Below are 72089 nucleotides of genomic sequence, written 5' to 3' on the forward strand. Positions count from 1 at the left end.
GCGTATAATCCATGGACTCAACATTAGTCATAAAGAACTCACATACTTATTGCAAAAATCTATTAGTTATCGGAACAAAGTAATACGCGCATGCTCCTAGGGGGATAGATTGGTAGGAAAATACCATCGCTCGTCCCCGACCGCCACTCATAAGGAAGACAATCAATAAATAAATCATGCTCCGACTTCATCACATAACGGTTCACCATACGTGCATGCTATGGGAATCACAAACTTCAACACAAGTATCTCTCAAATTCACAACTACTCAACTAGCATGACTCTAATATCACCATCTTCATATCTCAAAACAATCATCAAGCATCAAACTTCTCATAGTATTCAATGCACTTTATATGAAAGTTTTTATTATATCCCTCTTGGATGCCCATCATATTAGGACTAAATTCATAACCAAAGCAAACTACCATGCTGTTATAAAGACTCTCAAAATAATATAAGTGAAACATGAGAGTTCATATATTTCTTCAAAATAAAATCACCGCCGTGCTCTAAAAAGATATAAGTGAAGCACTAGAGCAAAAGACAAACTACTCCAAAAGATATAAGTGAAGATCAATGAGTAGTTGAATAATTATGCAAATATGTGAAGACTCTCTAACATTTAAGAATTTCAGATCTTGGTATTTTATTCAAACAGCAAGCAAAACAAAAGTAAATAAAATGACGCTCCAAGCAAAACACATATCATGTGGCTAATAAAAATCTAGCTCCAAGTAAAGTTACCGATGAACGAAGACGGAAGAGGGGATGCCTTCCGGGGCATCCCCAAGCTTAGGCTCTTTGTTGTCCTTGAATATTACCTTGGGGTGCCTTGGGAATCCCCAAGCTTAGGCTCTTGCCACTCCTTATTCCATAGTCCATTGAATCTTCACCCAAAACTTGAAAACTTCACAACACAAAACTTAACAGAAAACTCGTAAGCTCCGTTAGTATAAGAAAATAAATCACCACTTCAAGGTACTGTAATGAACTCATTCTTTATTTATATTGGTGTAATACCTACTGTATTCCAACTTCTCTATGGTTTATAAACTATTTTACTAGCCATAGATTCATCAAAATAAGCAAACAACACACGAAAAACAGAATCTGTCAAAAACAGAACAGTCTGTAGTAATATGTATCAAACGTATACTTCTCGAACTCATAAAATTCTCAAATAAATTGGTGGACCTGAGGCATTTATCTATTAATGATCTTCAAAAATAATTAACTAAATATCACTCTCCAAATAAAAATGGCAGCAATTCTCGTGAGCGCTAAAGTTTCTGTTTTTTACAGCATGATCAACAAGACTTTCCCCAAGTCTTCCCAAAGGTTCTACTTGTCACAAACACTAATTAAAACATAAAACCTCAATAATAACATAGGATAGATAAATTATTTATTACTAAACAGGAACAAAAAGCAAGGAACTAAGATAAAATTGGGTTGCCTCCCAACAAGCGCTATCGTTTAACGCCCCTAGCTAGGCATGATGATTTCAATGATGCTCACATAAAAGATAAGAATTGTAACATAAAGAGAGCATCACGAAGAATATGACTAGCACATTTAAGTCTAACCCACTTCCTATGCATAGGGATTTTGTGAGCAAACAACTTGTGGGAACAAGAATCAACTTGCATAGGAAGGCAAAACAAGCATAACTTCAAAACTTTAAGCACATAGAGAGGAAACTTGATATTATTGCAATTACTACAAGCATATGTTCCTCCCTCATAATAATTTTCAGTAGCATCATGAATGAATTCAACAACATAACCAGCACCTAAAGCATTCTTTTCATGATCTACAAGCATAGAAAATTTACTACTCTCCACATAAGTAAGATTCTTCTCATTCGGAATAGTGGGAGTATCATAAGAGACCCAAATACTATAAATTGTTTCCACATTAAAAGAGTAATGTGCAGAAAAGGGGTAATCATAATCATGACAAGTTTTATAAATATAATCACTACTTTTTATAGCATAAGTATCATCACAATAATCATCATAGGTAGGAGGCATGCTATCATCATCATAAATTTGCATATCAAGACTTGGGAGACTAAAAATATCATCTTCATTAAATGTAGCATCCCCAAGCTTGGGACAAACATTAATTGCAGCAAATATATTCTCAAAAACATCATCTTCATCAAACATAGCATCCCCAAGCTTGGGCCTTTTCATATCATAAGCATAATCACTCTCATAATTAATAGTATGGATAGCACCAATAGTATAGCAATTATCATATTCTTCCAAGCAAGTGCCAAAAAGATTTTCAAGATCATAAGAAGTATCATTATCTTCCACAATTATATTTTCATGAGGCACAATAGTAATAGGAGCAACATTATTTGGTAGAGATATCTTTTTACCTCTCTTCCTTTTCTTTTCTTCTTCTTCACCACATCATGTGTGGATTCAATCCTCTTTTTGGAGCTCCTCATTAATGAGATTGGTTGAATAGAAGGCTCCTCCTCATTACCTGATTCATCATAAGAAATAATAGGAGGGTATTGGGAAGTCTCTTCCCTTTCATTAGTATTCTATTCATCTTGTATTTGTTTTCTTTTCTTTATGTAGTTGGCAATATAAGGATTTTCAATACAATTCACCGCACAATACATATAAATTTCTTCTAGATCAAAGCCAAGAAGTTTATAACGGGCAAATTCTGGAAGATAGTTAGTTATACGTTTCATTTCTTCGTAACCCATAAGCAAACTGAGTTCATTATAATGTACAAGGGAAATCAAGTCATCACAATTTTTGGACACGATTAGATCATGAAACAATTTGCATCGGATAGCTAAATGACCCTGTTCATTGCAAACTCCACAAGTACGGCCAAGAAAATTTAAATTTTCAGCACAATCATCTAGCCTTTCTTGCAACAATTTATTTTCTAAGTACTTAGGCCTCATGCAATATCTATCTTCCCTATTTGGTGTGTACTTACAAACCCAATGCACTCCACAAAAATTGACATGTTTATAGGAGACATTTTCATCATAACTAGTGCAATCATCATTAGTACCATGGATATTCAAGGGGTTCATACTAACAACATTGCAATCATGCTCATCATTCAAAGATTTAGTGCCAAACATTTTAATGCATTCTTCTTCTAACACTTTGGCACAAATTTCCTTTCCATCATACTCACGGAAGATATTAAAAAGATGAAGCGTATGAGGTAGACTCAATTCCATTTTTTGTGTAGTTTTCTTTTATAAACTAAACTAGTGCTAAAACAAGAAACAAAAAGATTCGATTGCAAGATCTAAAGATATACCTTCAAGCACTCACCTCACCGGCAACGGCGCCAGAAAAGAGCTTGATGTCTACTACACAACCTTCTTCTTGTAGATGTTGTTGGGCCTCCAAGTGCAGAGGTTTGTAGGACATTAGCAAATTTCCCTCAAGTGGATGACCTAAGATTTATCAATCCATAGGAGGCGTAGGATGAAGATGGTCTCTCTCAAACAACCCTGCAACCAAATAACAAAGAGTCTCTTGTGTCCCCAACACACCCGATACAATGGTAAATTGTATAGGTGCACTAGTTCGGCGAAGAGATGGTGATACAAGTGCAATATGGATAGTAGATAAAGGTTTTTGTAATCTGAAAATATAAAAACAGCAAGGTAACTAATGATAAAAGTGAGCGTAAACGGTATTGCAATGCGTTGAAACAAGGCCTAGGGTTCATACTTTCACTAGTGCAAGTCCTCTCAACAATAATAACATAATTGGATCATATAACTATCCCTCAACATGCAACAAAGAGTCACTCCAAAGTCACTAATAGCGGAGAACAAACAAAGAGATTATGGTAGGGTACGAAACCACCTCAAAGTTATTCTTTCCAATCAATCCGTTGGGCTATTCCTGTAAGTGTCACAAACAGCCCTAGAGTTCGTACTAGAATAACACCTTAAGACACAAATAAACCAAAACCCTAATGTCACCTAGATACTCCAATGTCACCTCAAGTATCCGTGGGTATGATTATACGATATGCATCACACAATCTCAGATTCATCTATTCAACCAACCCATAGAACCTCAAAGAGTGCCCCAAAGTTTCTACCGGAGAATCACGATGAAAACGTGTGCCAACCCCTATGCATAGGTTCATGGGCGGAACCCACAAGTTGATCACCAAAACATACATCAAGTGAATCACGTGATATCCCATTGTCACCACAGATACGCACGGCAAGACATACACCAAGTGTTCTCAAATCTTTAAAGACTCAATCCGATAAGATAACTTCAAAGGGGAAACTCAATCCATTACAAGAGAGTAGAGGGGGAGAAGAAACATAAGATCCAACTATAATAGCAAAGCTCGCGATACATCAAGATTGTGCCAAATCAAGAACACGAGAGAGAGAAAGAGAGAGAGAGAGATCAAACACATAGCTACTGGTACATATACCCTCAACCCAGAGGGAGAACTACCCCCTCCTCGTCATGAAGAGCGCAGGGATGATAAAGATGGCCACCGGAGAGGGATTCCCCCTCTGGCAGGGTGCCGGAACGGGTCTAGATTGGCTTTCGATGGCTACAGAGGCTTCTGGCGGCGGAAGTCTCGATCTATTGTGCTCCCAGATCGTTTTAGGGTATATGGAGATATATAGGCGGAAGAAGTACGTCAGGGGAGCCACGAGGGTGGAGGGCGCGCCCAGGGGTGGGTGTGCCCCCATGCCTCGTGGCTTCCTCGTTGCTTCCCTTATGTGGACTCCAAGTCTCCCGGGTTGCTTTCCTTCCAAAAATAAGTTCCGTGAAATTTCAGGTCAATTGGACTCCGTTTGATTTTCCTTTTCTGCGATACTCTAAAACAAGGAAAAAACAGAAACTGGCACTGGGCTCTAGGTTAATAGGTTAGTCCCAAAAATCATATAAAATAGCATATAAAGGCATATAAAACATCCAAGGTTGATAATATAATAGCATGGAACAATCAAAAATTATAGATACGTTGGTGACGTATCGCCCCTCTTGCGACAAACCTACCATGCGGCTATGCCTCTAAGTCGTGCCCCGACACGTGGGAGATATAGCCGCATTGTGGGTGTTACAAGTTGGTAATCAGAGCCATCCCCGACTTAGGAGCCCCCCTGCTTGATCGAATCGCTGATGTTGTTGAGTCTAGAACAAAATGTTTTGAGTCTTAGGATTATATATATCGGAGAGTAGGATTCTTTTTACTCCTCGGTCCCTTCGTCGCTCTGGTGAGGCCTCCTGACGTTGAATTTTGACTCTTCTCTCATCAAATTTCACGAAAACAATTAGGATCACGCGGGTATCTTGGAATCGTTCCGATGGTTTTTTGATGAGAACATTGTTCTTGGTGCCTCCTGATATTTAGGGGTTGTGGCGGTGTCCCGGGGAGTTGAGCTCCGAGGTGTTGTCGTCACAATTTTATCATTGCAGTTCTGGAATACCTGAGTTCGCCGACATCGAAAATCTCTTTTATGCAGTTGTTGGTGAGATAACCTCGACGCCACCCAGTACTGGGGCAGGAGTTCGGGAGTATTGCCATAACTCGTATAACGGATGCTTTTCGAAGGTTGAGGTAAATGATTTCCAAAGGTTTCTTGGTTATGTGTTGAAGGATGGATACAGCTGGATGTAGGATTTGCTAGTTTTGGGTGAGATATTATGCTTCCCATGTATCCCCAACACCTGATTGCATAACCAGAAAGTTTCGGGAGTTTATAAGTGGGAATTCAAGTATGCTCCTAGGATATCTTTCCAACAGATGCATGATATGAGATTGGGGTTCGACGTCTAGTGGTCCGCCTATCCACGGTTGGTTTTACAGTGGTCTCGTTGTGTCTTAAAGAGTCCTTGGCTATGCTGACTCGGGGATGCTTCGTATGTCATGTGCACTGCCTTGTACATGATGGTGATGTATGATCGAGCCCGTGTGGGCCCCACCATGAAAACTTCGGATGAAATCTCTATCATATGTTTGTTCCGTCTTATTTTGCAAGCCAATACTTTGTTTTTGTTTTCAGTTGTGGTATTCGAGTTGCTTCAATGACAAGTGTTGATTCCATACCTTTCCTAAGCGGTGTTCTCATATTTCTATGTGAATACTAATCCTTCCTAATAATCGAGATTGTCATGTCAATCCTTTTCAACCGGTGTGCTTCTTCAAGTGGATCCGATCATTTCTACATTCGCGAGTTCAATTTTCAGTTCTTTGCAACGGTGTTTGCTTCATCCGCACCAAGTTGTATTTGTTTTCCCACCCTCCCACCCTTTTTCCTTCAAGGATTCAGATGTCTTAATCAGGTATCCATTTTATTCATGTGAAGCCTCTCCATTCTTTTCTGTCAATGTTCTTATCCGGTCATACTCAGGAAGATACTAACGGAGCTTCAAGTTTATCATTCTTCATTCTTTTCTTCTCCGGTGGATTCAAGTCAAGCTTTGTCGATCATATTCCTTTCATTGTTTCAAATGCTTTCCATGCCGTTGCACCTCTTAATAATCCACCTCTCGCTATTCATTTGTTCTGGAGTGCTAAAGATATCCCAGAAGATTCAAGTTTCCATTCCTAGATCTGTCCAACCAATCTCGAGGTTGTTATCTCATTCAAGCCATTAAATTCATCCGGCGCAATCTCACTCTTAAATCGTTCAACGGTGTTTCCTTTTGAGTGGGCCCATAACCCACAGGTCCTTTCCAGGATCTTACCTGACTCTTCTAATCTTCCCGGAGTTATTCTCAAATTCATTTCAAAGTTTGACGTAAGAATGAATTATCATCAGTCATTTGTTTTTCTTCAAGATATGTTCAAATTCTTTCCATCATTGGTTCAACCTTTCTAATTTTCATTCCGGAGTGCCTCAATAATTCATGGTGATGTTTCTAATCGTCATTCTCAACATTTGAAGACCGAAGAAGAGTTTCTCCTCAATCTTATCCGTTCTCTTAAAGATTCATGGTTCTAGCCTTATGCCATCCTCTGATAATTATTTTCTATTGTGAGAATTCTTTCCACCTATCCGAAGCAATCAGGAGTCTTTTCAGTTTTGATTCATCCAAAGCCCATCATCTCAGAATTATTCATTCCAGCTTTCAGCTCTCATTCTCTTAATCTTATCGGTACATCATTCAAGTATTCTCTAATCAGCTCGGGATCTCTTCGTTCACTTGTATCTAAATTCTCTCGTGTATCTTCGTTCATTTTCTAATTCTCCCTGGTGTTTCTTTATCTTTTCTTCGTTCATTTTCAAGTCTTACGGTGGTTCGTTCAAGAGTTCTCTTCCTTCATTATCATATCAATCCATTCGTTGTTTCCAAATCCTACCGGTGGTTCGTTGAAGGCCTCTTCAAGTTTGAGCTATGTCTATCCTTTCTACGAGAATAAGTAGTATGCCAAATCCGTTGCTTGTCATCAATTTAAATTGGTGAAGGATAAGCATAATGTAATTATTATTCTTGTTTCATCCAAATGATCAATTCCTTATTTCGGAGGTTCATCAAAATTCTTTATTTCATTTGTTCATCTTTCTATCCGGAGTTCCAAGTTTTTCTCGGTTATATCATCGCGAAGCTCCAAAGTTTCATTGCAAGGCTTCAATCTTATTCTTTGCATCCTTCACTTCCTTTTGATCATTCTTTTATTACCGAAGTTCTTCATGGAGGCTCTACATGATGGTTCATCAAGGATTTAATTCCTTCTCGAAGTGCTCATCAAGATTCTTTTCAGAGGAGCTCAAGTATTCTCCATCTTGCATTCTGAAGTGCAATTATTTCTATCTTATCTTTTGAGGTGGTGTTATGTCATTCCTGACAAATTTCTTTCGTGTTTCACGATTCACTTGTTATCAAGAATGAGGTATTTAAACCCATTAGTCTCTTTGTTGGAATTATCTTGGGTTATATTTCACCTAAATCTTTCCCTAAGGATTGTTGCTATTTATGGTGCTCATAAATGATCCAAGTTCTTCATTTATCATCCCGGTGAAATAAGCTTCTCATCTCCTTGTTGACATTAATCCAATCTTTTGTTTCTGTAGTGGCAGAATTTCACCTCATAGTTTTGAGATGTTCTCCATAAGTCCACTACAAGCTTGTTTTTTTTGTTGGTGGTTTTTCCAACAACTCCGTTATAACCTTCTTGGAAGGGTGTTTTCCAAGATCAGTTGTGGCAGAAGTTGGCCTTTTCTTCTCCATTCTTTTATTCCAATGATATATCTTTTATTCGTCCTTCCGGAGGCATTGTGATGTTGCCCTCTTCGACCCATCATCCCATTTGTTGTCAAAGATCATGTTCTTTCCTTTTGCTTATCCATTCAACCAGAGTGTCATGCCCTCTATATAAGTTCTCTCATCTTATCAACTTTTGCATCCCTTCGCAACCGAAGTGCCGTCTGAAATCTTTCTTACCCCTCGTGCCATTCTTTCAATAGTTCCGAAGACAGTGTACTGTTGATTTTGTCAAGTATCCTCTCATCTTGTCAAGTTATTGTTCATTTCCTTCCATTTACAGTCGGAGTGCTGTCCAAATTATATCATTCTTATTCCTTCTCTAACTTGTTTTAACCGGAGTGTTGTGTCTATCATTCCTCTTCTAACCAGACTCTCATCCAAGTGCCTTCATTTTGCCAAATTAATATGCTATGCCTTCTGTCAGTGTCAAAACCAACGGATCTTGGGTAGGGGGTCCCGAACTATGCGTCTAGGCCGGATGGTAACAGGAGACAGGGGACACTTTGTTTTACCTAGGTTCGGGCCCTCTCGATGGAGGTAATACCCTACTCCTGCTTGATTAATATTGATGATATGGGTAGTACAAGAGTAGATCTACCACGAGATCAAGGAGGCCAAACCCTAGAAGCTAGCCTATGGTATGATTGTTGTGTATGGAGTTGATTGCCTACGGACTACAACCCTCCGGTTTATATAGGCACCGGATAGGGTTAGGGTTACACATAGTCGGTTACAATGGTAGGAGATCTTGAATATCTGCATCGCCAAGCTTGCCTTCCACGCCAAGGAAAGTCCCATCCGGACACGGGACAAAGTCTTCAATCTTGTATCTTCATAGTCCAGGAGTCTGGCTGAAGGTATAGTCCGGCTACCCGAACACCCCCTAATCCAGGACTCCCTCAGTAGCCCCCGAACCAGGCTTCAATGATGACGAGTCCGGCGCGCAGATTGTTCGGCATTGCAAGGCGGGTTACTCTCCAAATCTTGTGTTCCTGTAGGAATAATGTCCGATTTTTGTAATGTAGCGCTCTTCGGCTTCCATGCCCAATAATGGCCGTCTTCCACGTGTTCAAACAAATGCGAAAAGCCGGGGCATTTTTACATCCACACCCCTAGCCGTATAAACGAGCCGCCTATTTAACGAGATGGGGATTTGGGTCCAAACCACATCTTCTCCTTTCCGCGAGTTATCATCGGAGCGCCTCCAGCCAAGGTCCATTCCATCATGACCAGCCGTCGCAGCTCCTCCCCTCGCCCCTCCGATCCCAAACCCGGGGACTGGGAGAGTTGCACCATCCCGCATAGCAAGTTAGCGTCACTTCAGGCCAAGGGATTCCTCCCTCAAGCATACATGGTCCCGGTCCGAGCCGGTCTCGCCACCTATAATGGCGGAAAACAAGCGGAGAGCACCCCCAATCCTTCTAAAGGAGGGCGAGTGTGCCTCGTCCCCTATCTAATAAGGGGACTGGGATTTCCAATTCACCCATTTCTCTGCGGGCTTCTGGAGTTCTACGGCCTCCAGCTGCACAATCTCATGCCCGCCTCCGTATTGCACATCGCGGGTTTCGTCGCCCTTTGCGAGCTATTTTTAGGCGTTGAGTCTCATTTCGCGCTGTGGAAGAGGTTATTCTGCCTGGTGCCCCGTTCTAAAAAGGGGTCTATATATCAAGTGGGCGGAGCCGAAGTATGGCGCATCGCCGGGACCGGATACCTATCCGGAACCCCAAAGAAGGCGTCCAAGGACTGGCCTTTGTAATGGTTTTACATAGATGACGTCCCGCTACCGGACCCTATCCGGGTCGGTCTCCCTGAGTTTAGCAGTGCTCCATTGAAGAAACGCTTGAGTTGGCGTCCGTGGAGCTCTCAGAGAGAAAGTGACAGAGACGTCCTTTACTTGATGGGCCGGATAAGACTGTTGGCTCATTTCGGCCTAACCATGATTGGAGTCATGGCCACATGCATTATGCGGGGGGTCCAGCCGCTTCAATATAGAGGCCACCCCATGTGGGATTTCAACGGGGAGGATGACGCCACACGTTACGGTCGTAAGGGGCCGGACTCAACCGCCGCCTTAGTAAAGATTTTATCCGCTTTGTATAAGGGAGAAAAGGAGGAATTCCTCCGCGTCAATCTGCAGGCCGGATTCACTATGTACGATCCTCCAAGTTGGGTAAGTGAATAATTGCGCTTGCCCGTGTGTTCTATACTCCCATGGTTAGATATGTAGTCTAACGACTTCGGTGCAGGAACTGCGACAGGAGGTAAAGGATATAAACAGCCGCCCTCCACAGCCCGAGGACCCAGAACGGTCCCTCGATCCGAACTCCGAAGAGGATCCGGACATATCGGTGGAGCTTATCGACGGGGTGTTCCATCAGCTAAGCAAGGACAATACCTTGGTTGCCATCACGGCTGATTACCCAGTGTTAATCCCGGCCTCCCAGGTGATAGAAGTCGGAGTCTTATTCCCTCAAGAGAGATTGTACTCTCGCGTATTCCGGTGTTTCTAACGACAACCGTGTTTTGCAGGGGAATTTTCCGAGGCAGGAGGCCGAACCTGCGGCGGCTAGCCAATGAGGGGCCGCAGGGCCCCGTGGGGCAAAAAGAAATGAAGTCTGGACTGAGATGCCGGCGCAAAGGTATAGCGCACCCACTGTTTCCCTGGTGTTATTCAGTCAGGGCATATTAACGTTCGTGCTATCTTCAGAACGAAGTGACCTCGCCGGACTACATCCGGAGAGGTTGCCAATCGCGCCTCCACCAGCCAGGCTCCAACGTCTGGCCAGGAAGCGGAGGCGAGCACAAGGCGCGTACCGGATGCTCCTCTGACAGAGGATGAGGACAGGCTGTCTGCCACAAATTCTGAAGTGGAGAGTGCCATGAACCACAGGCGTCGCCGGACAGTTCTACGCGACGCTTGTTTCTCCCAAGAGGCTTTAGATGCCTTTAATTCGAGAGATGCGTACCTCCGTGCCGCTCAAAATGGTTTAGCCAGAGCCACGGAGCAGTATGTAAAAGACATACGGGTAAGAAAATTTTGGTCAAATATATATATACCAGTAGCCCCCGAGACTTAAAACAGTTAGAGCAACTGATTTAAGGATCATTTAATATGCAGGTTCTTACAGAGAAGAATACTGTATTGTCCCAGGAGCTGGAAAAATGCAAGGCCCAACTAGAGGCCGCACTAGCCGCAGCAGGGGAGCCCAAAGAGACCCCCTCAGGTAAGATACACTTCGAAAGATTAGTATTGTGCGGCGTGGGTGCAAATCTGACAAATCATATTGCAAATGGCGCCGGACTCGATCCGGACAAACAACAACTCTTACGCCAGCTAAAGGCCGGTGAGAGTATGTTGACAAGGGTGAGGCGAGAGAAGAATGATCTTCAAGATGCCAACACCAAGCTGGACGTCGAACTTAAAGATGTTCGTGGCCAGCTGTCGGACTCCACGGAGGAGAATCAGCGGCTTCGACGTGGCATTTTTAGTAAGTGCTTGAACGAACTTTGAAAAAAGAGTTCGGCGAGGAAGTCGACTAACAGAGTAATGTCTGTAGGTATGCTCACAGGTCGTCCTGCAGAGGAGATGCCCGGTTCTACGGGTGACCTTCTTCCCGAACTCATGCAACTGCACGAGCGAATTCGGCAGGCGATGCGAGGTATTGCCCAAGCCTTATGGCCTGCCCACTCCATGCCCGAGGGCCTTGGAGAGCTTGCGGAGAAGCTGAAGGGAGCTCGGCGGCGCTTCCGGTTGTGGAAGATATCGGCCTGCTGACAAGGCGGTAGGGAAGCCTGGGCCATGGTGAAGACCCGTTTTACAAAGTCTGACCCAAACCACATGGCCGAGGTCGGACCAGTGGGGCCTGACGGGAAGGAGATCCCTGTGAGCTTAGTATACGGCCAAGTAGAGTTGGCCGCGAAGTATTCCCAGCAGGACTGTAAATTAGACAGCCTGTTAGATGGTATAGAAGAGGAATACAATCAGTCAGAATGACTATGTAATTTTGAATTGACATGTGTAATGCCTTCTAGACGGATTGTAGATCGTTTGTCGTTGCCGACCTTTTCGCTTCGACCTCGGGACCTGACGGTCATGAGTGTGTCCGAATACCATAGCGGTTATATAAGAACCGTGGTATGCGTGGAGACCAGGCGTAGGGGTCATTAGTGCTTTATCAGACAAGTGCCCGACTAGTTATGTTATATTACATGGTTAGTAAGAAACATCTTCCAGAGAGAATAGTTCCGTTAGGGGTTCCTTTCACTGGGAGGCATGCCCTAAAGTGCATGTCCGGACTGCGTAAAAAGACGCAGAAAAAAGCATCTGGGGGCGCATAAAATGAGTAAAAATATCATCTTTTATCTCATCGACCGAATATTCCCTTAAGAATGCTAGCTTTCGGCTTCATCCAGTCTGAGGTACACATCCGGCTGACCCGGCAGTAACAATCGCAGAGGTGCTCCCTTTACCACCTAGTAGAACAATCAGGAATGTAGGGGTAAGCACAAGAGCCAGGCAACCCAGATTGGCCAAAACTTAAGTCATATCGATGCATATAATGGTGAAGAAAAAGGTACATGCGGAAGTTTGACGCATGTGTTGGGCATGAAGCCCGTATAAATAAGCTTCTGGTAAAGAAGCCCCCGGGTTTAATGAGCGCGAGTGGCGCGTCACTAGATAAGCCTTTAAGGGCTATAAAAGAAAAGAGGGGAAGGAGAAAAATGTAAGACAGAAAAATGCAAAAAATGGATAGAGGAAGGAGATAAACACAGAGTCCGGCGCTAGGCGTATAATCTTCGGAGACGGTAGCGTTCCACGGGTTCGGCTTGAGTCGGTTATCCGACGCATCTCGCAGGCGGTACGCCCCGCCAGTTAGGACTTGGTCGATTATGAATGGACCTTCCCACTTGGGCTTGAGTTTATCCTTTTTCTTATCTGGCAGGCGTAGAACTAGTTCACCAACATTGTAATTTTTGGCCCGTACTTCTCTGCTTTGATATCTTCGGGCCTGCTGTTGATAAAATGCAGAACGGGCTTTTGCCACGTCACGCTCCTCCTCCAGGGCATCCAAGTTGTCCTGCCGATCGAGCTCGGCTTCTCTTTCTTCGTACATGCGCACTCTAGGTGAGTCATGAATTATGTCACAGGGCAGGACTGCCTCTGCGCCGTACACCATAAAAAATGGTGTGTATCCGGTGGTGCGATTTGGCGTGGTCCGCAGCCCCCATAGCACGGAGTCGAGCTCCTCTATCCAGTGCGTGTTAGATTCCTTGAGGGACCGCACCAGTCTGGGTTTAATGCCGCTCATGATAAGACCATTTGCACGTTCGACCTGGCCGTTGGTTTGTAGGTGATAGACAGAAGCATAATCGAGCTTGATGCCCATGTTTTTGCACCAGAGTTTTACCTCGTCGGCGGTAACGTTTGTACCGTTATCAGTTATGATGTTGTGGGGGACGCCATAACAGTGTACAACCCCGGATATGAAGTCTATCACAGGTCTAGATTCGGCCGTTTTAACAGGCTTGGCTTCTATCCATTTGGTGAATTTATCCACCATGACCAGTAAGTATTTTTTTTCCATCGGTCCCACCTTTAAGGGGTCCGACCATGTCAAGCCCCCAGACCGCGAAAGGCCAGGTGATGGGTATAGTTTGGAGTGCGGTGGGTGGCATATGGCTTTGGTTGGCAAAAAGTTGGCAACCAGCGCATCATTGGACTAAGTCCTGAGTGTCTGCCCGGGCCGTCGGCCAATAAAAGCCTGTACGGAAAGCCTTGCTAACAAGGGACCGGGCAGCGGCGTGGTGACCACCGAGTCCGGCATGAATTTCAGCTGAAAGGTTCCGCCCTTCCTCTTCGGAGATGCACCTTTGAAGGATTCCGGTAGTGCTTTTCTTATAAAGCTCTCCCTCGTGGACTCTATAGGCTTTAGATCGTCGCACTATGCAGCGGGCCTCGTTTTGGTCCTCCGGGAGTTCCTGCCTAGTAAGGTAGGCTAGGAATGGTTCTGTCCACGGGGCGATGACCGCCATTATTACGTGGGCTGAAGGTGTAATTTCATTGGCAGAGCCTCCAATTGTGTCAGATTGTTCGACGTCGAGTGGTGCGGCTGGGTCCGGGCTGTTATTTACGGGTTCCCCCTCCCATGTTACGGATGGCTTGAACAATCTTTCCAGAAAGATGTTGGGGGGGGGGGCGCATCGCGTTTTGCTCCGATGCGTGCCAGGACGTCCGCTGCTTGATTGTTTTCTCAGCCTATATGGTGAAACTCCAGCCCTTCGAACCGAGCTGACATTTTTAGGACGGCGTTGTGGTAAGCTACCATTTTTGGGTCCTTGGTGTCGAAGTCTCCATTTATTTGGGATATCGCGAGGTTTGAATCCCCGCGTACCTCTAGGCGCTGGATACCCATGGATACTGCTATCCGAAGACCATGTAGGAGGGCCTCGTATTCGGCTGCATTGTTGGAATCCATGTACATGATCTGGAGTACATATTGGATTGTGTCTCCTGTGGGGGACGTCAGGACGACGCCAGCCCCCAGTTCGGCCAACATTTTGGAGCCGTCGAAATGCATAATCCAGTTTGAATATGTGCCGTACTCTTTAGGGAGCTCGGCCTCCGTCCATTCTGCGACGAAGTCGGCCAAAACTTGCGATTTAATAGCTCGCCGTGGCTTATAGGTTATATCGAACGGGAGGAGCTCGATGGCCCATTTTGCAATCCGGCCCATTGCGTCGCGGTTGTTGATAATATCGTTGAGTGGTACTTCCGAGGCTACTGTTATGGAACACTCTTGAAAGTAGTGTCGTAGCTTCCGGGATGCCATGAATACCGCGTATGCAATCTTTTGATAATGCGGGTACCATGATTTGCATGGAGTGAGGACAGTGGATATGTAGTAGACCGGCCTTTGAAGGGGGAATTTGTGTCCATCCGTTTCCCGCTCGACAACGAACACTGCACTGACAACTTGATGTGTTGCTGCAATGTACAATAACATTGGTTCGCCGGTGTTCGGCGCGGCCAGGACTGGGTTTGTTGCCAATATGGCCTTTATTTCCTCAAGTCCGACCGTGGCAGCCTCTGTCCACTCGAAGTGTTCGGTGCGCCGAAGGAGGCGATAGAGGGGTAGTGCCTTTTCTCCCAAGCGAGAGATGAAGCGGCTTAAAGCCGCCACGCATCCGGTTAATTTTTGTATTTGTTTGAGGTCCTTTGGGATATCCAATTGTGACAAAGCTCGGATCTTGGTTGGGTTTGCTTCAATTCCTCTACCGGATACAATGAAGCCCAAGAGCTTTCCGGCTGGAACGCCGAAGACGCATTTTTCCGGGTTGAGCTTGATGTCATATTTTCGGAGGTTATCGAATGTAAGCCTCAAGTCGTCTATTAGAGATTCGACATGTCTTGATTTGACGACCACATCATCCACATACGCCTCCACTGTTTTGCCGATCTGATTTGCCAGACATGTCTGGATCATGCGCTGATATGTTGCGCCGGTGTTCTTCAGCCCAAAGGGCATTGTGTTGAAGCAGAATGGGCCGTATGGTGTGATGAATGTTGTTGCAGCTTGGTCTGATTCTGCCATCTTGATTTGATGGTACCCGGAGTATGCGTCGAGGAAACACAACGAGCCGTGTCCTGCGGTGGCATCGATAATTTGATCGATACGGGGGAGGGGGAAGGGATCCTTTTGGAAAGCCTTGTTAAGGTCTTTAAAATCGACACACAGGCGCCAGGATTTGTCCTTCTTTGGTACCATCACCAAGTTTGCTAGCCAGTCCGGATGTTTTATGTCTCTAATGAATCCGGCCTCCAATAGCTTGGCGAGCTCCTCTCCCATAGCCTGTCTCTTGGGTTTGGAAAAACGCCGAAGGGCTTGTTTGACAGGTTTGAATCCTTTTAGGATATTTAAGCTGTGTTCGGCCAGCCTGCGTGGGATCCCCGGCATGTCTGAAGGGTGCCAAGCGAAAATGTCCCAGTTCTCTCGTAGGAACTCTCGCAGTGCAGCGTCTACATCAGGGTTCAGTCGTGCCCCGATGGAAGCTGTTTTATTGGGGTCCGTCGGATGGACCTGGAATTTGAATATTTCGTCAGCTGGCTTGAAGGATGTGGATTTGGATCTCTTATCGAGTATCACATCATCCCTGTTAACCGTGGAGCGCAGCGTAGTCAGCTCCTCGGCCGCTAAGGCTTCGGATAGTGCCTCAAGGGCTAATGCGGCCGTCTTATTTTCGGCGTGGAGTGTTATGTCCGGATCACTAGCTAGAGTGATAATTCCATTTGGCCCGGGCATCTTAAGCTTCATGTACCCGTAATGGGGTATTGCTTGGAAGATTGTGAATGCTTCCCGCCCTAGTAAAGCGTGATGTCCGCTCTTAAACGGGGCCACCTGAAACATGACTTCTTCGGACCTGTAATTATCCGGCGTGCCAAACACTACATCTAGTGTGATTTTTCCTATGGAGCGCGCTTCCCGACTGGGGATTATTCCTCTAAAGGTTGTGCTGCTTCGCTCGATGCGGTTCCAGTCTATTTCCATTTTCTAAAGGGTTTCCTCATAAATGAGGTTCAGTCCGCTGCCTCCATCCATGAGCACCTTGTTGAGGCGAAAGCCGTCCACTATGGGACTGAGGACCAATGCGGCTGGTGCTCGGGCTGTTCGGAATCTAGGTTCATCACTTGCGTTGAAGGTAATAGCAGTGTCACTCCATTGATTTATTGTTGCAACTTGATAGACTTCGGCGAGGCTGCGGAGTGTTCTTTTTCGCATATTGTTTGATGCGAAGGTCTCGAAGACTGTGAGAACGGTACTGGTGTCCTCGGGCTGGCTTTCTGCGGCCTCCAGGATTAAGAGGTCCTCGCCAATTTTGGCCACCTGCCGGAGTATCCAACATGCTCTAAGGCTGTGAGTTGGTGTGGCGTCCTCTGTACTGTGAATTCTACAGGGTCCATCAAGCCACCTTTCCAGTACGGTTCCATGCCCTGTAGAGGGTTTTGGCTTTTTGGTGTTTATCCCGGGTGTCCTATGATGATGCACCCTCTTAGTTCGGACGGGATTATTATTCAAGGCCGGATTATCCCAAAATTGTATTTTGGTTTTCCAGGCGCTTTCCATCGCACAGTATTTTTGTACTATGGATGCCAAGTCAGCGAAGCGTGTAATATCACGATGACTTACGGCATTAAGGATTCCCTCGTCCGTGCAATTACTGCAAAAAATGAGATTGCGTCTCCCTCGCGGCAATCCTTTATCATGTTCATAACCAGGAGGAATCTGACCCAGTAATGATGTACTGTTTCCTCGGGCTTCTGCCTGATTTGGGAGAGATCGCTTATGTTCGGGTGGGCGGGTGTCGTTGAATCTGAAACCTCACCCAATCCAAGATTCGGAGGCCGAAGAGTTTCCGAACTTTGAAGTTCGGATTCTTGGATGTTGTCCAATAAATCTAGCCCGTTGCCTGATCCTAAGCTCAGGTTTTGAGTTACATCCTTCTCTCCACGGGTATCCGGCTTGGAGGAGTCGGGAATTCGGATGTGGCTAGTCCTTAGAATAGATGAAGGGTCGCTGCACTGCGCCTCTACCACGGCAACGTGGTGGGTGACTTGGGGAGAGTTAATTTCTCTTAGATCGGATTTAAGCCCAACCTGGTCGTAATCCGTAGCGACCCCCAGGGCGGCGGTGCGATCCAAGAGCTCGTTTACGGAAGAGAGCTCCATTGGATCTAGCTGCTCGACGAGCTCCGAGCTGACGTGTAGGTTGCTTTTGATGACCCGAGAGGTCACCGTCGGCGCAACAGCCGAACAGGCGGTCATGAGAAAACCACCTAGCCGGAGGGTTTGGCCGACAGCCAAGGCTCCCTTAGCAACGGCGCCGTCTTTAAAGACAGGAGAAGGCATCCTTCCTGATTGTGACGGCACAGAGGAACTCTCAATGAAAGCACCAATGTCGGTGTCAAAACCGGCGGATCTCGGGTAGGGGGTCCCGAACTGTGCGTCTAGGCCGGATGGTAACAGGAGACAGGGGACACTTTGTTTTACCCAGGTTCGGGCCCTCTCGATGGAGGTAATACCCAACTCCTGCTTGATTAATATTGATGATATGGGTAGTACAAGAGTAGATCTACCACGAGATGATACAGAGGCTTCTGGCGGCGGAACTCCCGATCTATTGTGCTCTCGGATGTTTTTAGGGTATATGGAGATATATAGGCGGAAGAAGTACGTCAGGGGAGCCACGAGGGGCCCATGATGGTGGAGGGCGCACCCAGGGGGGTGGGTGCGCCCCCCTACCTCGTGGCCTCCTCGAAGCTTCCCTTACGTAGACTCCAAGTCTTCTGGGTTTCTTCTGTTCCAAAAATAAGTTCTGTGAAGTTTCAGGTCAATTGGACTCCGTTTGATTTTCCTTTTGTGCGATATTCTAAAACAAGGTAAAAACAGAAACTGGCACTGGGCTCTGGGTTAATAGGTTAGTCCCAAAAATGATACAAAAGTGCATAATAAAGCCCATAAACATCCGAAACAGTAGATAATATAGCATGGAGCAATCAAAAATTATAGATACGTTGGAGACGTATCACATGCCGGATTGTGCTGCTGCCCCTTGGTATTGCCGTGTTTTTTCCCTTTCCCCGGTTTGTCATCCTTAGACTCAGGGTCTTTGGTACTATCTGAATCGGCATATTTCACCAAAGCAGCCATAAGGGTTGACATATCATTGCAGTGACGCTTGAGCCTCCCTAGCTTCAGTTTTAATGGCATAAACTGACAGTTGCCCTCCAACATCAAAACTGTTGTATCTGCATTAATGTGGTCTGATGAGCAAAACAGCTAAGACTCGCTTCACCCAATGCGTCGTAGATTCCCCCTCCTCTTGAACACAAGCGGCTAGGTCCACAATTGACATAGGCTGCTTACATGTATCTTTGAAATTCTGGATAAATCGGTGTTTTAACTCAGCCCATGCCTCGATAGAGTTAGCTGGTAAGCTCTTTAACCAGGTTCGAGTTGTCCCCTCCAACATCATGGTGAAGTATTTAGCACACACCGCTTCATCCACGTCCAGCATCTCCATCGCCATCTCATAACTCTCCACCCATGACTTCGATTGTAAATCGGCGGTGTAATTGGGCACCTTACGAGGGCCTTTAAAATCCTTGGGCAGTCGTACATTACGCAAAGTGGGGGTAAGACACGGCACCCCTAAAGAACTGAAGACCACGCCTGGCTCCTCTAAAGCGGTAGGGCGAACCGGAGTAGGTTGACGAGCGGCGTGTAGAGCTGCTAACTCGGCTTCTCGACGTACACGACCATGATCCACCACATCCTGCGCATTAGCACCACTACCTGCCGGGTTGTGCCCTCGCGGCGAGTTACGGTGACGTGCACTGCTTGATACGGCCGGTTCATCCTCAACGTGTCTGTTGTAGCTCCGACTCGGACGAGGGGTGGAATGAATCCTCTCGCGACTATGCGAATAAGCCTGCTGCTGGTTTAAAGCTGTTTGAAGGAGCTCTCTGGCCCATCGTGTCTCAATCGCCACTGGTGACTCGCCGTCAATTGGGAGGGCTGCCAATCGTGAAGCGGCAGCCACAATGTTATCCAACGGGTTGGAGTAATGCCCCGAGGGCGTCGGAACATACTGCGGCACAATGTTGTTCTAACGAGGCAGGTTCATCGTGCGTGGCTGAACCGGCGCTCCTGTTCCCGGCGCCTCCATCCGGATTACCACTGGCTGGTTACTGGTTCCTGCTCCTGGCGTGTTGAAGAGATTTCTCGGTTCATAGCCCGACGGGAGGTGCGACCGGTATCTTCTCATGACATCGTCTGAAGCATTCTGATCCAGCCTAAGCCGGTAGGCCTGAGCTTCTAACTCGGCCCATTCTGTAGCCATCCTGGCGTTCTCTGCTGCCAGGTCCGCTTTAGCCTAACTTATCTGATCCTTCATCTTTGCAATCTCCGCATTGTGCTGATCCTGGTTTGCTGCCTCCACCTCTGCTGCCAGCAATGTTGCCAAAGCATCGAATAAATTAGACAAAACCTAAGCCGGGTGCGGTGCTGAGCCTCCTGCTTCCGCCAGCGTTGTTGTTGCTGAACCGGAGAGCATTTCCGCAGCGGTAGAAGAATGTTGCGCTGGTTGTGTACCGGCCATGAAGACCGCGACCCGGCTTGGCAGATCGAGGAGGTCCGGAATACTATTGCCATCGGACCCTCCGCTAATCCGGCCATCCTGCAGATGATACAGGGACTCGGTTTCTCCGGTTGAAGACTCGTCATCAGAACGGATAAGGGTTTCTCCATTAGATGCTGGTCCATCCTCATACTCCGCTCCATGGATGACACCTACGAAAACATGCCTTGTTGTGGGCTGAACCGGGGCAATGCTTGCACGCTGAGCCGTCTCGACGATGTCGGTGCAGGTGTCCGGCTCAGGGCCCGGTTCGCCGATTTTGCCGATGAAGACGTGAATTCCACCAAAGGGGACCCGGTACCCGTATTCAATCGAACCGGCCTCGGGACCCCACCTTGCGTCGTTGATGTAGAGCTTGCCGCAATGACTCTTCGTCATCCAGCCCACAGCGTATCCCTTGAGTCCTTCGAAGCTGCCCTTCAAGAACTCGAAACTATCGTGCGATAGCCCCACGATGGGCGCCAACTGTCGTGGGTTTGTCACGGCAGATGTCCTCGTGAAAGGACTTAGTCGTGGAGCCATCACTACGGGTTAGCTTAAAGGGGTTAAACCGGACAAGGGACACGAGGGTTTTTATACTAGTTCGGCCCCTTCGATGAAGGTAAAAGCCTACGTCTAGTTGTGTTTGGAATTGCTGGGGTTTCGATGACTAGGGAGCGAATCCGCTTTGCTTGGCTCTCGAGTTGTTGTCTGTTGTCCCTAAACCCCTGCCGGGTCGTCCCCTTATATACACAGGTTGACGCCCGCCAGTTTATAGAGTCCCGAGGCCGGATCATAAACGTGTCCGGCTCAGTCTCTATCCTTCCTATCTTACAATGCAAGTTACATGAGAAAGTCGGTTTACATCTACAGGCCTTAACTCGCCTTTGGGCCTTGGGCCTTCGTAAAGCGCCACCATCCTTACGTCTTCATAAGCTTCTGATCTTCTTGGAGTTAATCCGGCTACTCGTGGCCGGATTACGTCCAGTAGTAGTATCCCCAACATCCGCCGAACTTGCCGGCGCCGGATCCGTCCACCGAGCCCGCCTCGCCGCGACGCCCGCAGCGCTCAAGGCGACGAGGCAGAGCGCAGGTAGCAGTCGAAGCCGACCACGGCGCCGACTACGCCGTCACGCCACGCGACGAGGCCCCAGCAGCATGTGTCCCCCACCCGCACCGACTGTCGGGGGCACCAGGACCACTCGCAGGCCTCCGCCACCCGCGCTGAGTACTGGACGCACAACATGCACTCCTCCGCCGTGCAGTCCGGCGCGCACTCCTCCGCCGATGTGCTGGTTCCCGCCGTAGTAGCGAGCCCCCAGGTGGCCCTCGGAGTACTTGTTGGTGAGGTGGTTGCCGAGCGCGTCCAGCACGGCGCGGCAGATGAAGTTCTATGAGGTGATGAGCTCGATGCCACGCACCTGGCGCTCCCTCTCGCGCTCCATGAGGGCGTGCATGTCTGGGTCGGCCTCCGCGAGCGGTTGCTTCCCCCACGCGCGGACCGCACCGCGGCGCGCCTCCAGATCCACGCCTGGCGCTTTGTGGGGCGCAGGGCCACCGCGGACGAGGACGAGCATGAGGAGGCCTTGTTCTTGTTCCGCTTTCAGCAGAGGAAGAAGATGCCCTTCAGGGGCACGCGCCCGAAGCTGTCGCCCTCCATGCCTGCCGCCCACCGGTCCTTGTCAACCGTGTCGTAGCTGCACTAGTTCCCGGGGTCCTCGTCGCCACGGTGGTAGCGGCTCCTGGCGGCGGTGGCGGAGAAAGGGGTGTTGTTGCAGCTGAACTCGACCTCGCGGCGGTCGCGCGAGGGCTCGTGCACCGCGAGGGCCGGGTCGAGTGCATGGCACGAGAAGGACGACGACCCCGCCGAAGAAAGGCCGCCGAGGGCCTTGCCGGCTTTCTTGCAGCGGCGGAGGAGGCCGAGGTCCATGGCCAGCTTGCACCGGACGGTAGCAGGCCACGCGGCAGCATGCAGAGCACGGCGCGCACCACGCGCCACAGCCGCCTCGCTCTTTTGCTGGGCGGTCGCCGTCAGCACGACATCCATGCGAGCCATTTTCAGGCGCGGCAAGATCCTCAACAATGGCCAGCTGAAGCTCGTCCACGACCGCGGCGAGCCGGGCGCGTCCACGGTCGCCAGGAGCTGGTGGTGGGCACGATGGGCAGTGGAAGCTCCGGTGCGCTCAAAGTGTTTCACGAAATGTGAAGCCCAACCTGATGACTGTTAAGTTTTGTTGTTAACGTCGGTAATCAAATGCATGTATGCAACCAAACACCGTGTGAAAATTGCATCTCGATGACAAGACCCCTAATGCAGGCAACCAATCAAGTGATCACCCACGTTTTTGGCCCTGTTTTTGCTTATCCTGGCCCTGCTCAGCCTGGCTCGTTTTTCCTCTCTGAGCCAGGCCCGGCAGCGGAAGCAACCAAACACGCCCTCAACCGCCCGAAGCAGATGAAGAAAAATCAACCAAGAACCATTTCGGCATTTTCTGGGATATTTGTCACTCGCCGTCCCGTTCACTCCTTCATGCGCGCGCTTCCCCACGCCGTCTCTTCACCCACTCTGCCTAGCCTAGCCTCTCATCATGCTAGCTAGCTTTGTGCTGGCCGATGTGCCCAGCCCAGTGATTCAAGGACGTGACAGTGTCCCGTGACTAAGAGCCCTGCACCACATACATCATGCATGGTATATGCTCAACATCAAGTAGTACTATAGTACAACCCAAAACTCGCACAGATTAGAAACAAAGCTTTGGTTAACGGAGGACATGGTTATCTAACACAGTAACTATTGACTCGGGATAACAATTTGTTGAAAAACATACCTTGATAACTTATGTATAATACTAAATAGCATGATAACATACGCACAACAAAACTGATAACTTACTCAGTCTAGACGTGATAACTTTTTGACTCAAGAAAAAATGGTGTTGACAAACATCCCTTATAGTTGATGTGTAAATAGCATGGTAATATACACTCAACATAGCTGATAACTCATATAAAAACACCGCGATAATTTTTTGCCCTGAAAGAAAAAAGTTGATGAAAAACATACCCCAGTAACTTATGTGTAAATAACATGGTAATATACACACAACAGAGCTGATAACTCACTACAAACCCCACGGTAACTTTTGACCCGGTATAAAAGTTTGTTGAAAACATACCCTCATAACTTGTGTGTAAATAACATGGTAATATACATACAACAGAGCTGATAACTTACTTCATCCAGATGTGGTAACTTTTTGACCATGGTAACTTTTTGACCAGGGGAAATGTTCTTAAAAAATATCTCACAATAGCTCATGTGTAAACAACATGATAATACACACACATGAGAGCTGATAACTCATATACAAATATCGCGGTAATTTTTTGACCGAGGAAATGAAAATTGTTGGAAAACATACTCCGATAACTTTTGTGCAACGTGATAATATACACAACAAAGCTTATAACTCGCGGCAAACATCATAATCACTTTCTGACCCTGAGATAAAAGGGTGTTGAAAACATACCCTGAAAACTTTTGCGTAAATGACACAATAACTTATGTATGACATACATGATAACTTACGTAGCCCAGATGTGGTAACATTTGGTCCGAAAAAAAGTCATTAGAGCATATCAACATGAGATTTAGTTCTGAAGATCTGGTCGAGACGATTTTTTTTTGTGAAGACGTTTTTTCAATTGGGACGACGGTTTAAGCTACAAAACATTTTAAAGTTTGAAAAAAGAAAGAATCTAGGATGACCTCAGCTTTTCGTCATTTAGTGCATATATGCATGTAATTAGAGAGAGAAGTGCACGTGAAAAAAAATTGTCATTCTAATACATGCATGTATATAATTAGAGTGAAGTAGGGATTATTCTTGCCTATTGCTAAAATCCGAACGTTTGGTACTTATAAAGGTCCAAAAAAACAGCTGAAGAAGTTGGCTGCGTTGTCGTCAGGGGTCCAAATTAGGCGCGAGAAGAGGGTACAATGGTGGAGCCGATGAATAGAGCTTCATAGCAGGAGCTCGCGGAGTAAGAGCAACTTCAACCGGCCGACCCAGACGGACGCGCGTTTTGTCCGCTTTTTGGATCGGCCGTGCGGATGTCAGTGTCTATTTTTTTGGATCGGCAGGTGCGCCCAACGGGGGTGGATGCATTTTGTGCATTTCGTCGAACATGTAGCAGTCAGGGGAGCTCGCGGCGAGAAGTGACGCCGATGCATGTTAACCGCCCAGAGAGAGGCGACACCAAGGAGGCCAGCTGGCTGGCATAACGAAGGCTGCCCTTGGAGGCTGCCTTGTGTCCCGCGGCGTGGTTGGTAGTCTGGAGCGGGGTGGGCGGGAGGGTGGAAGAAGAGAGTGGAAAAGGAGAACAGAGATGGGATGGGATGGTGGGCATGGATGGCAGATGGTTCACATGGTGCATGCAACGGACAAAGGCGGACAAAGAGGACACAAAAAACTTTTGCTTTGTGTCTGTCTTGGATTCAAATCCATCCCAAATTTGCACTGGAATTGGGTCCGAGCGGATACGGAACGAACAGAAAATGCAAATGAGTTTGTGCATTGGGCAAAGATTTCTGTCCGCATGGATCCAAACGCACAGGGGCGAACGAAATGTGTTCGTGCGTTGGAGTTGCTCAAACTTTCGTTGGCCAATCCAATGCCAGGTAATTTGTCTGGAATTTGAGTGAGGTTGATGCACTGGGGGTGACGCCAGATGTCGACATAATTTCACCATGGCCATCGGCCCAGGCCACCGTAAATGTCACCGATCCAAGCGCGGTTGGCGAATAGTTTTTCTGAATCGACAGACATTTTTTCAATTTGTGGAATAATTTTTGAAATTCATGAATATTTTTGATTCTAATAAAAACATTATTTCAAATTTATGACATTTTTTGGAATCGATGAACTTCTTTTGAAATTTGGGAGCAATTGTGAAAATTCGTAAACATATTTTGAATTTATGAAAAAAAGTCATGAACATATTTTGAATTAGTGAAAAACATTCAAATTCCGCACATGGGCTGGCCCAAAAACGGGTGCGTAGGGAGCTGGGGTGCTCGATTCCTCTTTATCTGGTGCACAGGTCACCAAGTACGTAGGAGGTCCATTTAAGTTAGGGTTTTTCATTCCTCGCATGGTGTCACTCAACGAACGGTGATGCTTCATCTTCTAGCTAGTCGGGAAAATTGTGGACCACCTTGCTCCTGAAGTAGCGGAGCGCATTACTATCGTGAGGATGCGCCTCCTCCTCCGTGGTGTTGAGGGTGCCGAGCCACACTCACGCACCCGTGCAAGGGCGCGCAGATCCCCGCCGCGTAGTGGCCCGAGGGCCGGTGTTGCACGCTGTCATACAACATGGAGGAGCTCGGACATATGCCAGTGTCGAAGAGGAGTTGGAGGAGAACCGATAGTGACACAAGAGAGTAGAAGGGGGGGCATATGTTGGTGTCGGACATAGAGTCGGAGAGGCTAAAAAATGAGAAAGGGAGTTTGAGAGATTGAAATGCCTGAAAAGATATTTTTAAAATGAAATAAAAGTTCTAAGTCGTAACAAGGAGTTGTGAATTTTAAAAACTCGTAGAGAATCGAAAGTGATAGGATCCCTTAGACTTTGACTTTGAAAAGCGGAAACAAAACAAAACGAGCATCTTGTCTCCCAAGCAAGAGAGAAGATCATTCACGCATACTCTATCTTACGCACGAGCGCTATTTAAAGGGACAGCATTCACGCAGCCGGCCGGTCAAGTCAAACCAAACGCCCAACTCCAACTCCAACCCAATCCTCACCCAAATCCAAACTCCCAAGTCCCAACAACCATGGCCGCAGCCGGCGACGACGACCTCCAGCTCCAGCACGCCGCCGTGCCGATCCCGTGCGTGACCCTGAACACGGGCCACGCCATGCCGGTGCTGGGCTTCGGCACCGGCTCCTCGCGCGCGCCCGCCGACCTGCCGGACACCATCGTTCACGCCGTCCGCCTCGGCTACCGCCACCTCGACACGGCCGCCATGTACGGCACCGAGCCGGCCGTGGGCGTTGCCGTTGCCGAGGCCGTCCGCTCAGGCGCCGGCGGGATCTCCTCGCGCGAGGACCTCTTCGTCACCTCCAAGCTCGGGATCCCCGACGCGCGCCCGGGCCGCGTCGTGCCGGCGCTGCGCGAGTCCCTGGGCCGCCTCGGCGTCGACTACCTGGACCTCTTCCTCGTCCACTGGCCCGTCGCCGGCGACAACCCCGCGGACAAGAGCACGCACACGGAGTTCGACATGGAGGGCGTGTGGCGCGGCATGGAGGAGTGCCACCGCCTGGGCCTGGCGCGCTCCGTCGGCGTCAGCAACTTCTCGGCCGCCAAGATGGAGCGGCTGCTGGCGCTCGCCGCGGTGGCGCCGGCCGTGAACCAGGTGGAGCTGAACGTGGGGTGGAGGCAGGAGAAGGTGCGGGAGGTGTGCGCGAGGCACGGCGTGGTCGTGGCCGCCTACTCGCCGCTGGGCGCGTACGGCGCCTCCTGGGGCTCGGACGCCGTCATGCACAGCGGCGTCATGCACCACGTCGCCGCCGCCAAAGCCAAGACCGTGGCCCAGGTAGTAATCTCTTTTCTTTTCTTTTCTTTTTTGCTAAATAAAATCACAGATAAATATAGAAATAAATTTCTCATATCATCACACTAATTAGTTTCTGAAATGAAATCAGCTTTTGCTGTCAGACTGTTCGAGTTGATCCTATATAGCACGCATCAGAAAGATGTGCATGCATGCATGCATGCATTAGCATTAGGGATGTATGTCTAACTCACAAGTTCCATATGAGAATCAACATAACCACCAACAAATTAAAGACATGAAGCATGCATTTCATATGTCTCAACATAAATCATTCACAACCAAAACAGAGGATTATTATGAATCCAAGTCCAGCAAAAATTACTACCAATATACTCCCTCCCTCCGGTCCTTTTTAGTACTTCGCATATTAGATTTTCGCCAAGTCAAAGTTTGTAAAGTTTGACCAAATTTATATTAAAAAAATATCAATATGTACAATACCAAATGTATAGTGTATGAAACTACATTTCATAATGAATCTAAAAATAATGATTTAGCATTATGAATGTTAATATATTTTTCTAAAAGTTTGGTCAAAATAGAGATAGTTTGACTTCAAACAAAACTTATATGCAGACTAAAAATGACCGGAAGGAGTACTAGTAATATTTGTAGTAAAAGAAGCTTTATATAGTACTACCAATGAAACTCAAATTCTTATGTATGTTTTCTTAGTTTGGAATTGTACAAAGAGAGAGAGAGAGACAGACAGACAGACAGAAATAATCGTTATCAATGAAGACGTCTTGTCGATCATGATGACGATGATGTGTATGTGCGTACAGGTGGCGTTGAGGTGGGTGTACGAGCAGGGCGTGTGCTTTGTGGCCAGGAGCTTCAACAAGGAGAGGCTCAAGCACAACATGGACATCTTTGTTGATTGGGAGCTGAGCGATGAGGACAAAGCGATGATCGCCACGATACCGCAAAAAAGGGCGTGCCAGGGGGACTACTTTGTGTCGCCTGACGGACCTTACAAATCACTCGAGGAGCTGTGGGACGGCGAGATATGAATGAATGATCACTCCACTCCAATATGTCTACACCCTCTGTACCAAAATACTTGTAATTGGGCAAAAACTAGTACGAGTTTCCTCAACAACAAGTATTCTGGTACAAAGGAAGTAGTATCTATTTTGCGATTAGTGATCAAGCATTGCCTCGCTTGTCCACTTCTTAGGAGCTGGGGGATGTTGAGATATGATAATATATGTATCTATTTGTGATTACTATTCAAATATTGCAATACCATTTTAATGAACGGTCGTCGTCCTGTCAAAACAACTTTTTACGAACTTCAAAAAAAAAACCTTTTACGTATGTACTAGTAGTAGTATTAAACTTTTCATAGCCGGGCGGGTCTTGGTGATGTTTGTCTCTTCTTTCTGTTTTTTCACGCGTTAACATTATGTGTGATCCTTTTTTTTAGCCTTTTTTTTCAGAACAACCTCGTCGTGTTATATTAATGTGTTCTATTTTGTGTGCGTTAATTAAAACAGAGAGAGAGAGACCCTTGAAATAAACAGCAACATTAAAAAAGATCCCATTTACGAACAAAACCCGTGGTGGACCAAACTGTATGTAATCTCGCTGCAATGCTAGACTAGAGATTGGCAATCGTGTCAAGCACATCAATCTCGTACGGTGACCTTTTTTTTATTTTTAACATATATGTATATGCTATTTGAGAGCAATGCGGACTACATACGAAACAAAATAAGTGAATCTACATTCTAAAATATGTCTACATATATCCGTACATAGCAGTGGCGGAGCTAGGCAGGAATCTCAGAAAGTCAAAACATGAACAACTAAGAGGGCTATCTAATCCTCGAATAGTAAATTTTCTTCATTGTTTTGGCTAATCTCATACTTGCAGTAATCTCCGCCAGTGGTATGTAGTTCATATTAGATTCTCTAGAAACACTTATATTAGATACGTAGGGAGTATAAACTGTCGTGATGGAGTATTTTCTTCATGTATGGTCTGGTCATCAAGGTCGTGTGCTTTGTGTTTGTTGATCATTTGTACAGCATGTATCTGAGCTGACGTCCAAGTCCAACCACGGTGATGTACGTACATCTACCACGCTGCCTGCGGGTCAGCTCCAATCCCATACTCCTTTCTACAGCCACCTCTTGTTTTCTCGGTGCCTGTTGGTGAAAATCCGCACCTCTGGACAACTCTTTGCAAACACTACTATTTCAAAATGTTTGTGACCCATCAATCAATCGTTTTCGTTTTGGGCATCTCTCAATTTTTTCACCCATTTGGTTACAGCCAATTCAGGAAAAAAAAAGTTTCCTCATTTGCTTCCTTACTCTGCACTCGTTTTGGATGCGATCCGCATCAGCTGCTAATCCGGCAATTCTATACTATTCGCCAAACCACTACTTTCATCAATTACATAGAGAAATTTGAGGTAATGATCATTTCACGCCTTACTCCGATTCTATTCACCCATATTTCTTCCTTGCTCGTTTTGTGGACGGTTTGCGCCGGGACATTCGTACGGTGGTGCTGGTGCAACACAACAGCCATCGGACATGGACACAACATGCTCTCTCGTGTTGCTTCAAGAGGAGGTCGTTCACGGGGTGTTCGGCGGCACACATCAATCCTCGTCGTCACGCCCTCCAGCCGCACCAACATGAGGACTGCCGCTATCTCCACCTTTGCTTTGGCTCACGGCATCGGCCGTCACCGTTTTTGCCCATCCGAAAGCGCCGGCGAAAGTTGTTCACAAATAGGGCATCGGGGCAAAAGTACAGTCATCCATCAACGTCAAAATGCCCCCGTGTGTCCTGTTCTAGTTCAACACTCGATGACCCTTGGTCGATTCCTTGAAATTGAGAACATGCTCTTCTGCATGCTTCGTGTCTGCAAGGACTCCTGCATCATCATATCGCCTTTCATCCGCATACTATATCCTCCTCATCAGATGAGGAGTGTTTGTATCCAGTGCTTCAAAGAAGAAGGAAAAATTGTCAAAATTGTAGCACCAGCATTTCACCGAACACTTGCCATGCGTGATCACCCCCACGGATGGCATTCGCGAGGGTTGATGGCAGTGGCATACCCAGGAAAAAAATGAAGGGTGTGCACACTTTAAAAAAAATTCCTCACCTAATCCATGTGTCAGACAAAATATGGCAAAATAATAACATGAGTAGCTTAATGCAAATCTCACAACAATTTAGTTCACAAAATATATCTCAAATGTGCTCAATTACAATACGAGTAGTCTTATATGAAAAAAGAACAAGTAGAAAATTACATCACTAGGTAACTCTATGTTTTTGCACTGCCATGAAAGCATCAACTATGGCATCTTCGCTTACTTCCATGAACACATCTCGTTCAATAAATATCACCAAGCAATCATTCAAGCGATTATCACTCATAGTAGTCCTCAACTTATTTTTCACTAGATTCATTGCTGAAAACACTCTTTCAACACTCGCCGTTGCCACCGGTAAAATCAATATCAATTTGATGAGTAAGTAGACCAAATCATAAAGAACATGCTTCTTTGTTGCAACATGCTCCATCTTCAATATCAACTTCAATCTCTGCATAATGGACTAGAGGTTGAGGAAGGACTGCTTCATCTTCAATATTTGACACTATATCTTCATATTCAGGCTACTCTTCGGCTGCAACCTTCCTTCTTTTAGCAGCCTCATAATTCTGAAAAAAGGACTTAATGTTACCATTCCTCTTCATCTTCGGTTGTACAATTACAACAAAAAGAACAACACAAATAAGCATCATCAATGGTTATGTTTACAGTTTACTAGCTGAAAACTGGACAGGTTCAACGAGTTTTAAATGGTCTTTTTGAATGTTTAAGAACATCAACAAACAGTGCAGCAAACATTACTACATACTGGACAGTGCAGTTTGTTCGTTATATAGGCAGTGACGAGACATTTCTGCATTTCAGTATTGGGCAAAAAAGAACATGAGGCAGTACCAGTACAGTATCTCACCTGAATCGAATCAAGCAAAGGCCGAGCGGTGGAGGACCGGAGGAGAGGATACGAGGGGTCGAGGGCGTCGGCCGTCGGGACGGGAGGCGCGGGCGGAAAGAGCTCCTCCGGGGCGGCGGCGGCCCTCTGGTCCGGGTCGACGGGTCGGCGGCTCGCGGGTCGCGGCGCTTGCTGCTTGCTAGCTGTTCTCGCCAAACGGAAGGAGCTCCGGTGGCCGGCGCTGCTTCGATTTCGAAGGGGAACAGCAACGGCCGAGTGGGTGAGGCGGTGAGCGCCGAGCGGCGGCGCGTCCTGGTTGGGCAGCGGCCGAGCGCGAGGGGATTAGGCCATTAGATCGTGCCGCTCTGCCTATCTCTCTCGCTCGCTCGCTCTGTCCGGGTCGCTCACGTGATGGCAGTTGGGCCTGGCTGGCTGGCTTAGTTAAAATGGGCTAAAATATTATATGGTATAAATTTTTCTCACAAACTCTGGGTGTGCCACGGCACACCATGCACACACGCTAGGTCCGCCACTGGTTGATGGTACCCGTGCGGTAGACAGACGAGAGGTGTGAAATGGTGGAGTAGGCAAAGCGGGCAGGCGGTGGAGGAAGTGGATGCAAAGAAAGAGGGAACGGACGGAGATGGGGGGTGTGGTTCTGGGTGGACCTGTGGCGTCGAAGTCGTACGTTGCTTGATCCGGACTCCCGCGAAGCCCCCTACTTTGCTTCCGGTTTGTGAGACTTGATATAACCAGACGTGTCCGCGGGCAGATTCGGGGTGGCTTTGGATGGCAAATTAAAGTGTGTCCTAACCGCTTAATCCGACCTGTTGATTGCGGGCAATTTGGGGTCCACTTTGGATTGGAGATGCCCTGACCTGTTGGTAGGAATCCTTTGAAATTGTGTAAAAAAAAGGAGAGAAGAATACATAAAAAGACATTGATTGGTTTTTAAAGCAAATGGGCTTGGAATTGGTAGAAAACCAAGTTTGAGCAACTAGGCAGAGGTTAGGGCTTCTTTGATTCAAAGGAATTTTATAGAATTTCTGGAGGATTGAAATCCTTAGAATTTTTTTCTATGTTGGTCCTTTGATTCATAGGATTGGATTCCATAGGAATTTTTCCTATGGAATCTTTTGTACTACATTTCATAGGAAATTTAACATCCACTCCAACCTTTTTTTACAATTCTTTTGTTTTTCCCGTGGCATCAAACAATCATTGCTAATTCTATAGGATTCAAATGAGCATGCCACTCCAACCCTACACTTTTCCTGTTCCTGCGCTTTCAAAATCCTATGAATGAGGCCCTTAGTAGTACTCGTATCCCACTTTATCATCATGTTTTTTTTCTTCTCTTTATTTGTTATCCTGCACGCACACTGCCCGAGGCGCACGCATGCTCCTGCTCCACCGTGCGCCACAATCACCCATGTCTCTTTTTATATAGGAGCAGATAGAATCATGCAATGGTGTCTCTGTTGGTCCAGTGCGCCCGGTCCACCCATCTTGAACAGCAATGGTCGCTGCACAGCACGGTGGGTCAATGGATGGATGGGCCTATCCAGGTGCATGCATCATATTCATACTTCCTTCATTCTAAAATATAGTATTTTCTCTATTCCCATGCTTTAACTTTCTAAAATTCAATTTTAACCATAAATTTAACCAACGAGACCGACTGCGACAAAAGCAAAAATTATGCCGGTCGTCAAAGTTGCACTATATTTTGAAATGAAGGGAGTACTACACTTGCTCTTGGGTCCGCATGCAGAGCAGGCACAAGTACATGACATGTGGCCCATGGTACACCAGGTTCATTCATTCATTGAGCAGCCAAGGCACGGAATTCCAGGACAGCACACCATCCCATCTTTTGAGGGGAGGGGTGGCCAAAGAAAAAGAGAGCTGCTTACTATACTACTACTGGTAGTAGATCTAGATTAAAAAAGAAAAAAAAATAGTAACACGTCCAGATCTCCTTGCAGACACCAAAGATATCTTCTTCTTCTTCTTCTTCTTCTTCTTCTTCTTCTTCTTCTTCTAGATAGAGGAATGAATCAATTTTGAAATACTACTAGTAGAAAAACAAGAGGATGTGAAAATGCTGACTCACCAAATAAAAAGGAGGCATATATATATAATTCATTCATTCATCCATCCATCCATAGAGTACCTTCTTCACATTAACTAATTAGTATAATACTTGCTAGTATTTAGTATCTCTCCAAATAACTGAGATTGGTTTGGTTTGGTGGTCAGTTATAACAAACAGCAGCAGCAGCAGCAGCAGCAAGGGGTTACATGATTCAGCATCCATCATTTTTGAGCGCGCTCTCTCTCTCTCATCATTACAAGGAGTAAGAAGAAGAAGAAGAAGAAGAGGAAGAAGAAGAAGCTACTGAAGAATTTGTACTGATCAAATGTGCCAGTACAAATCCCTCTCTGTTCACAACTTGCTTCATTCCCAAGGAGGAGACTAACATTAATAACTTACTTACTTAACCACATGATGCATCATCTAACCTCTCTCTCTCTCTCTACTAACAGCAAGCAACTGAAACCACTGGTGAAGGTGAAGCATATGTATGTATGCATCTGAGGAAGGAGGGCTGGGCTAGTTGTTCTTGTACAGGGTCTTGAGCCTCTTTGCCGTCTGGATGAACCCCAAGATCACCTGCAACTCATCCAATTGCTGCTTGTTTGTTGTTTCAGCATTTGGAGGGGACAAAGGAATACACACATGATTACATTCTTCTTCTTCCTCATCTCAAGTCTTCTCAGTTACTAGTGGTGGATGCAAAGTTTGAGACAAAATGTATGTATGTATGTATGTTTGTACCTGGGACTGGAAATGCTGCTGGACCCCATGGAACAGCTGCTCCTCTGATGGAGTCGGGTTCATGCTCACCTGCACACATTTTTCACCACCCTGTAATTTATCATGTCAGGAATGAATCGAAAGCTTAGCATGGATTCTATTCTATTCTATTGTTTGCTGCTCAAGGATTACTCTACTCTGCTCTACTACATGGGATGATGGGATAGGACAGGAGTGCTTACAAGGTTGAAGTGCTTCCAGTATCTCCATAGTGTGGGTGTTCCAAGCTTTGTCAGGTTCACTCTCTGCAACAACAACAACAACAACAACAAATATCACAACACCAATCAGCGCAACTCTCACCCTACACTCAATTAGGTCCCCATGAGACAGACAGACAGACAGACAAGATACTGAAATACACCAAGAATCAAATTATCTATTTGCCTTGTCAACAAATTAGTCACGAGTTTGTTTAGCAAAAAAGCAATGACAGTGAGAACGACTTGACCACACTCCTGCCTAACCAACCATGGCCCATTGCCATGTGATTATCCCAGCCAGCACAGCAGGATGAGATGATCACACGCCTTTCATCATACTATTTAAGTATTATATATGGCCCAAACTCATCTCTCAGATCAGACGCAAATTACTTGTCATGTCGTGATTACTTGCTGGGACAGGGACAGTGATTAATTACCGCTCGCAGCTTCGAAGTCGAGTGAAGGTTGTTGGCCCGGCTGCTGGACGTCGTCGTGCAGGAAGACCATGGCCTTGTGTGCCGGACCCTTGGCTTTGTTGGCTTCTGGTACTCGATGCTTGCTGTGAGCAAAACACACAACAAGGGAACATTCAGTTTTTTTTCACTGATAGACAGACAGTTTATAGAATGCATTCTGGCTACAAACATTTTGAATGATGGCATAATAAATGGTCTTACAGTAGTTCATGTCTTTGTCTCCCATGTGAAAGCTGCCGCAGAACGAGTTGTTACCGCCGTCGATCTCATCATCGTCCTCGTTGCCAGTCGGAGCTTCCAAGACACTGAGGGCATTCCTCTGCAACTTCACCTCCACACCATTCTTGAGAACCTGCTTTTTCCAATAGGATAATAATATCTCAGGGATACCATATTTGGATGGATGTTGGTTTCTACTTATAATGCTTTTATTATAGCTTTATTTATATATATGCATCTTCAACTTTGAAATTGCTTGCTTGACTAGCTACTTTGTGCAAAGAAAAGTGAAGTCAAAAGGGACACATGATTCCTTTCACTCCATTGCAATTGTCAATCAATATCTATCAATATAAAGCAACAGCCACTAGCTAAGCAGAGTTTCAGTGGGATGCCTGAATAAATAAAAATTGAAAGGAAGGAAGGAAGGAAGGAAGGGAGCCTGACCAGCCAGTGCCATCCTCCAAGGCCAACAGCCTTCTTGACCACACCCTGCAGGCCGACCAGCACGGACTTTGTTCGGTTGTTACCGGTGACGACAACCTTGGTGTGCCTGGGCAGCACGGTGAGCTCCTCGTCGCCGCTCTCGTAACGGGGCAGCGACAGCATCCGCGAAGAACACACATCGGTCCCCATCATCATACTGCTTCACCGGCCTGATGCCGCCTCCCTGCCTGCTGAAACTGAAACAACCAAATTCAACCAATCAATACACACACACAGCCAGCTCAACATAAGGAATATGGTATCAGTTAACTCTCAACAGCAATACAGTAGACAGCACCATGAACGAACCCAAAAGTTGCCAAAATCAGCTCAAGATTCAGAGCAGAGTGCATGGATATTCAGAGGATTAATTATTATAGCAGAGTGCAAGAGTGAAACAGGTGATATTCAGAGGAGTAGTGAACACTGAAGAGTTGATGCAGTTAGATGAAGAGTTAGTGGCAGCAAGAAACACTTTATAATTTCCTTCAAAAAAAAAGAAACACTTTATAACACAGCAGCAGCACTGGGTAGGGTAATTCATTCATGGAGTGATCATGAGAAAGAGGAATTCGGCGCACGATCCAAATTTTATCTACTACTCCCCCGTTCCTAAATATAAGTCTTTCTAGAGATTCCACTATAGACTATATACGGATGTATGTAGACACGTTTTAGAGTGTAGATTCATTCATTTTACTCCGTATGTAGTTCACAGTGAAATCTCTAAAAAGACTTGTATATTTAGGAACAGAGGTAATACCATTTTAGTCGTAATAACACTAGACAATTCACAATCATTTGGGCCGAGAAATTCGACGCGGATCGGCTTGAAAAAGTGATGGAGGTGATGTGACGCGTCCATGCAAGCAAATTTGATCCGGATCTGGGCATCCATGTAAATCTGTGATGAGAGGGGAGGAGAGGAGATTTGCAAACGGATTGACAGCAATCATCCACTGACCACCGTGATGGCGATGAACCGGCAAAGGCGCTACGTACTAACTTGCTGCCAGGACCCACCAGGCAGCCATGGAGCCAGCCAGCTGCATCATACAGTATGAATTGCCTGCCTGCATGCCTGTTGCTTGCTTGCTTGCTTGCTGGGGTAGCAATCCTGAAAGCGATGTGTCTGTCTACCAATGTACGTATACTACTTACTACACTAGACTAGACTAGCTGCTTGCTGGGGCAGTAGCAAGTAGCATGTGATGTGAAGCCAAGCCAAGCCAAGCAGTAAATAAATCCCGATGGATGGATGGATGGAATAGGATCCGATTGCTAGCTTCTCTCTGATGGACAGGACAGTAGTTATGGATCCTGCCTGAATCTACTAAGCACGAATTTACTTACACTCAATGGATTGGATTGGATTGGATTGGATTGGAAGCAACTATAGTATTAAATTCAATTTTGCAGAGTAAATTGGCAATTAAAGCGAGTGATGGCACACACACACGCACAGACTGCATCTGCATGCATAGTGAGTCTACAGTTGCATCTTGTACTAGTAGTACTAGTATTGCATCGAAATTGGAATCTGCTGCTGCTGCTTACATTACAGTATGAAATGAAATGTACTAGTATACAGTGTAAAAGATGGAGGGCATCAACTGGTGAAGTGAAGTTGTGTGGTGCAAATCGAATTGTAGATTGCAAACACGGATATTCAAGATAGACGGATAGACATGCTGCTAACAATATAAAGTTGGTGTGAGCGAAATCCACTACTCCTATAGTAGGATAGGATAGAACCTCACTGCAGTACTCTGCTCTAGTGGCATGGAGTGTATATATGTAAAGAAAGAAAGAAAGGAGCGGATTTGATCTGATCTGGTCTGATCCAGGAGGGAGGGAATGAATTAAATTGATTGAATTGAATTGAATTGAATTGAATGCTGGGCCTCGGTGATCCAAAGAAAGAAAGAAAGAAAGAAAGAAAGAAAGAAAGAAAGAATTGGTTGCTGATCCAGTTAGGTAGGTAGCTAGCTAGGCTCTACTAGGTAGTGGGAGCAGCAGATGAATGCGAGGGAGGGAGGAATCCATCCAGACCAGATGGATCTAAATTGAACAAAATCCTTTTTCTTTTCTTTTCTTTTCTTTTCTTTTCTTTTCTTGATGCGAATTGAGCATTCCTTTGCTAAACCCCAAACCAAACCACAATTCTCGATCCATCCAAACAGAAAGGAAGCAAAGCAGCAATTGGAGCGATCCGGTCCAGAGAAAGAAAGTAGAAAGATCCATCGAAAGAAAGAAAGAAAGAAACAAGAAAAGAAAAGAAAAGAATGCTGGCGGATCAAGAGGAGGAGGTCTCACCTGCTCTGCTCTGCTCTGCTGGGGCGGATCCAGTTGAGCAATGGCCGGCCGGCGGTCCAGGACGGACGGCTCCCTCCAATTGCAATTGCAATTGCAATTGCGACTGCGTGGATCGGATCGGAGAGGAGCGCAATTCTCTGCGGATGCCAATCCAATCCAATCCAATTGCGCGGATCGATCGATCTAAAGGGAGGGAGGGAGGGAATGCAGAGGATGTGATGAAGTGAAGATCCAATTTTGCAGAGAGTGAATGCTTTCCAACTGCACTGCACAGCCCGAGCCCGCATACATACACTCACTTTCAGCCGGCTTCAACGCTGCCTGGCTGGCGTCATCGGCTCGTCTCCTGTCCACCGGCTCGGCTCGGCTTCGCTTTGCCTCTTTTTTTTTGCGAATGAATGGCCATGCCTTGATGTGATCGCTGACGTGCTCATTCATGCTGCTTCTCCTGCCAATCCTCCTCCTATCCACCTTTCCTCCGGACTGCCTTCCCTTCCCTTCCCTCCCGATAGGGGACCGTCTTCTTGCTTCCTCCTTCTACACGTACAATCCCATCCAATCCACACCTACCTCTCCACTATGGGTTTTGCCATCCAACCCGTCATACCGTAAACGTCCGTCCGCACCTCTCATTTTCCGCAAATCAGGGCCATGTACAACTCCGACATCCTCGACCCACCCAATACGCCAACCCAACAAGTACCTTCGGAGACACCTGTAGAGCACCTTTATAATCACCCAGTTACGTTGTGACGTTTGGTAGCACACAAAGTGTTCCTCCGATAAACGGGAATTGCATAATCTCATAGTCATAGGAACATGTATAAGTCATGAAGAAAGCAATAGCAACAAACTAAACGATCAAGTGCTATGCTAACGGAATGGGTCAAGTCAATCACATCATTCTCTAATGATGTGACCTCGTTAATCAAATGAAAACTCATGTCTATGGCTAGGAAACTTAACCATCTTTGATTCAACGAGCTAGTCAAGTAGAGGCATACTAGTGACATACTGTTTGTCTATGTATTCACACATGTATTATGTTTCTGGTTAATATAATTCTAGCATGAATAATAAACATTTATCATGATATAAGGAAATAAATAATAACTTTATTATTGCCTCTAGGGCATATTTCCTTCAGTCTTCCACTTGCACTAGAGTCAATAATCTAGTTCACATCGCCATGTGATTTAATACCAATAGTTCACATCACCATGTGATTAACACCCATAGTTCACATCGACATGTGACCGACACCCAAAGGGTTTACTAGAGTCAATAATCTAGTTCACATCGCTATGTGATTAACACCCAAAGAGTACTGAGGTGTGATCATGTTTTGCTTGTGAGAGAAGTTTAGTCAACGGGTCTGCCACATTCAGATCCGTAAGTATTTTGTAAATTTCTATGTCAACAATGCTCTGCACAGAGCTACTCTAGCTAATTGCTCCCACTTTCAATGTGTATCCAGATTGAGATTTAGAGTCATCTGGATCAGTGTCAAAATTTGCATCGACGTAACCCTTTACGACGAACCTTTTGTCACTTCCATAATCGAGAAACATATCCTTATTCCACTAAGGATAATTTTGACCAATGTCTAGTGATCTACTCCTAGATCACTATTGTACTCCTTTGCCAAACTCAGGGCAGGGTATACAATAGGTCTGGTACACATCATGACATACTTTATAGAACCTATGGCTGAGGCATAGGGAATGACTTTCATTCTCTCTCTATCTTCTGCAGTGGTCGGGTTTTGAGTCTTACTCAACTTCACACCTTGTAACACAGGCAAGAACTCCTTCTTTGACTGTTCCATTTTGAACTACTTCAAAATCTTGTCAAGGTATGTACTCATTGAAAAACTTATCAAGCGTCTTGATCTATCTCCATAGATCTTGATGCTCAATATGTAAGCAGCTTCACCGAGGTCTTTCTTTGAAAAACTCCTTTCAAACATTCCTTTATGCTTTGCAGAATAATTCTACATTATCTTCGATCAACAATATGTCATTCACATATACTTATCAGAAATGCTGTAATGCTCCCACTCACTTTCTTGTAAATACATGCTTCACCGCAAGTCTGTATAAAACTATATGCTTTGATCAACTTATCAAAGCGTATATTCCAACTCCGAGATGCTTGCACCAGTTCATAGATGGATCACTGGAGCTTGCATATTTTGTTAGCACCTTTAGGATTGACAACAACTCTTCTTTAATAAATCCATTAAGAAATGCAATTTTGTTTATCCACTTGGCAGATTTTATAAAATGCGGCAATTGCTAACATGATTCGGACAGACTTAAGCAAAAATACGAGTGAGAAACTCTTATCGTAATCAACACCTTGAACTTGTCGAAAACCTTTTTGCGACAATTCGTACAGAAAGATTTCACGCACTTCTCTCTCTCTCTCTCTCTCCCCCAAACTCGTCTATGTATTGGAGAAGGGGTGAGAATATAGGAAGTGGGCGAGGAGGGTGCATTTCATTTGACGAGCATATGTAAATGGTGGTATATATGTTAAAATCTTGAGAATCGTAAAGGGAGTGTGACGCCAAATACAAGTATAAATGAATGTCATTGATCCCATCGTGCGTGTGTGTAGGAGTATATATAATCATGTGTATAAATATATGTATATATAGTAGTAAATAATTGCAAGATTTAGCACTAGTTGTAGATAGTGGTAGAGTATTATTAGTACTCGTACTAGTAACGAAATGAATGACAGAGGGAGGGTTGAGATCTGGGGATGGGGTGGGGTGGGGTGGGGCCCACAGCACATGCCGCTCGCGTGCGATCCATGCTCCTCCCTTGTCCCTGCAAGCCAAGCCGGTAAGCCGAGCCGAGCCGAGCCGAGCCGAGCTGAGATGAGATATTAAAGCAAGCAAGCCGGTCCGTAGCAGGGAAGAGTGGGGACACGCGTCCCGTCCCAGCTGTCGGCAACCCGCGATCCACCTGCATGGAGTGTAGGCCAGCGTGACCGACGCGCGGGCCACGCCTGTCCCCGGGCTCGCTTTGTCAGTGAGCGGGTGGGCGACCTGTTCCGGTGGGAAAAGATTTCGGCTGGCGGGAGGGGACGGTTTATTGTTGGTGGCTCAAGTCCGTGAGGCGCAGGGTCACAGGTCCGACGCGCCCTTCCATCTCCACTCCACCCACTGCTATGCTAGCTTTCTCTCACTGACAGCCAGGTCCGCCAACTATGGGACCCGCGTGGCGGTGGCGGTGGGGTAAGACAGGGGGTCGGCGTCTTTTCCCGCGCGACTCGACTAGAGGGTTTTGGGTTTTCATTTGGTTCGCGGGGTGGCCCTTCAAACAAACAAACCAACCAAATTTTGAGACAAAAGCCCCAGGATTTGCTCACCTAACCACCCTCCCTCACTCCCTCACTCACATGGACTCTAGTACACACACACACACACACACACATCGCACGCACGCAGGTAAACAAGATAAACTACTAGGTGATAGCATGATATATGACAAGAAACAATATGGCTATCATAGAGTAAAGTGCATAAGTAAAGGGCTCGGGTAAGAGATAACCGAGGCACGGGAGACGATGATGTATCCCGAAGTTCACACCCATGCGGATGCTAATCTCCGTTTGGAGTGGTGTGTAGGCACAATGCTCCCCAAGAAGTCACTAGGGCCACCATAATCCCCTCACGCCCTCACACAATGCAAGATGCCGTGATTCCACTAAGGGACCATTGAGGGCGGTCACCGAAACCCGTCAAATTGGTCGGGGCGATCTCCACAACCTAATTGGAGACCCCGACGCTTGCCCGGAGCTTTACACCACAATGATTGAGCTCCGAACACCACCAACCATCTAGGGCGCCCAAGCACCCAAGAGGAACAAACTCAAGGGTACCAAGCACCCAAGAGTAATAAGCTTCTCAACTTGTAACTTCCACGTATCACGTGGAGAACTCAAACTGATGCACCAAATGCAATGGCAAGGGCACACGGAGTGCCCAAGTCTTTCTCTCTCAAATCCCACGAAGCAACTAATGCTAGGGAGGAAAATGAGAGGAAGAACAAGAAGGAGAACACCAAGAACTCAAAGATCTAATACAAGGGGTTCCCCTCACATAGAAGAGAAAGTGATTGGTGGAAATGTGGATCTAGATCTCCTCTCTCTTTTCCCTCAAAAACTAGCAAGAATCCATGGAGGGATTGAGAGTTAGCAAGCTCGAAGAAGGTCAACAATGGGGAAGAACACGAGCTCAAAGGATAAGGTTCATTGGGGAAGAAGACCTCCTTTTATAGGTGGGGAAAATCCAACCGTTATGCTCACAGCCCGCACCAAGCGGTACTACCGCTAGGGCGGTAGTAGCCCTTTGAAACACAACAGCGAGGAGGCAAAAAAGCCAGAAGAACCGTCGGAGCGGTAGTACTGCTTAACCTCACGGTACTACCGCTAGGGGTAGCGGTACTACTGCTAAGGGTAGCGGTACTACTGCTTGCGAGCGGTACTAAAAAATTACATCCGTGCCTACCACCGCTGGACTTGTGACGAGTTTTTGGTCCCGACCGGAAGTAGCCACGGAAGTAGAGGCGGTAGTACCGCTCCCAAGAGCGGTACTAAAAAATTACATCCGCAGCAGCCCCTTTTAAGGACACCAAAACTGACACAACTTCTGCAAACGGACTCCGAATTTGACGAAACCAAGTTTGTTGGAAAGCTAGCGTCAAGGGCTAACACAATCTTGATAGAAATACCAATAAGAAGCAAATGAGAAAAGGCCCAAAATAAAATGGTGAGAACCCTTCCTCATATAAGACCGGTAAAACCTCCAACACCGAAAACATCATAGAAGACGCATGCAAACTCCGTTTTCGATGAACTCAAGCTTGTCATCAAGATGACCATAAGCTCTAAGACTCACAAAGAGAACAAAACAAGAACCAAGAAACATGATGCAAGGATGCAATGGTTTGAGCTCTTGACGAACGATAAGATCAAGCTACTCACTTGAGAGCCCCCCTTGATAGTACGGCTATCGATCCTATAACCCGGTCTCCAAACTATCACCATGAGACCGGTAAAATATAAAACCTATCAAGGGCAAACATTTGCCTTGCACGAAGTCCACTTGAGCTAGATGATGACGATCTTGACTCCCTCAAGTTGGACCACCTATCTTGATTGCATTCGCTCGATGAAGACTAGTTGATTGCTCCCCCATACTCCACTATGGGTGAGCCACTCTTTGGCACATCTTCACAAGTCCATTGATACCATAATGGATGGCAAGCTACAAGCATGATTTCTTCATGATGCTCCACTTGAACTTGCACAACACAACCTTAATTTGATGTCATCCTCCATGGGTTGAGTGATATCTTCCTCTTGACGCAAGCCCATGAGCACGTACCTAACCCCACATAGAACTCTCACATAGACCATGTGTTAGTACACAAAGCACAATGGACAATGCTTACCATACCATGGGATCACTTGATCCCTCGCGGTACATCTTCTACGCTTTGTGAGTTGATCAACTTGATTCACTCTTGACTTAGTCTTGATCAACCTTGAATCTTTTGAACTCTCTTCATTTGGATGATGTCTTGAAGGTAAACATGAATGATCACACAATCTTCTTCTTCAAGACATGCTTGCAATAAGCTCAACACTCACATAACCAATCTTTGGATAATTCCTTAATAGCACCTTGATCAACTCATAAACTCCTTGAAACCAACACATGGACTTCAAGAAGAGCCTATGGACAAATCCTTCAAATATAACTCAATGCAACCATTAGTCCATAGAGAGTGTCATCAACTACCAAAACCACACATGGGGGCACCGCATGTCCTTTCAATCCGCCTATGGACAAATCCTTCAAATATAACTCAATGCAACCATTAGTCCATAGAGAGTGTCATCAATTACCAAAACCACACATGGGGGCACCGCATGTCCTTTCAATCTCCCCCATTTTGGTAATTGATGACAATCACTTTCAAGAGAGTTTATATAAGGAATTATGCATCACCATGCGTATGAGATGAAAATGCTAAGGATGCATCACCATGCGTATGAGATGAAAATGCTAAGGAACAAAACCAAAGCAAGAGGAGATAACTCTCTAACCTTCTCCACAGAACTCTCTGAAACTTCTCCCTCATTGGCATCGATTGCCAAAATGGGCGAAAAGCTTAGAAGGCCAATATAATATGTGGTCCTCCATAAATAGTGTATTTCTCAACAAGAGAGTGGAATGCAATACACATATCCAACGGTAAATACTTGGAGGAAGACAAAATATATTGAGGCCCAAAGATTGCAAAAGAATGATATGCCACAAAGACATAACAAAGAGAGAAACAAGCAATCAAGCAATCAAAAGATACCAATTGAAGCAAGCTATCAAAAGATACCAATTGAACCAACTAGATCAATGATCCTACGTGCCACATGAATAAAAGATGTTATGATATGAGCAAAGGAGTGTTCTAGAGAAACTAGAGAAGCTCCCCATGATTTGTGCACAATTTAGTTTTGTAATTGGATACACCGAGCACAAAATAGGATCGTCACTCCCCCAAGATCAATAGAACCTCACGACAAGTGCAAGAGAGCAAGCAGGAAACAAATCCTAGCACAAGCAACAAACACGTGGTTGAGCAACATGTAAAAGAGGCAACTTAAGAATAGGCTCAACCAAAATGATGTGTGTGAGTCATGGCAAAGCACTTGAGAAGACTAAAATAAGGATGAGCATTAAGCATCAACATAGTCTTGGATAAATGAGATACACGGTGCATGACATGTCCTCCCCACACACACCCAGCAAATGGGATCACAAGCACACTAAATATGCAAAATGAAAAACCAACACTTGTGACAACCCATGGTGAAGATAGAAAGCGAAAGCCTCATCAAGACGAGGGATACCAATTAGATGGCAAGCCTCGTCAAGACAAGCATGAGGAGAATGATCTTCACCACACAAGAGTGCAACAAGATGCAACGAGAAATGATCCGCACTCAAGGCACACACTTTCACGGAGCCACCAAAGAAATAACATGAGAAAGAACCGGTGGACATGAAAGAAAGGGATATCAACCAGAGATGTAACTTCTCTCAAGTGTACAAGATTCTAGGTAGATGAAAATCATGATGATATCAATCCACAAAGAAGGATATACACACGGAATAGTTACAAAAAGGAAGGAACAAGATATCCACAAGGAAGTCATAAATATACCAATAAGAAATTTGCTTGAGAGCATAAGACATGGCTAGATATGGTCTTATTGTATATAAATGAATTCCAACCACACGAACATCAAAGACATCACAACTAGCAACAAGAGATCATTGTTGGGATGCTTTGAGAAAGAAAACAAGTATCACAAGAAAGAATGAAAAACATGCCATGGTGCAACCTACACAAGGTTGATGCAAGAAATGAGTGCATGAAGAAGATGATGATACTTGTTACCGAGATATCAATGGAAGGATGTAGTAGATACCAATTAAAGGTGGATATTAGTTCATTGATCATCCTAGCTTGAATCCAGTAAGCACATGGCGACACCACCTTCCTTGTGAGTGAGCCGAGCGTCCAATGCATCTCCAATTGTTCCTAGAACAACAATACAAACAAAATGGTACCCAAACTCATTGGGACCAAAGAGTTAGAGAACCAACAATACATAGGACAAACTCCACATAAATATGTGCATATAGATATGAAAATGAATTTCATGCATGTCCCATCCAATTTGAGACTTGGTGGAGTTTCCCCTATATATTGGGTCAAACAAAGAAAGCATGCCAAAGATACTACATCAAATTAATATGCATGCTCAAGACTTTCAAGAACCGTACCAAATGACAAAGAAAAACCAAGTGAAGAAAAGATACCAAATGAATAAATCATCACTTGGAGGATATCCATAATAGATACATCGAGGAATGAGATATTCGTTGATACACACTAAATAAAAGATATCAAACTCCCAAAAGAGAGGATGGTTCCAAACAAACCAAGCTCTCTACAAAGTTTCATGATGGCACAAAGTACTAAAAAGAAAACGGCTTGCCTTCCAACACACACTTGATAAGGATCGCAAGATGAGTGTTTTATAGAAAATAGGATAGCTCCCCCAAGACTAGTGCATTATAGAGAATTTGCATTTGAATACAAAATGCACAAGGTGGGATCACCACTTTCACTATATCTAGAAAACACTAGACAAGATCAAGAAATTAACAAGATCCACAAGTGGTATGGAAGACAAAGGGAGTTGATACATTCCTAGGCAAGAGAAAAGGCAAATAAAAGCAAAAGCCAATGTAAAGATGATCAATAAATTCTACCACACAAGTGAGTACCAATTGTCAAAAGACAAGAAATAAATGGAAATAATTCCCGGTGGTAGATAGCAAGGATATCCGACATCATCTTCACACCAAACAAAAAGCAAATTGCAACTTGTAGAGCTAACATGCCACCTAGGAACAAGATAATTTACAATATCAACCCTAGGTGACAATATCTCAAATGTACACATTTTCTAGGCTAGTAATATACACATAGCATATTACTCCCCCATAATGTGATACCAATTAAGGATAAACAAGAGGCAAATAAAAGGATCCAACAAAGATAATTAATGGACTATTTAGAATTTGAATTTCTCATGAGAAGACATACCACATAGCGACTAGATAATCTTGAAATATCAATACTAGATGGTATTACTCATGTACACACATTTATAGAATTGTGAGGTGCACAAAGCACATCACTTCCCCATAATGGGATATTCCCTTAATCTCTCACAAGAGCCAACTAAGAAATAAACAAGATGCAAAAGGCTCAACGCATGACACACACGTACATGATGTGCAAACCAACACACACATACTTGATTGCTCAAGATAATCAAGTTGGAAGCACAACATATACAAACACATGCAAGGAACGAAACCAAACATGCAAAGGGGCAAGTAACTATCAATGTAAACACTTTAAGCACGAGTTACCGCAAGGAGGAACATTGGATATAAGATAGAAACTTGATAATCTGAATGACTTGGCTTGAGACAATAAGAATGATGAAGTCCCCTTAATTCTTCATAATGTAGCCAAGTCTCCAAAGACCTCCAACAACACCTATTGATCAATTATGAGCTAGTTGGTCCCCAACCAAGTTGGGTCCTAAGAGGTTAGTCACAATAGGCTTGGCTACCCAAATGGTTCTTTTCTTGACACCACTTTGAGCACCAAAAAATTTGGCAAACACATCACCAACCTTATCCTTCCCAAGAGAATAGATATCATCAATTAGAATAGGGTTGGATAAGGTACCATTTGTGCATGAAGAAGCGACATGACCTTTTTCACGACATAGGTAGCAACGTCTACTCTTTACTTTCTTCTCACTTGATTTCTCAACTTGAGAAGCATTAGATTGAGTTTTCTTGGGAAGAGGCCTTTCTTCAAGTTGAGGTTGAGAATGAGAGTGAACTTGTGGCCGCTTCCCTTGTTGCTTGTCACTAATGGCCTTCTTCTTCAAAGGGCAAGATCTAACATGATGACCTTCAATTTTGCACTTGAAGCAAATGATCTTGGCCGAATTCTTGACTTGTTTTTGGACCTTCTTCTTGTTGCTCTTGGACTTCTTCTTCTTATTGGAGTTGAATCCAAGTCCACCTTTGTCATTGGGGGATTTTTGTACACTCAAGATATTGTTGAGTGTGGCCTTCCCTTCATGAAACTTTTCCAAATCTTTCTTCAAAGAAGTGACTTGGGCCTTGAGCTCTTTGATTTCCTCTACATGGTTAGTCTCAACACAAGAACTAGAGGAAGTATAAGCTTCATCGTTAGAGCAACAAGGAAAGGAAAGCAATTCATCACAAGATGTACCAACATTGTGTAACACCCCGAGGATCATGCTACACTAAACCACCATGATGATGCTAAGCTACTGTGAATTTCAATGATAATCATGTTGGGATAATATCTCATTTCAAATTCCTCTCTGAAAACAATTCAAAGTCACAATGCAAAATGAGTTTGCTCGAAACTTGCTAGAAAAATGTCCGTCATTTGACAAATATTCCATAACATTTATTTGTTAAGGAACACAACATCCCTCTTGTGCAAAGATGAGCTTTGGCAATTATAACCACATCATTTAAGCATTTTTTTAAATGCTATCCTCTTTATGAAAAATTCAAATGAACTCCAAAATTGCACAAACTTTTTGTGACACTGCAGAATATTTCATAGTATTTTTGTGGCCAAGCTCCACTTTTATGCAAGGTCATTTGGTGGCTTGAATTATTGCAAAACTGTTGCTGTAAAATAAAACAGGAACAGAAAATACAAAGGCTTTTAAAAGGAAAATAAAAGAGACCCCCCCCCTCGCGCTAGGCCTCAGCCCAGCTGGCCATCCAGCCAGGCCGGCCCAACCCTGCACTCCCTCGGTCGCCTTTCTTCGCCACTGCTCACGCGACCGGGCGCCTGCGACCGAGCAGTCCCTGCCGGACCAGCTCGTCGGCGTCACCGCGGAGGCGATAAGGATGCCGCCCCCCTGCGGCGCCTCGGTCCCCTCCCCCACTTGCCCCCTCGCTCCCCACTCCGTCCTCCACTCTCCCTCTCCCCAGATCCCTTTCTCCCCTGCGCCCACCCGACGCGGCCGCTGCTACCGCCTCGCCGTGACCATGGCCGACGACCTCCCCGAGCCAAGCGAAGACGTCGAGGAGCATCGTCGGCATCTCCTGCGTCTACTACGGCCAGCAGCGCGAGCTGGGAGGCGTTGCTGCCCCGGATCCTCGTCTTCTTCTTCCTTCGACAGCCGCCGCTTCTCCGTCAATTCCGGCTACCTCGCGCCCTCCTCGAGCCCGCTGCCCTCCCCTACAGGCGCCCAGTGAGCTCCGCCTTCCTCTCCCTCTCTCCCCGTGCTCTTCCCCGCGCCGTAGCTAGCTCGCCCGCAAGCCGAGCTCCGCCGTCCGCCATTACCGTCGTAGGGCTCGCCACCGAGCTCCTCCGCTCGAGCTAGTAGCTCTGACGAGCTCCTGGAGCGCCATAGACCTCGCCTAGCCCTTTACTTCGCTCGCACGCGCTCTGTAGCGCCGATCCCGAACTCCGTCTGAACGCGCCGCCCGCCGCCGTCGATGTAGCGCTCCACTCCGGCCGAGTTAGCCCACGGGACCGCCGTAGATCGATGCGGCGTCGGACGCCCGATCGAACGCACTAGGCCACACCCCCTCTCGCGCCCTGCGCGCGAATTCCGGCTAACTCCGGCGCGGATCCGCCGCGGATGGCCTCGCCGGCGTTGCTCCGGCGCTGGCGCTGACCTGGCACCGGCAGGGCCCGCCTCTGGGTCGCTGCCTGTGGGCCCCCTGGACCCAGTTGACCACGTTGACCGTGGTCAACTATGCTGACTGGGCACTCGGTGCCACTGACGTGCGGGTCCCACTTCTTAATCCTCTAATTAAAACATTTTAATAATTAAAACTAATTAGTTTAGTTAATTAGACACTGACAGGTGGGCCCAGTAGTTTTACTAACTAAATTTAGATTAGTTTAAACCCTGTTTAACCCACTGTCTATGACAGATGGGTCCCCCATGTCAGTTTTGACCGGTCAGCCGTCCTGTTGACTGTTGACGTCACTATGACGTCATGCTGATGCAATATTCCTTTTCTGTTTTTTAATAGTTTTTGAAAATGCTTTAAACTTTGAAAATTCATAGAAAATAAACCGTAACTCGGATGAAAATGTTTTCTATATGAAAGTTGCTCAGAAAATTCCAACGAATTCGAATACACAGTCCGTTCATCTGTCGCATGCCCCTAGTATGCTGAACATGGGGCATTCCCCCTCTGGTCATCCGTATGACACAGGTCCGGAACCGGGAAAACATTCCCGGTTGAATTTTCCCTTCTCCTATATCGTGTAGCCTTACGTTAGGTCACACCCGGCACAGCTTGTTGCCATGTTATGCTTTGTGATGCTATGCCTACTTTATATTTACTGTTTCTTCCCCCTCTTCTCTCCGGTAGACCCCGAGACTGATGCCGCCCCTGTGACCGACTACGTCGACGACGACCCCTCCTTGCCAGAGCAACCAGGCAAGCCCCCCCTTTGATCATCCCGATATCGCCCATTCCATTCTCTCATACTTGCATTAGATTTTACTACTGTTATTGTTTGCTCCTATTCTGATGCATAGCCTGCTTTTGTATCTGTTATTGTACCTTACCTGCTTATCCTAAATTGCTTAGTATAGGTTGGTTAGTGATCCATCAGTGACCCCCACCTTGTCCTTGTTGCCCCTGCTTCATCATTGAAGACCCGATCAACGGGATTGAAGACCAGGCCCCGGCACCGCACATCACTTTCCCCTTAGTTGCTCGACACTGCTGGGTTACTATCGAGTGCCGAGGGTGAGACCTCTACAGCACTTCTGATGTTAACCCTGTAGTGTAGCTATTCGGTCGTGGTCATCGAGGGTGATTCCACCTTAACCACTTCCGATATGACTCTGTCGTGCAACCCCTCAAGTGTGAACCTCGGGGGTGATTCCTCTTACGTTCACCTTGATGATTACATTGAGTGGAATTCACCGGGGGTGATTCCTCGGGTTTTCCCCTTGATGTTTAAACACACAGTTACTATGGTTACTATGACTTTACACTGAACCATGTTACTAAAGACGGGTCGACCCTGAGGGGTGCCCGCGCGAGCATAATTGCGAGTGATGTGGAGTCGGGTTGACCTGGAAGGTGCCCGAGAGATAATTACGAGGCGTGGCCGGGCATTCTTAGCCCTTGCCGCAAGTCCTCGAGACGGGGCAACGGGGTCACATCTTTCGTGAGTCTCTGCTTGTTACCGCGCGTTCCTAATCCACTACGATTTGGATATTTGATCCGAGGGGCCTCTGGCCTGATAGCACTAACCATCACGTGGGCATAGTATGGGCGTTCTGCGTCGTGTACATCAGCCGAAGCTTAATAGACGTCAGCGACGGAGCGGCGCGCGCCGGGTTGGACTGGTAAGCTCCTGCCTTTTTAGGGAGGTAGCTAGGTCTGCTCACCGGCCGCCCACGCAACGTGCAGGAGTTCCCGGGGCGATGGCCCATGACCCCTGGGGGCATAGGTTTAGTCCGGCGTGCTTGACCTCTCTATTAAGCCTAGGTCGGGTTGCGGCGTATTGTTTGGCCGAGGCCGGGCATGACCCAGGAAAGTGTGTCCGGCCGGAGTCAATCGAGCGTGGTGGGTAAGTTGGTGCACCCCTGCAGGGAAGAACTAATCTATGCATAGCCTGTCCTACGGTAACGGACACTTGGAGTTGTATCCCGATCGATACAACTAGAACTGGATACTTGTGATGAGAACTGGATGGTGATGAGGATTTGATTGTGATGATAACTGGATAGTATGGCTCTGGGATTTCTTTCTCGCAGGGAGTCGAGAAAGGATCTCTGGCCGAGGTTGATAACACTACTACTACTTTACTTTATGCTACTCTACTCCCTCTTGTTTGCTGCAAGATGGTGGTTTCCAGAAGATGCTAGTCTTCGATAGGACTAGGCCTTCTCTCTATTCTGGCATTTCTGCAGCCCAGTCCACATATACAACCCTTCTTTGATAATGTTGCATCTGTAGTGTAGATCCTTGCTTGCGAGTACTTTGGATGAGTACTCACGGTTGCTTTGCTCCCTCTTTTTCCCCTTTTCCATTCTTCTCGGATGACGCAACCAGATGACGGAGTCCAGGAGCCAGATGACACCTTTGACGACTGCTACTACACCGAGGGCGTCTACTACCACGTGACGAAGACCGTCGATGACCAAGAGTAGTTAGGAGGCTCCCAGGCAGGAGGCCTTGCCTTTTCGATCGTAGATGCTTTTGTGCTAGCCTTCTTAAGGCAAACTTGTCTAACTTATGTCTGTACTTAGATATTGTTGCTTCCGCTGACTCGTTTGTATTCAAGCTGATGTATTCGAGCCCTCGAGGCCCCTGGCTTGTAATATAAAGCTTGTATTATTTTAATTTGTGTCTAGAGTTGTGTTGTGATATCTTCCCGTGAGTCCTTGATCTTGATCGTACACATTTGCGTGTATGATTAGTGTACGATTGAATCGGGGGCGTCACAAGTTGGTATCAGAGCCGACTGCCTGTAGGAATCCCCCTTTCCAACTCCTTGGCTGAAGTTGAGTCTAGTCACTGAAAAACTTTTACTAACATTGGCTGTGTGTCTTACGGGCCCACGTCGCCATTTGGTGGTATTAGGATCTTTTATTCCTCGTCTATACTCTGGGATTCTGATCTCTCTTCTATTCGGCTTAAGGATTTTACTAATTCTAACTTTAGGTTCTCGTAACCACTTCTTACTGGAGAGCCCCTTCATTCCAGATGATCGCTTGCTTCATCAGAAGATTCCGAAGATAATCTTTGATGTTTTCTCGAGACCCTTGTGCCCACCGCCTTTGCAATTCCCTGCCACCGATATATCCTTATGGATAAGTGCATACAGTTGTCGTTCATACCTTTGTCCCTAGTTGCTCTCGTTTCTAAAAGATGCCCCGAAATACTCTCCGTTGTCCCGAGAACCCCTTCTGTAATTGCCTTGAAGTTCCTTGCCACATGGATACCCCTACGAATAATTCCTCTCAATTACCGAAGATTCTCCATCCCCAGTTGTTTGAGTGTTTCATAAAATTCTTAGAAATACTATGTGATCTTCCGAAAATCCTCTTTAAACTATTGCTCTGCAAATACTTGTCTGCTTGCATTATGGATGCTTTCCATATGTGCAGCAATATTCATTAGTATCCTTTGACACCATCATTTTGATCCTATCGATTCAACATGTGTGTGAAAGCACGCAATCATCAGTTGATCCTTCTAAATTATCTTTCTGGCTCAGACGTCATTTCGAACATGAGCTGGTTCTTGACCAATCTATTTGTCGTCGATTGTGCCCCTAGGTCTATTCTACTTATCCATCCTGGATCAGAGCGTCTGCTTCTGATCCTTCGTTTTGGAAATCATAATTCCTTTGTTATCTAAGCATCGAATTATTCTGATGTTCTACAATCCGATGCCTTTGCATTCTTTCTTCCTCTGATTGAGTACCAATACTCACATCAGCTACATTTTGGACCGGCAGGCCCATTGTTGGGTTATTATCCGATAGTATCCTTAGCATTCAAAATTCTTGTGAGTTATTCCCAGGATACATAATGTCTTTGACAATTTGTACCCTCTGCTTTTGTCAAACATGCTCTACCTTCCGAGCTTGTGTTATTTACTCTTGGAGTTTGTGGTATATGTTCCTAAGATGCCCCTATGGGTTGAACCTATGCCTTCCTTAATCCATGTGGACCCGAGAGTTTTCACGAGTCATACTCTTCTGGTGTTTTGCCAGATAACATTTCAACACTACAACTTCATTGAACGCGAGAAGTGAATGAAAGGTTATGCATTGGAGAAGTGGGAGTCAACCTTGAACTTTGTGTCCATGCCCATGGACCTAATGTGGATCTTATCATGGAAGCTTCTTGTGATATAATAATCCCCTTATTATTAGTTCTTACGGTATCTATGTTTGGTCCTTTGCAACCGTGGTTCGGACCATGATTGTTCCCCTTTTAAATTCCATTTCTCAGACAAGTTAAAGCACTTGTCTTCTGCAGATCAGTGCATCTCGGCAACCTCTATTTTGATCTTTTTTCGAGTGTTACCCTCCGGTATCTCGAGAATAACAAAGAACTGTGTTGCTTCATATGAGTCTTCATCTAGTATTACTCCTCAGCGATTTCAGATTGCCCTGGGTTCCGAGTTATTGGTCACTCGAGAACACCGATAAGTGAATTGATTCCGCACTTTGATTCAATAGCTCTAAGCTATTTTCATTGCTTACGAGTTTAATAATTCTTCAAGTTATTCCTAGCATGGTCGGGTATATCATTATCGTGCTAATTTTAACTGTTCCACCTGGCCCTTATTCCTGGAGCACAGCTTTTCGATGATGAGCGAAGCTTACGTCGATCTTCCTCGTCATATCATTTTGCCTTGAACAACAAGCTTGATTTGGAGTTTGTGTCGTATCCGTGGTTCCAATAGCCTTTCGCTTCATCCTTCCTGTTGCTTGATGTCGTCGCTCCTCGATGGCATCTTCGTAGAGCCTCTCCACAAATGTGTGGTGATCAGCATCAACATTTTTGACTTCTGTTGAGATGACAATTGAATTCATGGTGAGAAATACCATCCTTGACTTCCTGCCAATACAGACTTGGTCATGTTTTGGTTATATCTTACATTCCTTGACATTCTTGGAATTGTTCCTTTATACTTCTGGTGACCTTCAAATTCAATCTTGCATAAAACACCATGTTAATGTTACCTTGAAGCATTGCCTGAGGTATTCCGACTATCAACAAGAACATTGGAAGCACATTGTCGAATGTTTCTTGTTCTATTATCGAAACACCGTTGTATTGGTAATATCATGATTCTTCCTTCGCCCCCTTTATCTAAAGGCTTTTGAACTTGTTGTCATATCATGTATATCCTGCTCCGCTTCCCCTTGGGAAGGATATACTCCCAATTCTTGTGTGTAAACACATTTTCCTTTCCAATGTTCTGATTAATCTAATGATCACCTTTTCTTTTCCATTGTTTTGTTTAAACTTTCTTGTGGTTTATGAGATCTAAGTAGTAATAGTTCCCTGCTTATGAAAACACCTCGGTGTACAATTTGTTTGTAAGACCTTGTTGTTATTGCTGTTGACATTCCGGTAACCACCGATGGACGAGAACTTTGCCTATGGGTCCGCCTCGTTCAACGAGCAGGAAAATGGTTCTCTTCGTCCCTCGCCCTTGGTACCAGCGTTGTTGCCAACGTAACTGACAGGCTATACTCTGACCTGCATTGCTATCATGATCATGCAAATTGATTAGTGCCTTTCTACTTTTAACCCACATGATGGGCTCATAACCCACAGTTCCACAGGATCGGAACCTGACTCTCCTGTATATCCTTTTATTCCGAAGTATCATTTGCTCTTGGCTTTGTGTTTTGTCACGAGCCACCTTCCGAGATATGATCTATTCCCGATGCTCTGAACCCCCTTCTCACACTCTGTTCAGGTATCGATCGTTTGTCCATTCGCTTGAAACTTCCTATTGAACCTTCCTATTTTGCTCTCGATGTTTGCTTAAGTTTCAATTCGAGAGATACTTCTGCCACATTCCCTGAATTGTTTACCAGATAATTAACCCTATAAGGGTCAGTTCTCCCGAAGTTATTCTTTACTTCACCACTTAAATCTCGGGACGAGATTTCTTGTAGTGGAGGAGATTTGTAACACCCCGAGGATCATGCTACACTAAACCACCATGATGATGCTAAGCTACTGTGAATTTCAATGATAATCATGTTGGGATAATATCTCATTTCAAATTCCTCTCTGAAAACAATTCAAAGTCACAATGCAAAATGAGTTTGCTCGAAACTTGCTAGAAAAATGTCCGTCATTTGACAAATATTCCATAACATTTATTTGTTAAGGAACACAACATCCCTCTTGTGCAAAGATGAGCTTTGGCAATTATAACCACATCATTTAAGCATTTTTTTAAATGCTATCCTCTTTATGAAAAATTCAAATGAACTCCAAAATTGCACAAACTTTTTGTGACACTGCAGAATATTTCATAGTATTTTTGTGGCCAAGCTCCACTTTTATGCAAGGTCATTTGGTGGCTTGAATTATTGCAAAACTGTTGCTGTAAAATAAAACAGGAACAGAAAATACAAAGGCTTTTAAAAGGAAAATAAAAGAGACCCCCCCCTCGCGCTAGGCCTCAGCCCAGCTGGCCATCCAGCCAGGCCGGCCCAACCCTGCACTCCCTCGGTCGCCTTTCTTCGCCACTGCTCACGCGACCGGGCGCCTGCGACCGAGCAGTCCCTGCCGGACCAGCTCGTCGGCGTCACCGCGGAGGCGATAAGGATGCCGCCCCCCTGCGGCGCCTCGGTCCCCTCCCCCACTTGCCCCCTCGCTCCCCACTCCGTCCTCCACTCTCCCTCTCCCCAGATCCCTTTCTCCCCTGCGCCCACCCGACGCGGCCGCTGCTACCGCCTCGCCGTGACCATGGCCGACGACCTCCCCGAGCCAAGCGAAGACGTCGAGGAGCATCGTCGGCATCTCCTGCGTCTACTACGGCCAGCAGCGCGAGCTGGGAGGCGTTGCTGCCCCGGATCCTCGTCTTCTTCTTCCTTCGACAGCCGCCGCTTCTCCGTCAATTCCGGCTACCTCGCGCCCTCCTCGAGCCCGCTGCCCTCCCCTACAGGCGCCCAGTGAGCTCCGCCTTCCTCTCCCTCTCTCCCCGTGCTCTTCCCCGCGCCGTAGCTAGCTCGCCCGCAAGCCGAGCTCCGCCGTCCGCCATTACCGTCGTAGGGCTCGCCACCGAGCTCCTCCGCTCGAGCTAGTAGCTCTGACGAGCTCCTGGAGCGCCATAGACCTCGCCTAGCCCTTTACTTCGCTCGCACGCGCTCTGTAGCACCAATCCCGAACTCCGTCTGAACGCGCCGCCCGCCGCCGTCGATGTAGCGCTCCACTCCGGCCGAGTTAGCCCACGGGACCGCCGTAGATCGATGCGGCGTCGGACGCCCGATCGAACGCACTAGGCCACACCCCCTCTCGCGCCCTGCGCGCGAATTCCGGCTAACTCCGGCGCGGATCCGCCGCGGATGGCCTCGCCGGCGTTGCTCCGGCGCTGGCGCTGACCTGGCACCGGCAGGGCCCGCCTCTGGGTCGCTGCCTGTGGGCCCCCCTGGACCCAGTTGACCACGTTGACCGTGGTCAACTATGCTGACTGGGCACTCGATGCCACTGACGTGCGGGTCCCACTTCTTAATCCTCTAATTAAAACATTTTAATAATTAAAACTAATTAGTTTAGTTAATTAGACACTGACAGGTGGGCACAGTAGTTTTACTAACTAAATTTAGATTAGTTTAAACCCTGTTTAACCCACTGTCTATGACAGATGGGTCCCCCATGTCAGTTTTGACCGGTCAGCCGTCCTGTTGACTGTTGACGTCACTATGACATCATGCTGATGCAATATTCCTTTTCTGTTTTTTTAATAGTTTCTGAAAATGCTTTAATCTTTGAAAATTCATAGAAAATAAACTGTAACTCGGATGAAAATGTTTTCTATATGAAAGTTGCTCAGAAAATTCCAACGAATCCGAATACGCGGTCCGTTCATCTGTCACATGCCCCTAGCATGCTGAACATGGGGCATTCCCCCTCCGGTCATCCGTATGACACAGGTCCGGAACCGGGAAAACATTCCCGTTTGAATTTCCCCTTCTCCTATATCGTGTAGCCTTACGTTAGGTCACACCCGGCACATCTTGTTGCCATGTTATGCTTTGTGATGCTATGCCTACTTTATATTTACTGTTTCTTCCCCCTCTTCTCTCCGGTAGACCCCGAGACTGATGCCGCCCCTGTGACCGACTACGTCGACGACGACCCCTCCTTGCCAGAGCAACCAGGCAAGCCCCCCCTTTGATCATCCCGATATCGCCCATTCCATTCTCTCATACTTGCATTAGATTTTACTACTGTTATTGTTTGCTCCTATTCTGATGCATAGCCTGCTTTTGTATCTGTTATTGTACCTTACCTGCTTATCCTAAATTGCTTAGTATAGGTTGGTTAGTGATCCATCAGTGACCCCCACCTTGTCCTTGTTGCCCCTGCTTCATCATTGAAGACCCGATCAACGGGATTGAAGACCAGGCCCCGGCACCGCACATCACTTTCCCCTTAGTTGCTCGACACTGCTGGGTTACTATCGAGTGCCGAGGGTGAGACCTCTACAGCACTTCTGATGTTAACCCTGTAGTGTAGCTATACGGTCGTGGTCATCGAGGGTGATTCCACCTTAACCACTTCCGATACGACTCTGTCGTGCAACCCCTCAAGTGTGAACCTCGGGGGTGATTCCTCTTACGTTCACCTTGATGATTACATTGAGTGGAGTTCACCGGGGGTGATTCCTCGGGTTTTCCCCTTGATGTTTAAACACACAGTTACTATGGTTACTATGACTTTACACTGAACCATGTTACTAAAGACGGGTCGACCCTGAGGGGTACCCGCGCGAGCATAATTGCGAGTGATGTGGAGTCGGGTTGACCTGGAAGGTGCCCGCGAGATAATTACGAGGCGTGGCCGGGCATTCTTAGCCCTTGCCGCAAGTCCTCGAGACGGGGCAGCGGGGTCACATCTTTCGTGAGTCTCTGCTTGTTACCGCGCGTTCCTAATCCACTACGATTTGGATATTTGATCCGAGGGGCCTCTGGCCTGATAGCACTAACCATCACGTGGGCATAGTATGGGCGTTCTGCGTCGTGTACATCAGCCGAAGCTTAATAGACGTCAGCGACGGAGCGGCGCACGCCGGGTTGGACTGGTAAGCTCATGCCTTTTTAGGGAGGTAGCTAGGTCTGCTCACCGGCCGCCCACGCAACGTGCAGGAGTTCCCGGGGCGATGGCCCATGACCCCTGGGGGCATAGGTTTAGTCCGTCGTGCTGGCCTCTCTATTAAGCCTAGGTCGGGTTGCAGCGTATTATTTGGCCGAGGCCGGGCATGACCCAGGAAAGTGTGTCCGGCCGGAGTCAATCGAGCGTGGTGGGTAAGTTGGTGCACCCCTGCAGGGAAGAACTAATCTATGCATAGCCTGTCCTACGGTAACGGACACTTGGAGTTGTATCCCGATCGATACAACTAGAACTGGATACTTGTGATGAGAACTGGATGGTGATGAGGATTTGATTGTGATGATAACTGGATAGTATGGCTCTGGGATTGCTTTCTCGCAGGGAGTCGAGAAAGGATCTCTGGCCGAGGTTGATAACACTACTACCACTTTACTTTATGCTACTCTACTCCCTCTTGTTTGCTGCAAGATGGTGGTTTCCAGAAGATGCTAGTCTTCGATAGGACTAGGCCTTCTCTCTATTCTGGCATTTCTGCAGCCCAGTCCACATATACAACCCCTCTTTGATAATGTTGCATCTGTAGTGTAGATCCTTGCTTGCGAGTACTTTGGATGAGTACTCACGGTTGCTTTGCTCCCTCTTTTTCCCCTTTTCCATTCTTCTCGGATGACGCAACCAGATGACGGAGTCCAGGAGCCAGATGACACCTTTGACGACTGCTACTACACCGAGGGCGTCTACTACCACGTGACGAAGACCGCCGATGACCAGGAGTAGTTAGGAGGCTCCCAGGCAGGAGGCCTTGCCTTTTCGATCGTAGATGCTTTTGTGCTAGCCTTCTTAAGGCAAACTTGTCTAACTCATGTCTGTACTCAGATATTGTTGCTTCCGCTGACTCTTGTGTTTTCGAGCTTATGTATTCGAGCCCTCGAGGCCCCTGGCTTGTAATATAAAGCTTGTATTATTTTAATTTGTGTCTAGAGTTGTGTTGTGATATCTTCCCATGAGTCCTTGATCTTGATCGTACACATTTGCGTGTATGATTAGTGTACGATTGAATCGAGGGCGTTACACATTGTGAGTAGATGAATTATAAGGACTAGCACATAGCAATATAGCATTTTGACTAGAAGTAGTGCTAGTATCCACATGAGGCTCACTAGATGTTACGTTAGCAAGCATGGCCTCATGAGCCATCTTTAGCACATTATGGGATACTAGAAGATCATCATGAGAGTTTGAGAGCTTTTCATGTCTTTCTTCCAATTTCCCATATTTGCTAGATAGCAACTCAAGTTGAGCCCGTAGCTCAACATTCTCCTTCAAAATGGATGCTTCACAAGTAATAGAGTTAGTAGCACAAGCTGAAGGAAATATGCCCTAGAGGCAATAATAAAGTTATTATTTATTTCCTTATATCATGATAAAAGTTTATTATTCATGCTAGAATTGTATTAACTGGAAACATAATACATGTGTGAATACATAGACAAACAGAGTGTCACTAGTATGCCTCTACTTGACTAGCTCGTTAATCAAAGATGGTTATGTTTCCTAACCATGGACAAAGAGTTGTCATTTGATTAACGGGATCACATCATTAGTTGAATGATCTGATTGACATGACCCATTCCATTAGCTTAGCACCCAATCGTTTAGTATGTTGCTATTGCTTTCTTCATGATTTATACATGTTCCTATGACTACGAGATTATGCAACTCCCGTTTGCCGGAGGAACACTTTGTGTGCTACCAAACGTCACAACGTAACTGGGTGATTATAAAGGAGCTCTACAGGTGTCTCCAAAGGTACATGTCGGGTTGGCGTATTTCGAGATTAGGATTTGTCACTCCGATTGTCGGAGAGGTATCTCTGGGCCCTCTCGGTAATGCACATCACTTAAGCCTTGCAAGCATTGCAACTAACGAGTTAGTTGCGGGATGATGTATTACGGAATGAGTAAAGAGACTTGCCGGTAACGAGATTGAACTAGGTATGGGATACCGACGATCAAATCTCGGGCAAGTAACATACCGATGACAAAGGGAACAACGTATGTTATTATGCGGTCTGACCGATAAAATATCTTCGTAGAATATGTAGGAGCCAATATGAGCATCCAGGTTCCGCTATTGGTTATTGACCGGAGACGTGTCTCGGTCATGTCTACATTGTTCTCGAACCCGTAGGGTCCGCACGCTTAAGGTTACGATGATAGTTATATTATGAGTTTATGCATTTTGATGTACCGAAGGTTGTTCGGAGTCCCGGATGTGATCACGGACATGACGAGGAGTCTCGAAATGGTCGAGACATAAAGATTGATATATTGGAAGCCTATGGTTGGATATCGGATGTGTTTCAGGTGAAATCGGGATTTTACCAGAGTACCGGGAGGTTACCGGAACCCCCCGGGAAGTATATGGGCCTTAGTGGGCCTTAGTGGAAGAGAGGAGAGGTGGCCAGAGATGGGCCGCGCGCCCCTCCCCCCTTGGTCCGAATAGGACAAGGAGAGGGGGCCGTCCCCCCTTCCTCATCTCTCTCCTCTTTTCCCCCCCTCCGCGAATCCTATTCCAACTAGGAAAAGGGGGGAGTCCTACTCCCGGAAGGAGTAGGACTCCTCCTGGCGCGCCACCTCTTGGCCGGCCAGCCCCCCTTTGAGCCTTTATATACGGAGGCACGGGGCACCCCTAGAGACACAAGTTGATCCACATGATCATATTCTTAGCCGTGTGCGGTGCCCCCTTCCACCATAGTCCTCGATAATATTGTAGCAGTGCTTAGGCGAAGCCCTGCGACAGTAGTACATCAAGATCGTCACCACGCCGTCGTGCTGACGGAACTCTTCCCCGGCACTTTGCTGGATCGGAGTCCGGGGATCGTCATCGAGCTGAACGTGTGCTAGAACTCGGAGGTGCCGTAGTTTCGGTGCTTGATCGGTCGAGCCGTGGAGACGTACTACTACATCAACCAAGTTAGCGCTTCCGTTGTCGATCTACAAGGGTACGTAGATCACACTCTTCCCCTCTCGTTGCTATGCATCACCATGATCTTGCATGTGCGTAGGAAATTTTTTGAAATTACTACAAAACCCAACACAAGCATCATCAATAAAAGCAATAGGAGAAGCCAACTTTACAAGCTCTTTTGAATATGAAGCTTTAAGTTGAGCATGAGACTCGGTGAGTTTGATGAGCTCACCCTTGATGACCCTTGAGCCATTTTCGAGGTGCTCAAAATCCTCAAGGAGTCTAGCACGGGAAACTTCAAGCTTAGCATTTTTAGTTGCAAAAACATTGGCCACCTCAAGAGCTCTATCATGAGATTCCTTCACTCTAGATAATTCTAGAGAAAAAGTCTCCTCAAGAGATTCCTTGGTGGTTTGTTCAAGTTCAAGAGCTTGGGAGAGGTCCGCAATCTCATTAGCATAATCACGCTCATGACCTTCCATTTTCTCAATGGTGACATCATGCTCCTTAAGACGAGATTCCAACTCATCAATATATTTCTTGCCCTCAATAGCAATAGACATGATTTCCATGAAGTTGGAACGAGCAATTTTATTCTTATGAAGAGCTTTAAAAATCATTTCCCCCTTAATTTTTAAGGAGGCAACATTATCATTCTCTTCATCACTATCAACATCATCATCATCCTTGCCATCATCAATATCATCACAAGATATATTGGGATTCAAAGTGGGAGATACCTTTGAAGCCTTGGCCATAAGGCAAAATGCAATAGATGATGATGTAGGATCCCTCGAAGCACCATTTAAGACCACATCTTGTTCCATGGAGTGTTGGGTTTCCTCTACATTGTTAGCACAACAACTCGAGGAAATACATGCATTTTTATCATGGCAACAAGATATAGCAAGCATATCATCATGATATTTAGTCAAGCAATTTCTACATGATATGCACGGACTATCAACACAAGCATGAGAAACATGTAAGGTGCACGAAGTGTTAAAATCCAAAGATGGAGCATTGCAACAAGATAGTGATGAAGAGTCATCAATGATAAGCACACTATCATCATTGCAATGACCAACACTACTCACCATAGAATTACCTTGTGGGAATCCACATGTAGGTGAAGTAGAAGAAGATGAGAAGGCAACACGGCCGGAGGTGGAGGGAGAACAATCATCCCCACAAATCTTGGACACGCCATATTTATCTTGAAGCTTTGTCCACAACTCATGAGCATCCCGGAACAACATGAGTTGAAATATAACTACATTGCTCAAAGCATCGAAAAGCACATTAGAAGCTTGAGCATTGAGCTAAGAGTTTTTCTCATCCTCTAAAGATAATCTTTGGGATCCTTTGGAGGAGAAAAACCCATATCTACAATTCGGTCTAAATTTGGGTCCATGACCCTAAAGAGATTAAGCATGCGAATTACCCAAACATCAAAATTTGTGCCATCAAAACTAAGAGTGTCAGAGAATCCTAATCCCCTAGTCGACATATTTACTCTCTAGGCGGTTAAGCCTAACAAAGAGAGACAAGGCTCTGATACCAATTGAAAGATCGTGGATGTCGCCTAGAGGGGGGGATGAATAGGCGCCTTACAATAATTATGGTTTAGGCTTGAACAAATGCGGAATAAACCTAGCGGTTAATTTGTCAAGCACAAAACCTACAACAACTAGGCTTACCTATGTGCACCAACAACTTATGCTAAACAAGATAAACTACTAGGTGATAGCAATGATATATGACAAGAAACAATATGGCTATCATAGAGTAAAGTGCATAAGTAAAGGGCTCGGGTAAGAGATAACCGAGGCATGCGGAGACGACGATGTATCCCGAAGTTCACACCCTTGTGGATGCTAATCTCCGTTTGGAGCGGTGTGGAGGCACAATGCTCCCCAAGAAGCCACTAGGGCCACCATAATCCCCTCACGCCCTCGCACAATACAAGATGCCGTGATTCCACTAAGGGACCCTTGAGGGCGGTCACCGGAACCCGTCAAATTGCTTGGGGCGATCTCCACAACCTAATTGGAGACCCCGACGCTTGCCCGAAGCTTTAAACCACAATGTTTGAGCTCCGAACACCACCAACCGTCTAGGGCGCCCAAGCACCCCAGAGGAACAAGCTCAAGGGTACCAAGCACCCAAGAGTAATAAGCTTCTCAACTTGTAACTTCCACGTATCACGTGGAGAACTCAAACCGATGCACCAAATGCAATGGCAAGGGCACACGGAGTGCCCAAGTCTTTCTCTCTCAAATCCCACCGAAGCAACTAATGCTAGGGAGGAAAATGAGAGGAAGAATAAGAAGGAGAACACCAAGAACTCAAAGATCTAGATCCAAGGGGTTCCTCTCACATAGAGGAGAAAGTGATTGGTGGAAATGTGGATCTAGATCTCCTCTCTCTTTTCCCTCAAAAACTAGCAAGAATCCATGGAGGGATTGAGAGTTAGCAAGCTCGAAGAAGGTCAAAAATGGGGGAAGAACATGAGCTCAAAGGATAAGGTTCATTGGGGAAGAAGACCCCCTTTTATAGGTGGGGAAAATCTAACTGTTATGCTCACAGCCCGCACCAAGCGGTACTACCGCTCCAAGGAGCGGTACTACCGCTAGGGCGGTAGTAGCCCTTTGAAACACAATAGCAAGGAGGCAAAAAAGCCAGAAGAACCGTCGGAGCGGTAGTACCGCTTGACCTCACGGTACTACCGCTAGGGGTAGCAGTACTACTGCTAAGGGTAGTGGTACTACTGCTTGCGAGCGGTACTAAAAAATTACATCCGTGCCTACCACCGCTGGACTTGTGACGAGTTTTTGGTCCGGACCGGAAGTAGCCACGGAAGTAGACGCGGTAGTACCGCTCCCAAGAGCGGTACTAAAAATTTACATCCGCAGCAGCCCCTTTTAAGGACACCAAAACTGACACAACTTCTGCAAATGGACTCCGAATTCGACGAAACCAAGTTTGTTGGAAAGCTAGTGACAAGGGCTAACACAATCTTGATAGAAATACCAATAAGAAGCAAATGAGAAAAGGCCCAAAAGAAAATGGTGAGAACCCTTCCTCGGATAAGACCGGTAAAACCTCCAACACCGAAAACATCATAGAAGACGCATGCAAACTCTGTTTTCGATGAACTCAAGCTTGTCATCAAGATGACCATAAGATCTAAGACTCACAAAGAGAACCAAACAAGAACCAAGAAACATGATGCAAGGATGCAATGGTTTGATCTCTCGATGAATGATACGATCAAGCTATGCACTTGAGAGCCCCCCTTGATAGTACGGCTATCGATCATATAACCCGGTCTCCAAACTATCACCATGAGACCGGTAAAATATAAAACCTATCAAGGGCAAACCTTTGCCTTGCACGAAGTCCACTTGAGCTAGATGATGACGATCTTGACTCCGTCAACTTGGACCACCTTTCTTGATTGCATTCGCTCGATGAAGACTAGTTGATTGCTCCCCCATACTCCACTATGGGTGAGCCACTCTTTGGCACATCTTCACAAGTCCATTGATACCATAATGGACGGCAAGCTACAAGCATGATTTCTTTGTGATGCTCCACTTGAACTTGCACAACACAACCTTAATTTGATGTCATCCTCCATGGGTTGAGTGATATCTTCCTCTTGACACAAGCCCATGAACATGTACCTAACCCCACATAGAACTCTCACATAGACCATGGGTTAGTACACAAAGTACAATGGACAATGCTTACCATACCATGGGATCACTTGATCCCTCGCGGTACATCTTCTACGCTTTGTGAGTTGATCAACTTGATTCACTCTTGACTTAGTCTTGATCAACCTTGAATGTTTTGAACTCTCTTCATTTGGATGATGTCTTGAAGGTAAATATGAATGATCACACAATCTTCTTCTTCAAGACATGCTTGCAATAAGCTCAACACTCACATAACCAATATTTGGATAATTCCTTAATAGCACCTTGATCAACTCATAAACTCCTTGAAACCAACACATGGACTTCAAGAAGGGCCTATGGACAAATCCTTCAAATATAACTCAATGCAACCATTAGTCCATAGAGAGTGTCATCAACTACCAAAACCACACATGGGGGCACCGCATGTCCTTCAATCTGCCTATGGACAAATCCTTCAAATATAACTCAATGCAACCATTAGTCCATAGAGAGTGTCATCAATTACCAAAACCACACATGGGGGCACCGCATGTCCTTTCACAACCGTGATAGCGTCAGCTGTAGTCCAGTGACCAAAGTGCAATCGGCAGACATGTCCATAATAAATTTTCTTTAAACAACCAAAAGCGCCAATTCATTCATAATTCAAGCAATTTACATTAACAGTTACTATTCCTTATACTTTCATGCTTAAACATGTCAGCTTCAAGGGACAACCTTCCTAGAGATGATTTTCATTGTTATGAGCGACTTGAAGTGTTTGAACTCATATGTGCTCCATAGCCAGCAGGGCTCAATCATGAGCCTCCTTGGTTTACCTGCATGAGAACGCCTAATCCAGTTCTTGAATTGCCCATGTGTTGATCCTGTTCCGTCTATGCTGCATCTATGAAGACTCTATTTGTTGTTGTTAGTTGTAGCAAATCTATTGGTGTCCCATGCACAAGCTTTCCCCTCCTCTTTGTGAGATTGTTCATGGCCTCCCACTTCTTGAGATATGCAATTTGCAATAGCTTGGGATGCATAAAAAACTTGTAGATGAGAGCTTTCTTTTCTCCAAAATAGCTTGTCATTCCTAGACTTCCAGATATACCACATGAAAGTAAATATGCTGCTTGAAGTAGCATGTGGAATATTGGAGTTAAGAATGCAAGAAATCATATTTGTAATGGAGTTGTAATCTTGCAAGAATTCATCTATTCTAACGGAGTCGTACGTTCTTACTTGAACAACATACATTTAAACTTCAGGGTTCCAATAGCCCCTTACGCAATAGTCCACAAACTTAGGGTTTGTTAATTTTTTGTCACTCCAACTACCCATCATAGATAAAATAGTTACACAATGCTCCTCTCTAGGCCCTTAATGGCGAATTGATATATAGTCAAAGTTCGCACATCACCACTAGAGAATCACACCACAACATAATATCAATATATTGAACATTATTCAACCGCACATGATTACTGGCAACATGGTTTCTCCCATGTCCTCAGGAATGTAACAAACTACTCACAAGACATCATATGGACCATGATCAGTGTGGGTAATGATTGCGTTCTGCCTGGTTCTCTGCTTTCAACAGCGACTCAAGGAGCATCGTTAATGAAGCGACCAGCTCAAAGAGGACTTGAGTCGCTGATTTAACCAGGCCAGTCGTGTTAGGATTAGTCGCCGAAGTTCCGTTTCCATCCATGGCACCGACGATGGAGGAGTCGAGAGCCAGTGCAGTACCTGCCATGTAGATGGTAGTCCAACGAGGCGGCTCAAGGTCGAACGGAGCCGACTCATCATCGGAGCAGCCCCCAAGCTGCCCATCATACATCGAGCGAATTGACTTGGTTTCCCTGACCGATGACTCGCCGTCAGAGCAAACAAGAGTTTCTTCGCCAGACACGGAGTTTTCCACGAGTTCAACACCCTGGGTGAAGCCGACGAAGATGTGGTTCCGACCGGCTTGAGCCCGAGCGGGTTGTGCGTGCCGAGCCGGCTTGACGATGTTGGTGCAGATGTCCGGCTCGGGTCCTGATTCACCAATTTTGCCAATGAAGACATGGATCTTGCCGAAGGGGACTTGGTACCCGTACTCAATTGAGTCATCCTCGGGCCCCAGCCTGAGTCGTTGATGTAGAGCTTGTCATGGGGACTCTTTTTCATGCGGTCGATCGAGTATTCCTTGATACCTTGGAGAGATCCCTTGAAGAACTCAACACCACCGAGCGATAGCCCCACGGTGGGTGCCAACTGTCGTGCTTTTGTCACGATAGATGTCCTCGTGAAAGGACTTAGTTGTGAGGCCATCGCCTCTAAGTAGTAGCTTGAACGGGGTTGATCAGAAATCGAGAGACAGGGTTTACCCAGGTTCGGCCCCTCATGGCGGAGGTAAAAGCCTACTCCTGCTTGATTGATATTGATGATGATGATCTCATTTACAAGGATGCGACTTGGCTAACCTAGTAATCGAGAGCTCATAACTTAGTCTTTCTGCCTCGGGGCTCCCCTTTATATATAGACCGAGGCCCTAGGCTTACAACAGAGTTCGGGTCATATTACAACCTGTGTCTAAATATGTTTCCTACTTGTCTTGCTTCCTAAGTAAGGAAACTTCCTTTGGCGACTCATACTTCTGGGCCACGAGCCGTCGCCTTCAAGTACTAGGCCCTGAGTTGGTCCACTCTATGAGCCGCCTGGCAGGTCTTGAGGTCTTTAACGTCATAGCCCATCTTGAGTCTTGCTCATCAGCCGCCACTTGGATAACCCGGCCCAATCAGGCGGGTCATACCATGGGGTTATATCCCCAACAATAGCGGACGATGTATGGAGTAATAGTACTAGATGTAGGCAGGAGTCGTTCTAGTTGTCTCAGAGTGATGCCTATATACATGATCATTTCCTTGAATATCATCATAACTATGCGCTTTTCTATCAATTGCCCAATAGTATTTGTTTACCCACCGTATGCTTTTTTATTCGAGAGAGAAGCCTCTAGTGAAAACTATGCCCCCTGGGTCTATCTTTATCATATATTAAATCCAAAAATACCTTGCTGCAATTTATTTACCATTCTTTTACTTTGTATTTATGTTTATCTATCAACCATTATCAGATTTGATCCTTGCAATGAACCGCCAAGGGGATTGACAATCCTCTTGATTGCGTTGGGTGCAAATATTTGTTCTTTTGTGTGGAGGTGCTTGTCGGGGAATGTTGCATGGGAAACAAAAAATTTCCTACGCTCACCAAGATCAATCTAGGAGATGAAAATCTACGAGAGGAGAGATTGCATGTACATACCCTTGTAGATCGCTAAGCGGAAGCGTTAAGAAACACGGTTGATGTAGTCGAATGTCTTCGCGATCCAATCACGATCCTGTTGGGGAACGTAGTAATTTCAAAATTTTCCTATGCACACACAAGATCATGGTGATGCACAGCAACAAGAGGGGAGAGTGTTGTCTACGTACCCACACAGACCGACTGCGGAAGCGATCACACAACATAGAGGAAGTAGTCGTACGTCTTCCCGATCCGACTGATCCAAGCACCGTTACTCCGGCACCTCCGAGTTCTTAGCACACGTACAACTCGATGACGATCCCCAGGCTCCGATCCAGCAAAGCGTCAGGGAAGAGTTCCGTCAGCACGACGGCGTGATGACGATCTTGATGTTCTACCGACGCAGGGCTTCGCCTAAGCACTACAACGATATGATTGAGGTGGAATATGGTGGCAGGGGGCACCGCACACGGCTAAGGAACGATCTCAAGGATCAACTTGTGTGTCTAGAGGTGCCCCCTGCCTCCGTATATAAAGGAGCCAAGGGGAAGGGGGGCGCCGGCCAGGAGGAGGGCGCAGGAGGAGTCCTACTCCTCCCGGGAGTAGGACTCCCCCCTCCAATCCTAGTTGGACTAGGATTCCCCGAGGGGGAAAGAGAGAGAGGGGGGCCGGCCACCTCTCTTAGTCCTAATAGGACTAGGGGAGGGGGGAGGCGCGTGGCCACCTTGGGCTGTCCCTTTCTCCTTTCCACTAAGGCCCATGAAGGCCCATATGGCTCCCGGGGGGTTCCGGTAACCTCCCGGTACTCCGGTAAAATCCCGATTTCACCCGAAACACTTCCGATATCCAAATATAGGCTTCCAATATATCAATCTTTATGTCTCGATCATTTCGAGACTCCTCGTCATGTCCGTGATCACATCCGGGACTCCGAACAACCTTCGGTACATCAAAATGCATAAACTCATAATAACTGTCATCGTAACGTTAAGCGTGCGGACCCTATGGTTCGAGAACAATGTAGACATGACCGAGACACATCTCCGGTCAATAACCAATAGCGGGACCTGATGCCCATATTGGCTCCTACATATTCTACGAAGATCTTTATCGGTCAGACCGCATAACAACATACGTTGTTCCCTTTGTCATTGGTATGTTACTTGCCCGAGATTCGATCGTCGGTATCCAATACCTAGTTCAATCTCATTACCGGCAAGTCTCTTTACTCGTTCTGTAATACATCATCCCTTATGTGATGTGATGTTCTGTAATACATCATCTCTTTACTCGTTCTGTAACTCATTAGTTGCAATGCTTGCAAGGCTTATGTGATGTGCATTACCGAGAGGGCTCAGAGATACGTCTCCGACAATCGGAGTGACAAATCCTAATCTCGAAATACGCCAACCCAACATGTACCTTTGGAGACACCTGTAATGCTCATTTATAATCACCCAGTTACGTTGTGACGTTTGGTAGCACCCAAAGTGTTCCTCCGGCAAACGGGAGTTGCATAATTTCATAGTCATAGGAACATGTATAAGTCATGAAGAAAAGCAATAGCAACATACTAAACGATCGGGTGCTAAGCTAATGGAATGGGTCATGTCAATCAAATCATTCAACTAATGATGTGACCTCGTTAATCAAATAACAACTCTTTGTTCATGGTTAGGAAACATAACCATCTTTGATTAACGAGCTAGTCAAGTAGAGGCATACTAGTGACACTCTGTTTGTCTATGTATTCACACATGTATTATGTTTCCGGTTAATACAATTCTAGCATGAATAATAAACATTTATCATGATATAAGGAAATAAATAATAATTTTATTATTGCCTCTAGGGCATATTTCCTTCAGTCTCCCACTTGCACTAGAGTCAATAATCTAGATTACACTGTAATGATTCTAACACTCATGGAGTCTTGGTGCTGATCATGTTTTGCTCGTGGAAGAGGCTTAGTCAACGGGTCTGCAACATTCAGATCCGTATGTTTCTTGCAAACCTCTATGTCTCCCACCTGGACTAGATCCCGGATGGAATTGAAGCGTCTCTTGATGTGCTTGGTCCTTTTGTGAAATCTGGATTCCTTTGCCAAGGCAATTGCACCAGTATTGTCACAAAAGATTTTCATTGGGCCCGATGCACTAGGTATGACACCTAGATCGGATATGAACTCCTTCATCCAGACTCCTTCGTTCGCTGCTTCCGAAGCAGCTATGTACTGCGCTTCACATGTAGATCCCGCTACGACGCTTTGTTTAGAACTGCACCAACTGACAGCTCCACCATTTAATGTAAACACGTATCCGGTTTGCGATTTAGAATCGTCCGGATCAGTGTCAAAGCTTGCATCAACGTAACCTTTTACGGTGAGCTCTTTGTCACCTCCATATACGAGAAACATATCCTTAGTCCTTTTCAGGTATTTTAGGATGTTCTTGACCGCTGTCCAGTGATCCACTCCTGGATTACTTTGGTACCTCCCTGCTAAACTTATAGCAAGGCATACATCAGGTCTGGTACACAGCATTGCATACATGATAGAGCCTATGGCTGAAGCATAGGGAACATCTTTCATTTTCTCTCTATCTTTTGCAGTGGTCGGGCATTGAGTCTGACTCAACTTCACACCTTGTAACACAGGCAAGAACCCTTTCTTTGCTTGATCCATTTTGAACTTCTTCAAAATCTTGTCAAGGTATGTGCTTTGTGAAAGTCCAATTAAGCGTTTTGATCTATCTCTATAGATCTTTATGCCTAATATGTAAGCAGTTTCACCGAGGTCTTTCATTGAAAAACTCTTATTCAAGTATCCCTTTATGCTATCCAGAAATTCTATATCATTTCCAATCAGCAATATGTCATCCTCATATAATATCAGAAATGCTACAGAGCTCCCACTCACTTTCTTGTAAATACAGGCTTCTCCGAAAGTCTGTATAAAACCAAATGCTTTGATCACACTATCAAAACATTTATTCCAACTCCGAGAGGCTTGCACCAGTCCATAAATGGATCGCTGGAGCTTGCACACTTTGTTAGCTCCCTTTGGATCGACAAAACCTTCCGGTTGCATCATATACAACTCTTCTTCCAGAAATCCATTCAGGAATGCAGTTTTGACATCCATCTGCCAAATTTCATAATCATAAAATGCGGCAATTGCTAACATGATTCGGACAGACTTAAGCATCACTACGGGTGAGAAGGTCTCATCGTAGTCAACCCCTTGAACTTGTCGAAAACCTTTTGCGACAAGTCGAGCTTTGTAGACAGTAACATTACCATCAGCGTCAGTCTTCTTTAAAAATCCATTTATTCTCAATTGCTTGCCGATCATCGGGCAAGTCAACCAAAGTCCATACTTTGTTCTCATACATGGATCCCATCTCAGATTTCATGGCTTCAAGCCACTTTGCGGAATCTGGGCTCACCATCGCTTCTTCATAGTTCGTAGGTTCATCATGATCTAGTAGCATGATTTCCAGAACAGGATTACCGTACCACTCTGGCGCGGATCTTACTCTGGTTGATCTACGAGGTTCAGTAGTATCTTGTCCTGAAGTTTCATGATCATCATCATTAGCTTCCTCACTAATTGGTATAGGCGTCGCATAATCAGTTTTCTGTGATGCACTACTTTCCAATAAGGGAGCAGGTACAGTTACCTCGTCAAGTTCTACTTTCCTCCCACTCACTTCTTTCGAGAGAAACTCCTTCTCTAGAAAGGATCCATTCTTAGCAACGAATGTTTTGCCTTCAGATCTGTGATAGAAGGTGTACCCAACAGTCTCCTTTGGGTATCCTATGAAGACACATTTCTCCGATTTGGGTTCGAGCTTATCAGGTTGAAGCTTTTTCACATAAGCATCGCAGCCCCAAACTTTAAGAAACGACAACTTTGGTTTCTTGCCAAACCATAGTTCATAAGGCGTCGTCTCAACGGATTTTGATGGTGCCCTATTTAACGTGAATGCGGCCGTCTCTAAAGCATAACCCC

The 72089-nt window shown here is 45.9% G+C and overlaps 2 protein-coding genes across 5 annotated transcripts; one reads left to right on the forward strand and one right to left on the reverse strand.

Moving 5' to 3' along the window:
* The first annotated feature begins 26170 nt into the window (after nt 1–26170).
* Nucleotides 26171–28306, forward strand: LOC123186876 (probable NAD(P)H-dependent oxidoreductase 1). The gene is made up of 2 exons (XM_044598551.1): nt 26171–27024; nt 27831–28306. Exons 1-2 carry the CDS (start codon nt 26263–26265, stop codon nt 28056–28058), a joined length of 990 nt encoding a protein of 329 aa, XP_044454486.1. The 5' UTR covers nt 26171–26262; the 3' UTR covers nt 28059–28306.
* Nucleotides 28307–33152: 4846 nt separating this feature from the next.
* LOC123186877 (uncharacterized) lies at nt 33153–37859 on the reverse strand. Of its 4 annotated transcripts, none has more exons than XM_044598555.1 (7): nt 37602–37859; nt 35247–35482; nt 34782–34932; nt 34542–34663; nt 34081–34143; nt 33860–33928; nt 33153–33712 (listed from the first exon to the last, which is right to left on the reverse strand). In XM_044598555.1, the coding sequence occupies exons 2-7, from the start codon at nt 35439–35441 to the stop codon at nt 33635–33637; spliced, it is 678 nt and encodes a 225-aa protein (XP_044454490.1). In that variant the 5' UTR covers nt 35442–35482; nt 37602–37859; the 3' UTR covers nt 33153–33634. The 4 variants fall into 4 exon arrangements, with proteins under 4 accessions (XP_044454490.1, XP_044454488.1, XP_044454489.1 ...); XM_044598553.1 differs by having other exon boundaries at nt 33860–33949; XM_044598554.1 differs by having other exon boundaries at nt 34782–34935.
* Nucleotides 37860–72089: the final 34230 nt, after the last annotated feature.

Source organism: Triticum aestivum, chromosome 2A, assembly GCF_018294505.1.
Source record: "Triticum aestivum cultivar Chinese Spring chromosome 2A, IWGSC CS RefSeq v2.1, whole genome shotgun sequence".
Lineage (NCBI taxonomy): Eukaryota > Viridiplantae > Streptophyta > Magnoliopsida > Poales > Poaceae > Triticum > Triticum aestivum.

Bases quoted from the DNA above. Each gene is read 5' to 3' on its own strand.
- LOC123186876 (XM_044598551.1), top strand. From the start codon at position 26,263: ATGGCCGCAGCCGGCGACGACGACCTCCAGCTCCAGCACGCCGCCGTG. The intron at 27,025-27,830 runs GTAGTAATCTCT...ATGTGCGTACAG, and splicing joins AAGCCAAGACCGTGGCCCAG to GTGGCGTTGAGGTGGGTGTA.
- LOC123186877 (XM_044598552.1), bottom strand. From the start codon at position 35,441: ATGATGATGGGGACCGATGTGTGTTCTTCGCGGATGCTGTCGCTGCCC. The intron at 34,936-35,246 runs GTCAGGCTCCCT...TATTGGAAAAAG, and splicing joins TTGGAGGATGGCACTGGCTG to CAGGTTCTCAAGAATGGTGT. The intron at 34,144-34,541 runs GTAATTAATCAC...TTGTTGTTGCAG, and splicing joins CGACTTCGAAGCTGCGAGCG to AGAGTGAACCTGACAAAGCT.